Raw genomic sequence first — 72,089 nt, forward strand, 5'->3', positions numbered from 1 at the left:
CATATTAAGCTGCTCTAAAAGATGGATGCCTTTGTACTAAAAATAGTAAAATACATTATGTTTTTATAACATTTGTAAAAGTAAAATGTGTGACAATGATAACATAAGAAATGAGAAGGAGGACCTGAGAATATGCTGTTGCAATGTCTTCAGAAACATATTACTTGAAGATTAATTTTTAAAAGAGGTATAAATTATTTTCTTAAAAGGCATATATAATAAGTCAATACAGGACATAAAATAAAGTTATTTCAAAATTGTAAACCCAGGGAAGAAAGGAAAATAACAAATGGAATAAATTAACAATGATTAGAATTCTGGTAGATTTTAACTCAAACACAGCAATAATAACTTTACATGTGAATAAATTTCACATATCAGTTAAGATCAAGTGGAATTTGAATTAAAGAAAACATGTTTATGATAGCAATGAATGAAGAAATTACATATGACTCACAAAATATGTGTAAGATCTATATACTGAAAATTATAAAACACTGATAAAAAATAAAAGTAAATATAAGTAAGTAAAGAGGTATACTGCGTTCATGAGTTGGAAATCTCATTATCATCAATTATCCTCAATGTATTCTATAAATTCAATGTGGTCCCTATCAAGGGTCCAGCAAGATTTTGTAGAAATCTTGCTGCTTCTAAAATTTGTATAGGAAGTCCAAAAACCTGAAAAGCCAAAATGACTCTGGAAAGTAAAATAGTAAGTCAGAGACTCACATTATCCAATTTCAAAACTTACTCTAGAGTTTTAGTAACTAAAACAGCATGATGTTAGTGAGAAAGTAGACACATAGATCAATGAAACAGAATAGATAGAACAGAAATAGATCCACACAAACATGGCAACTGATTTTGACAAAAAAGCAAAGGCAATTCAATGGAGAAAGGATAATTTTTTTGTATAAATGGTGCTAGAGGGGCACCTGGGTGGCTCAGAGGGTTAATGCCTCTGCCTTCGGCTCGGGTCATGATCCCAAGGTCCTGGGATAAAGCCCCACGTCAGGCTCTCCACTCCGTGGGAAGCCTGCTTCCCTCTCTCTCTGCCTGCCTCTCTGCCTACTTGTGAACTGTCAAATAAATAAATAAAATCTTTAAATGGTGCTAGAATAATTAGATATCGGTAGGTAAAAAATAAATAAAAAAGAACTTTGGTACAACCCTCAGACATTATACACAAATTAATTCAAAATGGATTACAGACCTAAAGGTGAAATGTACAATTATAAAACTGCAAGAAGAAAATATAAAAGAGTGATCTCTATAACTCTGGGTCTGGTGATGAAACATTAGTAAAAAAGAACAGTAAAAAAGCAGGATCCACAAAAGAAGAATTCGGCAAATTGGACTTTATCAAAATTAAAAATCTTTGTCTGTGAAAGACACTGCAAAGAAAACAAAAGGACAAGCTGTAAAATGGGAGGAAATACTTGCAAATGACATATTTGATAAAGCACCAAAACATATAAAGGACTTTTAAAACTCAACAGTAGGAAGACAACTCAACAATAACAAAAAATGGGCGAAAGCTCTCAACAGACACCTCACTAAAAATTAAAAATGGATTTCAAACATGTACATAAAAAGATGATTCATATCATTATGGAAATGAAATGAAAACCACAACAAGTTGCCACCACAACCTATTAGAATGTAAATTGCAATTAAATTAGAAATTTAAAAAGGAAATCTAACTCTCAAATGGTGACAAGGATTCAAAGCTGCAAAAATCTTCATTCATCACTGGTGGGAACGCAAAATGATAAAGTCACTTTTTTGGCAGTTTCTTATAAAATTAAACTTATTTTTACACAACCCAACAACCTTACTTCTTGGTATTTACCCAAGTGAACTGGAAACTTACATACTTTAAAAAAAAATTTTTTTTTATTTATTTCAGCATAACGGTATTCATTGTTTTTGTACCACACCCAGTGCTCCATGCAATCTGTGCCCTCTATAATACCCACCACCTGGTACCCCGACCTCCCACTCCTGCCCTTCAAAACCCTCAGATTTGTTTTTCAGAGTCCATAGTCTCTCATGGTTCACCTCCCCTTCCAATTTCCCCCAACTCCCTTCTCCTCTCTATCTCCCCATGTCCTCCATGCTATTTGTTATGCTCCACAAATAAGTGAAACCATATGATAATTAACTCTCTCTGCTTGACTTATTTCACTCAGCATAATCTCTTCCAGTCCCGTCCATGTTGCTACAGAAGTTGGGTATTCGTCCTTTCTGATGGAGGTATAATACTCCATAGTGTATATGGACCACATCTTCTTTATCCATTCGTCTGTTGAAGGGCATCTTGGTTCTTTCCACAGTTTGGCGACCATGGCCATTGCTGCTATAAACATTGGGGTACAGATGGCCCTTCTTTTCACTACATCTGTATCTTTGGAGTAAATACCCAGTAGTGCAATGGCAGGGTCATAGGGATGTTCTATTTTTAATTTCTTGAGGAATTTCCACACTGTTATCAACACCTGTATGCAGATATTCATAGAAGCTTTATTAATAATTGCCCAAAATTGGAAGCAACCAGTAAGTGAATGAACAAACAGCATTATATCCAAACAGTGGAATACTACTCAGCCTTGGAAAGGAACAAACTATAGATTTATACAATGCATATGTATTTAAAAGAATGCTGGTAGGTTGTGTGACATCTGTCATTCCACTGATCACCAGGGTGGGTTTGGCTTGGCATGTGTCCCCTTCCTCCCTTAAAATTAGCTTCATGTGCATCTCTCTTGAAGCAGCACTCTGAGTTGAAGATTCTGACCTTCCCAAACACAGAAGGACTGGTCTTGGTCAGATGTATACAAGTAGCTTCCCTCCCCTGTTAGAACCACCATACAAGCAAGCTTTCAAGGTTCATTTGTAGGAGAAAGTAGGATAGTCAAGCTTTTAACACTCCAGACACACCCCAATGAAGCCCTGCAGATGGAAAGTCTGCCTTTCTAAAAAAAATTTTAAAAATAATTAAAAAATAAAAGAATTCCACTAAAGGAAAAAAGTCAGACTCAAAAGACCACATATTGTATGATATGTAAAAGACCACATATAATTTTTATTTTGGAAAACACAGAACTAAAGGGATAGAGAACATAAGTAGTGGACAAAGGTTGGGAAGGAGTTGACTAAAAGTTCTAGCAAAAGGGAATTTTTAAGGAGACAAAATTGTTCTTAGGGTACTGGGGTGATAGATACATGAATCTACTCATTTGTCAAAAATCTGTAGAACGGTATATTACAAAGAGTAAACTTGACTCAGATTTAAGAGAAAAAAGTCAACCAGTTTGGTGAATCCCAGACAGAACACAGACGTGTGACAAATGAATCTTATTGCAACACAAATGTAGTATAACTTCACTGAAGGGAGTGGGGGGAAAAGAACTGATCTTGATAATCTTGGAAAACATTGTTTTCACTCAATACTGTCTGGCTAGAGACAAAAAGAATTTTTCATAAACACTGTAGTCAAGTTTTTCTCTTACAGAAGTATGGATTAAGAATTCTGAAACTATGGGGCTCCTGGGTAGTTGAGTCGATTACATGTCTGACTCTTAATTTCAGCTCCAGTCAAGATCTCAGGGCTGTGAGATTGAGCCCAGGATTGGGCTTTGCAGTAGGCATGGAGCCTGCTTAAGATTCTCTCTCTCCTTCTCCCTCTGCTCCCCACCTCTGCTTAAAAAAAAAAAGAATTCTGAAACTGCGTTATATAAGTAAGAATTGAATTAGAGATAAAAAGAGCCAGGTTCCTTAGCAATAAGGAAGCAGGGAACAGTAGAAATAACACTGTGATGTCAGATTAGAGCTGAAAATATCTATGTGAACTGATGTTGATAGATAGATAGATCCATATAAAATTAGATACATGTGTATACATGAGTTAATATATACATAGATTTGCTAGTTCTGTCCATTATGAGGGCACAGAAGTCATGATGCCCCAATACAATGAGAAGACTAGCACCCAAACCTTGGTTTCTAAATATAATTTCTCTGTAAAAGGAAAAATAGGTCCAAGCAAAATGACTGGGCCTGGAGCACCTTGTTGTATCAAGTAAGGAAGTGCTAAAAAAAAAAAAAAAAAGACACCAAGCTAACCTAAAAATATAAAAGGTAACTTAATTATAATCTAAGGAATAAAATAAATATCTATAAATCCATACTGATATAAAAAATTATTGAAAAAATAAATCAGCTGGGAGACATGATAAATATTCATTTCAGAGGAAAAGAAATAGAAAATCACCTTTAGAACACAACAGCAATAACTGTTGTAGGCAAAAATAATGATGAATGCTAAAATCAGTGGGCAAAACTTCAAGGAAAAATCAGATATGCACTTAGTCACAAAGCATCTCTCTCCAAGTATTTACTAATTATTGTAGTAGTTTCATCATATGTCCATAAATTTTTGTTGTTTCTCCCTTCCGGAGGAGGAACTCAATTCTCCTCTTGATTGTGAACTGGACTTGGTGATTCTTTTTTAATGAGTATAGTATGGAAATGCAAAAATAGTAACTTCAATTTGGAGAAAACTTACAGGCATCACCTTAACCAAGTAATCAAGGGTAACATCACCAGTAACAGACAATGATGATTACCATGTGCCCCACAAAATGGTATAATGAGAACATTCCATCTCTGTGGTATTCCCTCCAAAAATCTATATGCCAGTCTAATCATTAGTCAGACCTAAACTGAGGCACATTCTGCAAAACACCTGACCAGTATTTTTAATATATATATATATGTTTAAGATTTATTTTTATTTTATGTTTAAAAATATTTTATTTATTTATTTGACACAGAGAGAGAGAGAGAGAGCACAAGCAGGGGGAGCAGCGCAGAGGAAGAAGCAGGCTCCTTGATGAGCAGAGAGCTTGATGTGGGACTTGATCCCAGGGCTCTGGGATCATGACCTGAGCCAAAGGCAAATGCCTAACCGAGTCACCCAGGTGTCCCTATTTTTATTTTAGAGAGAAAGAAAGAGAGCATCGGGTGTGGGGAGGGTAGGTGGGAATAAAGGGAGAGAGAATCTTATGGATACAAAGCATTGAACACAGAGCCTGACTCCCAGCATGATCCCACGACCCTGAGATCACAGCCTGAGCCAAAACCAAGAGTTGGTTGCTTAACCAACTGCGCCATCCAGGCACCCCAACTGACCAGTATTTTTAGAAGGTACCAAGGTCATGACTAAAATGAAAGACAGAAAGCTGTCATGGATTGGAGACCACGGAAACGTGCTCTGTAAGTAAAATCTGGTATACTGGATTGAATCTAGGAACAGAAAATGGACATCAGTGAAAAATTAGTTAAGTAAATTAAATCAATACTTTGATTGCTACTACTACATCAACATTAATTTCTTGGTTTTGACAAATGCACTGTCATTATGTAAGATGTTCAGGTTAGGAGAATCTGGGTATGGTATATATGAGAACTCTGAAGAATCTTTGCAACTCTTCTGTAAGTCTGCAGTTATTCTAAAATAAAGAGTTCGCTTTAAAAATGAGGAGGAAGAGAGAACCTATTCTAGTTAAAGGGATCTGCCCGAGCAAAGCACAAAAATAAGAAAATCTCTGGTGTGTGGCTAGAGAACTAGTGGGAGGGAGGTGGGAGCTGAAAAAGATGGAGAAGTTCTTTAAGCTGGCATAGTCAAAAGCATAAATTTTCATGCAGGGAAAGGCAGGGTCTAGATCATGTAGGTCCTTATATATTAGGTGACCATGTAATGTACCATTTGAACTAGGACACTTTTGAGAATAAAAGGGGGTGCTCAACAGACAAAAGACTGGGACAACAAGCATAAGCGGGAAGTGTCCTAGGCAAACTGGACATATCATCAATCACCCTATTTATATACCATGAGAAGGGGTTTGGACTTGATGTTGAGAGCAATGTTTTCCATAATGTGTATTTTGAAGGTCTTCACAATCATTTAATATAAAATTCTACCATCAAATACATTCAGAAAAAACCCGAGTTAAAGAAAGTTATACGTGTTACTTTGCTGAACCGCGTCCTCCAGACTTTTATTTACAAACGTGTGCTGTGAGTCTTCAAGATTGTATCATAATATGGTTTCCCCACAGATGCCCTTCGCTGATTCCTTCCTCCAACCTACACAACCTCCCAGCCCTGCCAAGCCCAAGCATTTTCATTTTTAAGGAGTCATTTCAAGAATTGCTTGCTGCAATCATGCGGATGCCATAAAGCCTGGAGTGATGTTTTCAGATCCATGCTTCCAACACTCAGGAGTGGCTTTGATGATAATGAACTTGAGTAGAACTGGATACAGGGTCACTGATGAGGAGGCTGCTGCCGTGGATTAAGACACAGACAGAGGAACATGCCAACAATGTGTAGGATGTGAAACTGGCATTGAACATACCAATCATCCTATCGTAATTGTTCATGTAAGATTTCTATGGGATGCTTATTTACTACGTGTGTTTAAAAGTCAGAGAAGAATCTGTTCTGTGTTTGACCTATCACTAGGCACTTGTATGGTTTTAGAAAACAAGCACATGGCAGAGGGAGATGGAGATGCTTCAGAATAAGGCACAATAAAACTCTTATTTATTAGATATTCATTTAAGCTGCCTTTTAAACTAGCACATATTTCTTAGAATAGCTGTGGGTTTTCCATTGTATTATAAATCAAAAGTACACTCTTATAAGTCAACTTGTACCTCCCATTTGTCAATAAATTCCTTGTCTTGCTATATTTTTCCTCTTGTGTCTCTTCTCAGGCTCTCCCACAAGGTCACACAGTGGTCTTTTAAAAATTAATTTTAGTTCATGGACCATTGAATAAATAGGTAATGATCTCCTTTCGTGCGCTGGAATTGATCTTGAAAACGCTGGAGCTAGAGCAATGGGAGAGTTCCCCATCCTACATGGCAGAGGTGGTATTTATATTAATAAGGACACAACAAATATGTTGATACAATTTTCACTTAAGGACTTCTAATTTCCCTTGAAAAATCTTTCAAGAAGACCCAAATCCCCAAAATTACTAGCTCTAGAAATATCCAAATTACAAGGCTTCATATGTAAGAAACTTCTGCAAGTATAAAGGACTTGTTTGAGAAATGAAATGATTACTGATTAAATGGGCAGAATTTTGAGTCCTACAGGGTTCAAGCCACCCCCCCACCACGCCCCTGACTGGATTTCCCTAAATTGCAGGCAAAGGCTCAGATGGGTTGCTACGAATGTCAGGAATGCTTTTGGAATTCATTTGCTGGGGTGCCTGGGTGGCTCAGTGGGTTAAAGCCTCTGCCTTTGGCTTGGGTCATGATCCCAAGGTCCGGGCTCTCTGCTCTGAGGGGAGCCTGCTTTCTCCTCTCTCTCTCTGCCTGCCTCTCTGCCTGCTTGTGATCTCTGTCTGTCAAATAAATAAATAAAATCTTTATTAAAAAAAAAAAGGAATTCATTTGCCCTCTGTAACTCTAAATTTTGCAGGGTTACCATACAGTCTAGTGTTCAAAGGACCTGAAAGGAATCCACTCATGACATATTTTAAAACATGAAAAAAAAAATGAAAACTGCCCAGGAGGAGTATTCAGAGAGCTGAAACTTAGTTCTGGTTCAGTCAGTAACGAGGAGGAGAACCAGAAGAGGCCACTGAGCCTCGGATTCTCTGTTACATTGTTCTTTCCCTCACATAGCCCTGGGTTCAGGAAACAGGAATGATGTTTGAAAAATGCAATAGGACTTATGCAGATATGAGTTCTTTTCATGATCATTCCTTGAATGATTAGAATTCCCTTTTGTGTTTACCAACCACTTCCTAATTCTCATGTCCAGGGCACAACTTTTGGTTCTTAATTTACTTGAACTTTCTGTGACATGTGATGTCATAGAGCATTTCCTCTTTTTGAAATTTTTTCCTTCATTCTCTCTTACACCTTTTCCTGGTGTACTTTCCAGCTCTCTGATTACTCCTTTTCAGGATTTTTTTTCCCCCTCAGCCCTCCCTGAAACACAGGAGTCCAGAACATTCCATCCTGAGAGTTAATGACCTCATCTCTTGTCATAGCTCCAGCCAGAGCTCTACCTTGAATTCCAGCTCACATTTTCAAAGTACCTGGAGGACATCACAAACTAAATATCTCTTCCCCAGAATTTTAACTACAACACAAGTAGCTTAAGTAGCTTTGCTTAAGTAGCTTTGCTCTCCTATTCCAGCACCATCATCCTCAAACTGCAATTACTCTATTAGCGACCTTAGATCCCGGACAGCTACATCACATTCAGCTCACATCCCGAAAATAGTAGTCATCTCTTCCATTCTTCATATCCAATTAATTTCCAAGTCTTCCTAATATTTCTCGAAGCAGGCCTTTCCTTTTCTTTCCCAGTGCATTTGTCTTAAGACCATCTTTCAGCATCTCTGATACTGGGGAGATTCTAAATTGGGGATGTGCTACTATTACAATAGCTTTTTATTTATTTTTTATTTATTTTATTTTTTAATAAACATATAAATGTATTATTAGCCCCAGAGGTACAGGTCTGTGAATCGCCAGGTTTACACACTTCACAGACTCACCATAGCACATACCCTCCCCCATGTCCATAACCCCCCCCCATCCCCTACAATAGCTTTATAAATGGTTGCAGTCTGTCTCTCTCTCAGGTATCAGAGTTATTTCCTTTGAGTGTCCCCCATTTCTCCAGTTTTCTTCATAGCACAGAATTATAAGCACATCACACTTTTGTTCAAATTCCTTTAATAGTTCAGCTCCTCTTAGATACTCATTTAAGATGATATAGAAAAGGTTTTTCCATTATATAAATTCCACTTGCCTTTCTAGTCTTTTGGCCCTCAAATTCACCCACTGTGCTTCATCTAAATAAAATTATGCAGAGTTTGCACTTGCCTGTGAATTTTTATGTGCTCTCCCTTTTGACTGGAATGTCCTTTCTCATCTTGTCTTCCCAGGGAACTATTACACATCTTTTAAGATTCTGTTAACACTTCCCCCTTGAAATGGTCCCCGACCACACACTAAGTCATCCTTATCCCTGGGCTCCCGCCATGCTGTGTACAAATCTTTATCATAGTACTTCTTACAGTGTCCTGGGAAGGATCTTACTTCTTGAGTTCCTTGAGGGAAAATACTATACACCCCACAAATCTTGATACCTGCAGCTCCTGAAATAGTACAGGCCACATGGCAGCTTCTCAATGAATATTTGCTGCATGTGATATGGCAGGAAGAACTAAAGATTCTGAATTAAGTCATCTGGACCTATGTTGCTCATAATTATTTGTGCACTTTTTTTGAAAAATATTTTTATTTATTTGTTTGACAGACAGCAATCACAAGTAGGCAGAGAGAGGTGGGGGGAAGCAGGCTCCCTGCTGAGCAGAGAGCCCCACTGGGTCTAGATCCCAGGACCCTGGGATCATGACCTGAGTGGAAAGCAGAGGCTTTAACCCACTGAGACACCCAGGTGCCCCTGTTTGTGTACTTTTGATGAAGTTTCTTTGGTTTTCAGTTTCCTTAACTTACTTGCTAAATGAGGGATTGGAGCTAGATTTTCTGTAAGGTCCCCTCCAGCTTTTTTTTTTTTTTTTTATACTCTATGGTTGAAACTATTGCCTATTATAGAAGTTGGAATACCTACTTTATTTGATCACAGAATGTTATACAAAAGTCTAAAAATATTGAAAAAGAAGAATTTCACATAAAAATCTGAATTTCCTCAAAGTGCAGTCGGTGCTAACTGAATCATGCCGCCTTTAGATAGGATGAATTCCTTTTGCTTGGCCAGCATGCCCACTCTATTGCTCCCTTTTTAGAGGCAGAATGTAAGTTGCTGTTTATTAAAACACTTACTGTAGTTTTCTTCAGGAAAGATGTGAAATAGGAAATATTTCTTGTTCTCATTTTTCTCTTAAAAGCAGACGATTAAAAGTAAGCTGAGGGTGCCTGGGTGGCTCAGTGGGTTAAGCCTCTGCCTTGGGCTGGGGTCATGATCTCCTGGTCCTGGGATGGAGTCCTGCATTGGGCTCTCTGCTCAGCAGGGAACCTGCTTCCCCACCTCTCTCTCTGCCTGACTCTCTGCCTACTTGTGATCTCTGTCTGTCAAATAAATAAATAAAATCTTAAAAAAAAGAAAAAGAAAAAGAAAAAGAAAATCTGTCTACTAAATGGGCGACTCTTCACTTATTTTGTCATTGTTTTCTCTAGTATTGCATATTTGCTTTAGCATTTTTTAATGGAGCCCTGAATACGTTCTACTGTAGAGTAAGAAGATGGGCAGGACCTGATGGGGCGGGCTGAAGATACGAGTCTAGGGAGGCCGCCATCACCCGATAAAGACGGATGCTCTCCGTTCCCTCCTCTGGTTTTTTTTTTTGGACGCTGGCTAAGACGTTTGCCTTCCGTTAGTCGAGGCCTCAAAAACACCTCCCTTGCAATTTTCTTGGTACCTTATTCCTTAGCTGAGACACGGAGGGGGCGGGGCAGAGTGGCTGTCACTCAATCTCGCCGGCCAACGAGAGGGGAGCCAGCCCCGCCTCCATCCCAGAGCTGTATTGTGCGCATGCGGAGGGAGCCCCAGTGCCACCGCCCATCAGCTGAGAACCGTAGCGGGGGCCTCTGGGGCCCGTGGGTGCCCACGGCCAGAGGAGGAGAAGGAGGAAGCCGAGGAGGTTGGGGTAAGCGCAGCCTGGGGGGAGGGAGGGGGCCCCCAGGCCCGGTGTCCCAAAGGCGCTAAGTCCCCGCGGCTGCCGCGCCTCCTTGTTTGTGCGCGTTGTCAGGTGGCCGCCGCCTTGAGCTTTGCCGCTGTGGTCGGGAGGCGGAGGGCGGGCGCTGCTCCAGCCTCGGAGCACCGCTGCTGCCCACGCCCCCGGTCAGGCAGGCCCTGCTGGCCCTGCTGGCCCCGCCGGCCCCGCGACGCCGCGCCGCGCAGCAGCCCGGCTGGGGCGCTGGCTGCGGTGCACCGGCGGGCTGCGCGTACCCGGGCGGGGCCGGCGCCGGGGCCCGCTGGGGCGGAGCTCGGGAATCCTGCTTCTGCCCGAAGCGGGACACCCAAGTGACCTCTTCCTCTTTGCGACTCGTGGAGTTAGAAAACGCACTTTAAAGTTCTCTTCCCGAAAACAGGGGAACTGAAAATAGATGGCTGTAGTGAAGGAGCCCTAGCCGTTTATTCGGAGGCTCATTGTAGTTGGTTTTCTGTCTGGCTTGAAGGCAAGCTAACTTTCTTTGATTTCAGTACACGTCATTAATTGGTTTACATAAAGACCTTTAAAAATACATAAAATATTTCAAGATTCCCGCCCCCCTACCACCCACCCGGCTCCTTGTTTTTAGGTTCCTGCTTTTTAAAAATTTAGACACAAAGAAGAAAATAACATTACCTTTTGGTCAAATGCCGTATTTTTTTTTCCCCTCTCAAATTTCTTGTATTTGCTTGGCTCTTGTATACATACATTACTTTTTATTTAATTCACATCAGTGTATTTTGACTATAATTTAAAACGTGCACAATCTGGAAGAAAATGATTATGAAGTGCTGTGTGTTGAGTAATGTTGCAGGTGGGCATTTCTTCTGGAGCAGCCTTAGCCTCACCCATGCAGAGACTTTTAGCAGTGTAGAGCAGTGTCTTGTGATGTGGCTGGCCTCTGTTTTGAAGGCCGCTTTGTGGAGTTTGTCTCGGACTGTGACTAATTAAGAATTATGCTCTTGTTTCATACTTGTTGTAGAAGTTAATATATTATAGTACCTCATTTATGTCTGCATCATTTTTCTTCGGTTATTTTGCTTCTGCTGCTCCAATAACATAGCCTCGTTTTGGTTAGGATATCAAACTTCAGCCAAGTGCTGGCGGTGGAAAAATAAATTATATAAAACACTGGCAGTAAGTCTGAGTAAAGTTTGTCATGATTCCATTTGACAGTTTGGTGTAGGGAAGGGTGAAAAATAATCCTTGGTATTGTGAGTAAAACCAAATAGTATAATAGTTTAATAGATGGAGATGCTGAGCTAAAGAATTCAGTTAATTTGGTTTGGGTAGAGAATGCTCACATCCCTAGAATGATCGCCTTCACACTTATGGAACATCTACCGTGCACCCAATACTGTGGATTCCACAAGGCTAACAAGGTTGTCTTGTGTTTATATGGCCGAGGTATGGATAGATAATGAGCAGTAGACCACCTAGATCATCTTAAATAGTGATTAGCACTACGATAAAGGAAGTTAGATCAACAGAGAGTGGCAGGAGTGGTAATTTCTCATTTTAGATGCAAGTAGTCACCAAAGACTTATCCAGCATGCAGTGAGACTTTGCTGGTGTCAGTCATGTGGGGATCATGGGAGAAGCCTTCTAGGGATAGGAAATGACACTCAGCAAAGGCCTAAGGCAGTAATCAGCCCAGTGCATTTAGGATCTGAAAGAAGACAGTCTTAGGATTGATAACTATTTATCCTCAGACTAGGTATGTGTTCTTAGGAAATAGGTATATTTATCCATTCGGCCTACAAATATTTATTTATTTATTAAAATTTTTTTATTTATTTATTTGACAGACAGAGATCACAAGTAGGCAGAGAGGGAGTCAGAGAGAGGAGGAAGCAGGCTCCCCGCTGAGCAGAGAGCCCGATGTGGGGCTCAATCCCAGGACCCTGGGATCACGACCTGAGCCAAAGGCAGAGGCTTTAACCCACTGAGCCACCCAGGCGCCCCTCTACAAATATTTATTAAGTACAAATATTTGTTATAGAAGCAGGTACTGAGATTAGAATAGTGCACGAAACAGACAAAACCTTGCCCTCCGGGGAGCTTACATTCTGGCGCATGGTGTGGAGGAAGTCCAGTGTTTTATGTTAGTACTCCCAAATTAGAAAGTGAAAGTATTTCTGTGGTTCTGTCCACGCTTGATTTATAGAGCATGAGATTTGTGCTTATTGGGAGTCTTGGGATTCTGCAGTGTGTCCAGTAGTGGTACCTGGGGGTAGTGTTTGACACTTAAGATTTCACAGTTCCCTTTGTTCTTTTATTTGTGCTCTATAGAAAGTCTTGAGAAGATCCTCGTGATGAGTGTTGCACTCTGATCCTCTCTTTCCTTTTTTCCATTACAGTCCATATATTTTCATAGAAAGGTAATTGTTGAGATGTCTACATAAGCACTATTTAGTAGAACTTTCTGCTGTGATGGAAATGTTCTACACAAGAGCTATATAGGCCCCTGGCCTCACATGTCATATTTGAATATTTGGTAGAGCAGGTATAGATAAAGGGTTATTGTTATTCTGAGCAATAAAACTAGGAATTCTGAATGAGCTTTCAAAAATAGTCATCAGGAGGGGCACCTGGGTGGTTCAGTCACAGTCATTAAGCGTCTGTCTTCAGCTCAGGTCATGATCCCAGGGTGCTGGGATTGAGACCCACATGGGGCTCCTTGCTCAGCAGGAAGCCTGCTTTCCCTCTCTCAGTGCCCTTGCTTGTTTTTCCTCTCTCGCTGTATCTTTATCAAATAAACAAATAAAATCTTTAAAAAAAATGGTCATCAAGAGTCCTTTAGTGCTTGTTAGCTCTGGGCTAAGTGCTGGAGACTGATGTGGACAGCAGCTATCGGCATAACTTAGTTGATTCTAGTCTATATGCACAGATCATAAACTTTTAAGTCATTTTATAGTTAGCTGTAACTGTGGTTTATCTATTTGTGTATATGTTTTTGCATTAAAGTTAGTCATTTGGCTCCTTTATTTCTCATATTTTATCATCTGAAGGGCCAACCATTGTTGTCTTTTAGATATCACTATTAGCAGAATAAGAGAAAAGGACTATGCTGTTCAGCTGTGTTACCTTGATCTACTCATGTAGCTCTCTGTTCCTCATCCTAAGATTGGAGTCTGCAGAAAAGTGGTAAATTTTGTTTTGTTTTGTTTTAATTGAGTGGGTTCACCTGTCCTGAGTTTTTGTTATATGGTGAAGCAGTATGATTTAGTGTTTTAAAAATAAGCGCTGTAAGATGTAGTTTCAAACTTTAGCTGTTAAAATTAAGCAAGTTACTTATTCTTGTTATACCGTAGTGTTTTCATGTGAAAAATCAGAACAATAAGTGTACCCACCTCAGAGGTCTGCCGTAAGAATCGACTGAGAAAAGAAATCTAGAAGTCCTAAGCGAAATGCTTTGGAAATAAGAATTACCCATTGTTAATCCTGTTGATTTTAATGGATCTTTCTCTTCTATCATTTGCACATTTCTTTTCATTCTTCATTCAACACAGAGCTGAGGTGATAACCCGCTATTCCGTTCCTCTAAGGAGATTCCAGCCAGTCCAGCAGCAGCCCCTCTTTGGATGATGGAAGCCCAGTTATCTCAACAGCAGGAACTTTTGAGAATTTAGTTGCTTGATTAAAGGGGTGAGGAAAACTGGTGGTGTTTTAAGCCAATTGATTGATTCTCTGAAGAGGAAAAAGGGGGCCTTGGAAAAAAAACAGGGAGAAGGCTTAGGTTAGGCTCTCATGAGTTTTGAGGATTAAGGGGAGTGTTTTAATACTTTGTATGTGGAGGGAGGAGCCTCCTGAAGACAGTAAATGAGAAAGGTTTTCTCATTCTTATGTTTGTGTTGGCAGTGAGGCAGTTTTTCTAGAGCTCTAGTTAATGGGGAAAGGAAAAGGAAAGGTATCAGTGAGCCAGGAGAGAATTGCCTGTTTTTGTCAGTGGAATATTAATTGTTAATGAAAAGGAATGACCCATTGATCCATGTTGCGATATGGATGGACCTTGGCAACATGCTAAGAGAAAGAGGCTGTCACTAGAGAACACATTGTGTGATTTTATTCAGAGGAAATGTACAGAATAGACAAAGTCATGAAGACATGAAGTAGATTAGTGGGAGAGTTTGCAGAAACAGGATTGTACACTTTATTTATTTATTTATTTTTTAAAGATTTTATTTATTTATTTGACACAGAGAGAGATCACAAGTGGGCAGAGAGGCAGGCAGAGAGAGAGGAGGAAGCAGGCTCCCTGCTGAGCAGAGAGCCCGACGCGGGGCTCGATCCCAGGACCTGAGATCATGACCCGAGCTGAAGGCAGAGGCTTTAACCCACTGAGCCACCCAGGCGCCCCAGGATTGTACACTTTAAATGGGTGAATTGCATGGTTGTGAATTACATCTCAAGGTTTTATTGAAAAAAAAAAAGATGCAGAATTTCAAGATCTAATTGGTGGTTTGTGAGATGCATGCGATAGTGTTGGTTTCAGTCCAATCTTGTTCTGACTGGGCCACAGATCTTCAGGTGGCTGCAGGCCCAAGGCCAAGGCTATCTGCCATCTTTCTGAGGTAGTTCTGTTTGAGTTGAGATTTAGGTCTATCCGTAGGACTAGGTGAGATCTGAAGAGCCCAGAATAGGTAAATTGGACGTGTGGATCAATGAAGGATGTATGGAGAGCATCTGAAAGTTCCCAGGAATTCCATGGTGGCCAGGGACATTCCACGTTGCACCAGAGTTTCAACTATGGAGCCAGTACTGTTCTGCCTGTCTCAGCAGTTCTACAGGTGTCCTTCCTGCCAGAACTGCCCTCTTTTCCCCTACCAGCAATCTCCAGTGGCTTCTTATTGCAACATATTAAAACTAAATCCAGCATTCAGGGCCCTCTCTTTTCCATGATCTTAGTTTTGTGTGGTAGCAGGCATGGGTGGTTTGGGAGCCCAAACCTTGGGATTGAACCCCACCTCCACACGGTAGGTAGTTGGATTACATTTATAGTTACTTCATCTTTATAAGCCGCAGTTTGCTTGTTGTTAAAACAAGGTTTAGTTGCTACTATCCCCTTTAAGGGGGAGGCTTTAAAAATTAGAATAGACGGTCTGTGTGAAATGCATTTCATTTCTCAGATGGGCAATAAATGTTGGGTCATTTCTCTCCATGTTGTCTCCTACTTTTCCCAGCCACAACTCTCCTGTGATCCCTAGGTAGACTAGCAACCATCTCTGCCTTCCCAAAATTCCACACTGCCAAGTACCCTGTATGCGCGTCCTGGGTCTGCCGGTCCCAGGCTTCACATCTTTGCCTTTGTCATTTTCTGTACCAGTCATACCCAGGTAGTCACATCTTCTGTTTCTGTGTCATAAATTCTTTCAAGATAAGGGCAATGGTGAAAATTTCCTTTTCCTAGCCTCTCACCTTTGTCTGGCACATGACCTTTTGCTGATTTGTGTTGCTCTTGTTTTACTCTACTAAGTTTCTCCCCCCTCCGAAGTGACAAACATGAATTGAGCAGATTCTTGTCCTGTTTGCTTGCCACTCCCTAGTGCTTCATTTCATACTGGCCATGTAGCAGACTCTCAGTAGAGAGTCGGTTCACACATGGACTGCCTACAGCTTTGCTGCAGTCAGTGCACTCAATGAAATGTGGGTGTGGAGTTGTTGAGAGTGTGCTGTGCCCAGTCCTGTCTGCCGGGATACCCTTTCCGTCTTTCTTTCCAAACCGCGACACATGTGGTGTGGCGTGCATTGAGACCGAAAAGAGCTTCCTCTCGCCTCCTTCCTGTGGCAGTGCCCCAGCTTTGCTTCCTGTCCTCATGCGGGCTTCTGGAAGAGGAGTGTGTTCTCCTTGCTCTGTTGGTAAGGTGTGGTAAGCTTTTACGGAGCATGCCCTTTTCCCCTCACTTGTCAGCTCTGCCTCTCAAAGTTGACCTATGGTATTACAATTAGAAGACCCATCAGTCCTATGTTCTGAAGCTGTTCCTCTGTGTGTTAAATTAGATAAAGTGACATTTCTGGGGACACCCTGAACTTTGTAGACCATTTAGTAAATATGTAAATACCCGTTTTGTGTCAGGAATTTTTATTTTTTTAATTATTATTGTTTTTAAAGATTTTATTTATTTATTTGACAAAGATCACAAGTAGGCAGAGAGGCAGGCAGAGAGGGGTGGGGGGGGAAGCAGGCTCCCTGCCGAGCAGAGAGCTCAATGCAGGGCTTAATCCCAGCACCCTGGGATCATGAGCTGAGTGGAATGGCAGAGACTTTAACCCACTGAGGCACCCAGGCACCCCATGTCAGAAATTTTTAAATGTTGGAGAAAGAAAAGATACGTCGCATGTAGACACTGCTTTATAGTTGCTGGCACTTTAGTTAAGGAGAAAAATATGTAAACAATTAAAATTATACACAAAAAAGGGACTTGGCAACTCATGCTTAGATCAAAGTTTTCAAAGGGAATGTACAACTTGAGCTTAATTTTAATTGTTTAACATGCCTGGGACTTTCAAAGGCCAGTGTTTCTGATAGCCATGAGAGTTTTACTGTTTGATGTGTCTCTTTGCCATATTTAAACTCTGTTGGGTGATAATTTGGAAAATGTAGGCCAGTAACTTTAAAAGTACAATTATGAGACTTCTGTTTTGTAGGTGACTGCTTAGAAAACTGTCCAGCCCGCCAACATCTGATGAAATTAGTGAATAAGCGAATCAGCTATGTCTTACACTCCGGGAGTTGGTGGTGACCCTGCTCTACTGGCCCAGCGTATCTCTTCTAATATCCAGAAGATCACACAATGTTGTAAGTTGACTTCACTGTTTTCAATTCTTAACTGAACTTAGAGGTTCATACTAGGACAACTCCCGGACTGAGAAAGGGAGGAGCAATCCTCTAAAAACAGATTTTAGAAGGCTAGAACTATTAAAATTAAAAATAAAAATTTTTTTTAAAAAAGGCTAGAATTTTTTAGAGTGAATGTGAAAGATAATTGCATTAGAAGAGATAATACTTTTGCATTTTTCTATAGAGTGCCATGCACATAATACACTATTTTATTAATGAAATAAAGATATAAAAGAATAGATACTTATATTTGCTTTAAAATCAGCTGGTTCTGGATGAGATTAAAGAGGCTTGTTGATTAAATGCCATAGGATTGGAACTGAGGAGTACCAAGAAGAGTTTACATTTATTAAAAATAAAGTTTTGTAGAGGGAAAAATACACAGTCCATCTTTAAGGAGCAGGGAGTAACTAATAAGGCAACTTTTTTTTTTTTAATTTTTTTTAAATTTTTATTTATTTGACAGACAGAGATCACAAGTAGGCAGAGAGGCAGGCAGAGAGAGAGGAGGAAGCAGCCTCCCTGACAAGCAGAGAGCCCGATGCGGGGCTCGATCCCAGGACACTGTGATCATGACCTGAGCTGAAGGCAGAGGCTTTAACCCACTGAGCCACCCAGGCACCCCTAATAAGGCAACATTTTAATCCATTGAGACAGATCTAGAAGATGATTCTCAGAATTCCCACAAACTATCTGTACTACACCTGTCAAAAACTATCCTAGTAGACCAATTCCATGTAGCATTTTTTTTAGAAATTATTACTCCTTGGGATGGATAGATAGATAGATAGATAGATAAATAGTTTAAAAGATTACTGTAGCAAATTTGATCCAAAGTAAAACCTAAAGTTTTACATTGTGTTTCCGAATCATAGCTAATCACATATGTGGATTATTTTTAGTTACCTTGTGATCAGTATTTTGCCCCTTTGGGTGTTACCTAAAGAGTTTATTTTAGGGTGTGTTAAAACAGCATTATTCTTCAGCTTACTTTGTTAAGTCTCCTGTTCTCTTTACCAGAATGGGCTAACACACTATGAAAATAAAGAATGTTTTCAGGGGACGCCTGGGTGGCTCAGTTGGTTAAGCAGCTGCCTTCGGCTCAGGTCATGATCCCAGTGTCCTGGGATCGAGTCCCACATTGGGCTCCTTGCTCCACAGGGAGCCTGCTTCTGCCTCTGCCTCTGCCTTCCACTCTGTCTGCCTGTGCTCGCTCTCACTCTCTCTCTCTCTCTGACAAATAAATAAATAAAATCTTTAAAAAAAAAAAAAAAGAATGTTTTCAGATGACCAAACCATGTTTTCTTATCTAATCATTAACTTCTGAGAAGTTACTACTCTACCCAGATGATCTCAGTAAGGTGTCAGCATGTTTTGGAGGCAAAAGGAGTAAAAGTAGATTACAGATGGTTCTAAAAAAGTGCTGCTGTGCACAGTGGTATAATAATAAAAGCCAAAGAAATCAAGATTCTTTTTCTTTCTTAGAAGTAGTGCTGGTTGGCCTCAGGCTCATGTGTGAAAATTAAGAGAGGTTATAATTTTAGTTTACATGTGTGGGAAAATCAGGACCTTTGTGTAAGAAATGAGACCAGGAGGCCTTCCTCCAGAGGACAGGCAGGTCTTTGGGCTGGGAAAAGTGAATGTTAGGAATTCTGGGAAGAGGAGGAGGAATGAGGGTAGGCACTGAGATCATAGAGGCAGTAATTATCCGGTGGTATGACAGATATACAGACTGGAGATCATGTGTGGGCTTGAACTGGAAGGAAGCAAGAGTTAACTTAAGTCATGTCCACTGAGAAAGAGATCGGTTGATCTAACCAGATGAGGAGTGATATGTTGGGCCAGAGTTGCATATTCATGACATAACTCATAACTAAGTATGTGACTTTGTTGTGTGCTTTGGGGCAGCTTTGGACTGTGGAGCGCGCTGGGTTTCTCAGCTCGTTAAGTATTTGACTCTTGATTTCAGCTCAGGTCATGATCTCGGGTTTATGAAATTGAGCCCGGCATCAGGCTCTGTGCTAGGTGTGGAGTCTGCTTGAGATTCTTTCTCTCCCTCTGCCTTTCCCTTGCTCATACATCTGCTCTCTTTCTCTCAATAAATAAAATCTTTAAAGAAAAGAAAAGAAAAAAGAATACTAGGTCTCTTCAGCCATGAGAAGCTATAGTCACCATCTTCAAATATAGAAACACTGTCTTATATAAAATATAAGAAAGGTATTCTGTATGATCATGAAGGTCTCCACAAATGAATAGAAGCAACAGTAGCCAGACTTCAGCTCTGGAAGGAAAGGGCTTTTGAATAATCCTGGTTATTCAGGGATGGAATTGCCAAGCTCAGGAGGAGTGCAGTCCCTGTTACTAAGTGATGAGTATATGGTAGTCAGATACTGTTTCTCAGGTCTGTTAGAGGTTTAAACACTAGAATAATGGTTCAGACTAAGTGACTTGTAATTAAGATATTCTCTGTTTGTTCAGCAAATAATTTATTGAGCACTTACTGCTTGCTAGTCATGGTACCAGACTCTGGAAATCCAACAGTAAGCAGGATCCCTCCGGCCCTTTTCTCATGTACTTTATAGTGTAAGAAGAAACCGATGGTTAAAAAAAATTTAATGGGGTGGGGTAACTGGGTGATGGGCATTAAAGAGGGCACATGATGTAATAAGTACTGGGTGTTATATACAACTGATGAATCACTGACCTCTATCTACCTCTGAAATTAATAATACAGTATATGCTAATTAATTAATTTAAATGAATTTTTTTAAGAAGTTAAAAAAAATGAATGACATGGTGTCCTATAATGAAAATGAGAGTAGTATGAGAGCAGGTGCCTGAGGGGGAAGCTGCCATGGCCGAGATGGTCCCCTGAGTGAGGACGAGAAGGGGCTAGGAGTGAGAAGATGTATGACAACATTTAGAAGCAACCATAGCTGGTATTAAAATCCTGAAGCAAGAAAATAGACAAGAAAGAGAAGCCTGGTGTGGCTGAAACACAGCCTGTGAGGCAGTTATGGCTGGAGATGAAATCAGGAGGTCAAACAGGCCGCCCTGAGCTGGGGAGGCTGTCGGGGAGTTTAGATTTCATTCTGAGAAGGAAGACACACAGTCAGATCTGTGCTTTGAAAAGATTGCTTTGGCTGCTGCTGCTTAGAAAGTGGACTTCAGGGAATTTGAGGTGGGGACTCGTTGTCCATCGCACGGGTCTGGTGAGTGATGTTGGCTTGTACCAGCATGGTGGCAGTGGGGACAGAGAAAACTGATGGATGCTCTTCGGAGGCAGAGCCAGCAAGACCTGCTGATGAATGTGGGTGGATTGAGAGAGAGAGAAGGAAGTCCAGGGTGACTCCATGTTTTTGTAGAGCAGCCGAGTATATACTGAGGTATATACTGTAGTTTAGAAACAGAATTTTTTTGACGAAGTAAAGTTTGAAATGTCTTTTTTTTTTTTTAATTAACATATAATGTATTATTAGCCCCAGAGGTACAGGTCTGTGAATCGTCAGGCTTACACACTTCACAGCACTCACCATAGCACATACCCTCCCCAATGTTGAGATATCTTTTAAACTCCTAATTAGAGATGTCAGACATCTAGTTTAGATTTATGAATTTGGAGATCAGAGTGTCATCAGAGGATAAGTAGTATTTGAAACCATGGGTCTAAAATAATAACAAAGGAGTAGGAGCAGAGAGCAGGAGCGTTAAAAATGTAGAAGTCAGGAAGGCAGGGAGAAGGCATGAAGAATCAGAGTGACTGGGGAGGTAAGAAGAAAATCAGGATCTGGTGGATTTCCAGAAATCAGAAAAAGTGTTTCAGGACTGAGTGAGCCATCATCTGTGTCTCATGCTGCCGAGAGACTAAAAAGCAGAGAATTGGTTAGGGCAGACTGGTTGCTTGGAAAGGAATGGTCTCAGGGACACCTGGGTGGCTCAGTCAGTTAAGCGTCTGCCTTTGGCTCAGGTCATGATCCCAGAATCCTACTTTAGCAGGGATCCTGCTTCTCCCTCTGCCTGCCACTCCCCCTGCTGTTACTGCTCTCTCGATCTCTGTCAAATAAAATCTGAAAGAAAGTAGAAAGGAAGAAAGATCTCATATTCGTGTCTGAGTGTGATGGAGAAAAGGAGGGAGAAGAACTGATCCTTTTTCAACTAAAGAACTTTCCTAGACTCCTACTCCCCTCTGCTTGTATCATTGAGCAGAGCTTATGTATAGTGACCTGGCTACACCTAGCTGCTGGGAAGGCTGGATTGCACTATGCTTACTGAAATGGGACTTGCTCCATTTAAGAAGGGGAAGAAATTCAGTATTTAGGAGGCAATTGGAGGATTCTACCATTGAAGTAGAAAGAGGGTCTAAGAAGAGGCTGCTTTTTTCTGCTACATAAGAGAGAGTCTACCGAGAGTACAATTGGGAAAGAAAGGTCTCTGAAGATGAGAGGGGGAGGGGAATGTGTCACCAGTGCCCGGTTTGCGTTTCGTTCACTGTACAGAGCCCAGGCAGAGTATGGCATGAATGTAAATGTGGTGGGCAAAGATGGGAGGTTCCGTCTGGGTGGCCTGGTTTTAAATGAAGTAGGAGCCAAAGGCATTAGGCAGAGAAGAGCTGGAAGGCTATGGGAAGTTTATGGAAAGGAGAAAGTGATTAGTTACAGATTTGACAATGGAAAGGATTGACATACCTTGGAATGAAGGGTTGTTTCACATGTTGAGTATTCACTTGAGATTTGGGATCATGAATTTAGTGAAACCAATCATCATTATGTATTTTTTCTAATTCTGAGAGTCAGTGTCTGAATGAAGGGAAGTTTAGATGAGGTAGAGTTTGTTAGTGTTAAAGATCTAACCTACCCCGTGTGCATCACTGAATCAGATATGAAGAAATCACGTGGAAGTGAAAGGCAGAAGTGTGAAATTTCAGTTCATTTTTTTCCCATCTGGTAGTGCTAATAATACTGGATGTGATTGAATAAGATGGTACTTTGCACCACATTTAGGTGTTTCTCTTCACACTACATTTGCATCTCTTAAATTTGTGTCCAGACAAATTATCTAGTTGCACAAAAGAAATCTTAGAAGAAGATGCTGTAAGTAGGGTAATACCCTTGTTAGAATATGTGCACCTGTTCAACTAAAGCTAACGTCTTCCTAAATACTGCAGTGGGAGGAGAAGTTTATTTTGATATTACTTTTGATTGAGATCAGGGAAAACTTGTAAACTATTAATTTTTATGGCTCAGTTTATACCAAAAAAGAAAATAGCAATCAAAAAGATTTTTGATTCTGGGAGGGACCCAAGAATAACATTTATTAAGATTGGAATTTTTTCTTTAACTAGTACTATATCCTGAAAGTTCTGTTTTGCAAAGAGTAGAACAGATGAAACAAGATATTTTTAACTTTTTTTTGTCTTAAGATACTTTTTGTTAAAAATATCTGTAATCTTACCAATTTTCTTTACTAGTGAATTACTTAAATCATATTATAATAATGTAATTTATATAAAAATATTTAAAGTGTAAATTCATAAATATAAAATAGATAGAAATAGATTATATTAACGTTAACTTTTTAAGAATGACTAATAAGTGTAACAGATTAGAACTTTATTAGGGATTTCTCTAGAGCATTTAAAATAATTAAGAAAATACATATTTTTGTCTTAATGTAACTATTTATTTGAAAATTTTCCTGAATATGGAATTTTATTGACAGGGTGGTAGGGGTGGAGGTGGAAGCAATGAGGAAAGTTATTTAGATCTCAATGTGATCCTGATGAAAATATTTTTACCCTGTGAGAGAAAGTGTTTTGTTGTTGACTCTGTCACAGAGTCAGCAAGGTATTTGTGCCCCAGCTGCTCCATCCTTTGCCTGTGGCACAGACACTGTTCCGTTGATGGCCCCACCATGGCATCCAGTCTTTCTCAATCCAGTGCTGCAGGCAACCATTCCCAATAGACAGGAGGTGGCATGTCAATAAAACGATTTGTTATCCCAGGTCTAGAAGATGATCGTGCATCAAAAGAAATGCTTGGACTTAATGCTCAAGCTTTGGCTTGAGATATTTACAAGTAACATTTTTATTAGTAGTATTTGGAGATGAGATGTACACCCAGTTACCCCTTATCACTTGTCTGTATTTTCTTTGACACAAACTCCTACCAGTGATGGGTAGCGTAAGGATGAACCAGCCTTTATGGGTGGAAATGGCTGAGCCCATTACATAAGGTAAAGCAGAGTAGGATATTTTCACTGGTACCATTCATCCTTGTGCAAGCAAACAACCAAACCCAGAAAAATGTACTCATTTTCGAATAAATGATATTATTTATCTCCTGTAGATTATTTCAACACAGACTTGTTTAGAGTTGCAAAAACACACAGAAGTAACTCATGTTTTTGAAAGCAGAATAAATTATTGAAATCCATCACATAACTGAACATTTTTTTAATCTTTAAAAAATAGAGCTATAATATATAGAGAGAGTAGTACACCAGTTATTAATGTATAACTCAATAAATTGTTACAACACCACATATACCAAGAAGAACATTACCAGTACGCTGAAGCCCTTCTCATATTTTACCCGCCCCATACTCTGTAAAGGTAAACCTCTAACGTGAATGACTGATAGTCCCAATTTCTTAACTTTAGTAGAGTCATGTATTAGGTTTCATGCTGGACTTCTTTCTACCGTTATATTTGTACTGTTCACCATGTTGTGGCGTGTAGCTGTAGGTCATATGTTTTCATTATTGCATAGTATTCCATATTCAACCAGACCACAAGCTGTTTATTCTTTCTGTTGTTTATGTACATTTAGAATGTCTCTGTCTTTTTTATTTTCTTTTTTGCTATTATGAGCAATGCTTAACATTTTTACATGTTCTTTTGTCTGACTTACGTGCCTAAGAGTACGGTTACAGGATGCATGGACGTTTAGTTGTAGTTAGTAGTTACCTAAAGTCATCATACCAGGTAATACTCCGCCAGCCAGAGTATCAGAGTTCATTTTTCTCCAAATCCTTGCCAGCATTTGGCCTTTACAGTCTTAAATTTCACCCCTTTAGACATAGTTCTATCTCATTGTGATTTATATTGCAATTCCCTGATTAGAATCAGACTTTTTAGAACGTCGCTGAGGTAGGAAAATCGGCGAGACGATAGGAAAGATTTCTAATTAAGCAAGCTCTCTGTGAGTGCATACACACTTCCTGAAATCAGATCCTGGTAGCAGTATGACCTTGAGTAAGCTCTTTCATTCCCAGGACGTGATTTTCTTACATATATTTTCTCTGGGCTGGATTATGGCCTCTTTCAACTTTAACAAGCTATAATTGTGACCAAAGTTTTAAAGAATCTTAAAAGCTCTTCCAGCAGATGCAGGACTGTTCTCTTTGTTATTAAGAGACAAATTGCCATATCTAGATTCATAACACATACTTTTAAAATTCTGTAATTGAAATAGTCTTCACAAGACCAGCTAGAGTTCCGCGAAGACTTGTGTATTATTTCTAAGTATTAGAAGATGGGAGAGTTGCAGTCACAAAGGGTTCTGGTGTGAATTGTTTCTGCATTAATTAAGGTATGAATTGAAGGAAACATAAGTAGAAATATCAACAGTCGGCCATGAAACATAGTCATCAGTGGGGTGTCTGGGTGGCTCAGGTGGTTAAGTGTCTGCCTTTGGCTCAGCTCATGATCCAGGGGTCCTGAGATGGAGTCCCGAGTCCCATATCAGACTCCCTCTTCCTGCTGCTCCCCCTACCTGTGCGCTCTCCCTCTCTCTCTCTGACGAATAAATAAATACAATCTTTAAAAAGAAAGAAAGAAAGAAAGAAACCTAGTCATTGAAATAAAATCTTCCCACGGGTACACATAATAAGTCTTACCAATGTTAATAAGAATTCTGGCATTTGAGTATTTTTTAAAAAGAATAATCTGAAAGAGAAAGAGAATGGCTACAAGTTAGCCTATGGGAAATGACAAATTAGATCTATCGGTAACATAAAATACTACTCAGCTGCATTTATGAGTGTAGAAGTTTTCTGCTAAAATATGCATAACATGTCATATGTGCATGTGTGTTCATTCCAGAGGGTTCAGGAGAGCAGAACCTTCTAGGGGGGCATAAAATGTGTAAACTTAAACCCATGTTGTAAAGATGAAGAGAAGGTGAATGGAAAATGTTTATGCTGAATCTTCACTGTTTCATTTCTGTCATTTATTTCCTGTGGATTATTTCAACACAGACTTGTTTAGAGTTGCAAAAAATATTGCTGGTTTCTTTGTGTTGTGATGAGCTCTCATTCTGTATGGGTCCTTTCCTTATTTATTAAAAAGGATCAGTGCTTGCCTTTTGTCCTCATGAGGTTCCTAGGACTTTGAGATGAAATATAAAATCTATATAAATGTGTGAGTCCTTTTGTTACTTTTGAGAATGAATACAGTTCTTTTCATTGTAGTCTGGTGAAGGGGTCCCTTGTTTTTGCCTCTCAACACATGACTAAACAAAAGGGAAGCAATACCATCAACTTCTCTTTTTTGGTGTCAGGGCCAACTTTTCTTTTAAAAAAAAAAGCTCCAGTCCTGAGAAGTTAATAAATTTACTGGAACTGTATATTTACCCAGGAATTAGGGATGTGTCTTTTTTTCTTGGGGAGGAGTCTCTGTGGGTTTTGGTGGATGTAAAGGTGGTTTATAGAGGAAAAAGAGATGAAAACTTGTCCCTCCCCCCAATGCTATTTGATATAGCTATGTTTAACATCACTCATCTGAAAATATTTGGTTGGATCTTTTCCCCTGAGCAGAAAAACTTAGTACCTTTGCTCTCTCATTGCTGTAATTTTCTTCATGGCTAGGGTGTTGACACAGCGTAGAGACAGGTGTCAGAATTAGTGCCTTCTCCAAGAGATTTTTAACAGAGAGCGACAATTTTTTTTTCCTCTCTGATGGCTTTTCCTACATGACCAAACATGAGTGCTGTTTATGACAGAATGTGAATCTGATGGCTACAGAAGTGTTTGCATATAATTATATTCTTTCTTTTTTTTTATGAAAACAAAATCATACTATACATTTCTTTTCCTGCTTGCTTCTTTTGGTCTTCTCTGTTGGCCAAATAATTTTCCATTATATGAGTGTGTCACACATCATTTAACCAAACCTTTATTAATGGACATTTTGTCCTAAGATTGTATGTTTAAAAGTTGGGGAACTTACCATTTATGCTGTCTCCACACATGAATCCTCCTGCATTCCCTGTAGGTAAGGTATGATGCTGATTATATGATAAAATCCTCATGTATGTTTCCCCACCCATGTTATGTAAAAACATTTTAATTATTATTGTATTTTTTCACTATAAATATATTCAGTGTGCTTAGTACTTATATGTCACAGAGTAGCTTCTCTTTTATTAAAATGAAGTTTGTGGTTGGTTGTGTAACGACCTCTCAACGGTCCCGGGGTGCTGCCTATCTGTACATTTTAGTTGGTTCAGTGTTGATGTGGGAGTCAGACAGCAGATGCTAGGCTAGGTTGTTTAGTTTGGGTTTCCTGTAATAATTATGACAATACTTGTCCTCCTCTCTTTGACTCTTTTATGTTGTTTTTCACCAGTTCCTGAGCAATATTTTCCATTAAAGAGTAATTGCCACTTATACTTATTCCAAACTGGATTTTTTTTTAAAGCAGGTATTAATTGATTTGCCTGTTAATTTATTTGGATGAACCTATAAGTCTTACAAAATAGTGTTCTGAAGGTTTTGGTGCATTTATTTTGCCAGTCTTTTCTTGTTGTAGTGTCATTATCTTGGTCATTATTTGAAGAAACCATTGTTGGGGTAGCATGTCACTGATACTGAGTATGGCCAGCTACTTCTCTGGGATAGCTTAGCCGTTACCCCTTTTAAAGCCAAGTCATGAACAAGATTCCTTCCTAGCATGTGGACTGTTATTTTCTTAGTGAGGACTGTGAAAACTGTTAGCTAAAAATCCAGCTGACGCCTGCTTATTTGTGAATACCCAGAGCACTGTCTTGCTGTTGGGGCTTGGGGGGAGAGCTGGGCAGGGTGGTGGAAATACATCCAGTGATTTGAGTTATACAGTATTGCCAGTATACTCTGCCTGATTCAGAAGTCTCTAGAAGATGTGTAAAGTTAGTATCTTTTAACTAAATTTAGTATCTTTTAACTACAGGCATACCTTGGAGATATTGTGGGTTTGGTTGCAGACCAATAAAGTAAGTTAAATTTTCAGTTTCCCAGTGCATATAGTTATATTTGTATTATATTATAGCCTGTTAAATGTACAGTAGCTTTATGTTTAAAGAAACAATGGACATGCTTTAACTAAAAAAATACTTTTTTGCTAAACCATGTGGACCATCATATGAGCTTTTAGGGAGTCATAATCTTTTGGCTCCTGGTGGGTATCACCTCAGTGTTGATACCTGCTGACTGAGCAGTGCGGTGGTTGCTGAAGGTGCAAGAGGCTGTGGCAATTTCTTAAAAGTAAACAGCAGTGAAGTTTACTGCATCAGTTGCCTCTTCCCTTTGTGAACAATTTCTCTGTAGCATGGGATGATATTTCACAGCATTTTACCCACAGCTGAACTAATTTAAAAATTGGAGTCAATCCTCTAAAACCCTGCCCAGCTAAATTGATGTGATGTTTTAAGACCTCTGTTGTCATTTCAATAGTCTTTACAGCAGCTTTATCAGGAGTAGATTCCATCTCAAGAAACCAGCTTCTTCGGGAAGCAGCTTCTCAGCCACTAATGTCTGATGGAATTGCAACAATTCAGTCACATCTTCAGGCTCCACTTTTAATTGTAGTTCTCTTGGTCTGTCTGCCACATCTGCAGTTTCCTCCTAAGCTGGAGTCTTGAGCCTCTCAGAGTCATCCATAATGGTTAGAATTGACTTCTTCCCAGCTGCTGTGCATGTTGACGTTTTGCCTTTTTATGAATCATAAATGTTCTTTTTTTTTTTTTTAAAGATTTTATTTATTTATCAGAGAGAGAGAGGGAGAGAGCGAGCACAGGCAGACAGAACGGCAAGAGCAAGGAGCCTGATGTGGGACTCGATCCCAGGACGCTGGGATCATGACCTGAGCCGAAGGCAGCTGCTTAACCAACTGAGCCACCCAGGCGTCCCTGAATCATAAATGTTCTTAATGGCCTCTAGAATGGTAACTCTTTTCCACAAATTTTAAATTTACTTTTCCCAGACCCATGAGAGGAGTCACTAGTGGGGACAGCTATAGCCTTATGAAGTGTGTTTCTTAAATAAGACTTGAAAGTTGAAATGACTCCCATTGACTGCAGAGTGGATATTGTGTTAGCAAGCGTGAAAACAGAGTTAATCTTGTTAAACATCTCCATCAGAGTCCTTGGGTGACCAGATGCATTGTCAGTGAGCAATAATATGTTTTGAAGATTTTATTGATTTGAGAGAGAGAGAGTGCACAATGGGGAGAGGCAAGGAGCAGAGGGAGGTGGACAAATAGACTCTACCTAACATGGGGCTTGATCTCATGACCCTGAGATCATGACTTGAGCTGAAATCAAGCGTCATAGGCTTAGCGGACTGAGCCACCCAGGCACCCCCAATAAGCAGTAATACTCTGAAAGGAATCTTTTTTCTGAAGAGTAGGTCTCAACAGTGGGCTTAAGATATTCAGTAAACCATGTTGTAAACAGATGAGGTATCATGCAGCCTTCGTTTTTCATCTTTGGAGCCCAGGAAGCGTAGATTTAGCATGATTCTTAAAGGCCCTGGGATTTTTGGAATGGTAAATGAGCACTCGCATCAACTAAAAGTCATTAGCTATCTCGGCTTATAACAAGAGAGCCAGCCTGTCTCTTGGAGCTTTGGAGCCAGGCATGGACTTCTGTCAAGCTATGAAAGTCCTAGATGGCATCTTCTTCCAAGATAAGACTGTTTCATCTCCATGGAAAATCTGTTGTTTAGTTTGGCCACCTTCATTATCTTAGCTAGATCTTCTGGGGGAAGAATGTTCTAGTGGGGAATAACAAGAACAAGGGCCCTGCAGTAGGAGCAGGACTAGGGGACTGATGAGGAGGCCAGCGTGCACAGAGAAGGGAGAGTTGGAGCTGTGGTTGGATTGGTGAGGCCTTGTGGGCCACTGTAAGGAGTTGGACTTTTCATTCCAGGTAGAACGAAGGTTTTGAGCATTTAAATAAATGGAGTGTGGAAACAGATCTGAGAATTTATCACACAGTCAGCATCATACTTTATTTGATCTGTGTAGAGCTCAGAGGGATGCATTTGTGGAGTCAGCATAAGTTGTGAGTTCCCCAACTTTTAAACACATAGTCTTAGGATAAAATGTCCATGAATAGAGGTTAGATTAAATGCTGCACAGCACACGGATCTAATAGAGGAGGCACAGTGTTGGGCTCAAGCAGAGTTCTGGGTTTGTCAAGTGGTTAAGGTAAATGGAGGGAGGGGATGGAGGGGACATGTGCTAGAGAGTGAATATGATGATTGCCCAGAGTTTGGGTTCGGTGAGGAGATGATTGAAGACATGGAGGACAGGGAGGCTGTGTGAGTGACAGTGGCTAAATGACAGGACCAAAGGATGGAAGGTTCTGGTAGGTCAGAGGCCTGTTGTTGGAACCAAGGGCCCAGTGGCAGTGAGCATGACATACTGGAGGTGGTGGGTTATAAATAGTGTGCATGAGAGGAAGGTGATGGAAAAGTTAGTTACTGGCACTGAGCGAGCATTTGATAGGATCTTGAAGAGTGTGACTAAGGTGGGATGGAGGACCAGATCTTTGGGGCGGAGCATGCAAAGAACTGAGGCCAGGCTGGTGGAAGGATCATCAACATGTATGTTGATATCACAGAGATCTGAGGCAGGAGTCAAGCGCTACATCAGCAGGTGAGGGGGCGTGGCCGAGGAACATGAAGTGATGTCAGCTGTAATGGGTAGTGGTGACAGGGTCCTCGAGGTTTTTTGTATGTCCATTCTTTCTTGTACTCCTTGTCACTAGTCTTCCCTTCTGAATTTGCCTTTCTCTTTCTTTCCTGAGTTCAAGTTTCTACTTCCCTAGGGCCTACTATCTAGCCATCTCATCTATGAGTTCTTTTGTGCCCTAGCTTTAAAATTGCAATTGTCTCATTGGGTTTAAAAAAAAAACTGTGGTGCTATTTTGGGCTATAATTTTTACCCTCTCCGCATTGTGATCACATTATTTTCCTGCTGTGTTTTCTCGAAGGGAATTTTGCCATTCTTTTCCACAATTGTTATGGTCTTTTTTTGTGGTAGCTGTATCTGTTCTTGTTACGTTATTCAACAGAATGAGTTTGGTTTTCCTGGCAGGGGAGTCCTGTGAGGAGACGAGTGCTGAGTCACTCCGCTCAGGTGCTCATTTCTCTCTGTCTTGTCCTGAGGCCCTGTTTCTGTCCCCCCTCTGCCTCTCAAAACCCAGTCTTGTGTGGAAGGTCCTCCCCTTCCAGTCCTTGTAGCCCTGCATCACTCTCTTGGTCCCAAGACATACAGCTACCTTTCTATAAGGCATCTGCGTGCTCTTAGGGAAAGATGGTACTTTTAGAAGTCAGCAGTCTAGGGGTCCTGAGCATGGCCCCACGTCCTTCTTCCTCCTTCCCCAAGAGGGTGTCCAGTTCCTTTGCTGCCCACATCTTCATCTTGGAGTTCTGCCTCCCTTCTGCCGCTCTGCATCCCCCTTACTCCCCACCTTACCCATACAGCTTCCCACTCAGGAGCTGCTCTTTTCTGTTGCTTTTGACCACATGTATATGTTTTTTAGACGTTTTTATTGTCCTCATTTCTCTGAAAACAAAACTTCTGTGGGTTGTCTCCCCCTCCCCCACTTTGTTCTCCGTGACTTCAGGAGGGAAGATTCAGAAACAGACTTATACCATGTCTCTGTAGGCAACAGAAATTAGGAGTGAGGTGGCAGTTTGGAAATTGCTGCCATAGAAACTGGAGGTGAACTTCATGACATAGCTAACAACACTCGGGGGCTTTTGGAGCAGAAAGAGAATGAATGGGCCGTTCTGTGGGTGACAGGAGGGCAGCTTGTCAAGAAGGTGTGCCAAGAGGACCAGGAAGGCTGGATTGCTGGAGGGGCAGGGCTTGACCACTGGGGAGTCCTTGCCTGGGTTTGCTGCTCAAACAAATCACCTTCTCAAGGGGCTGCATCTGCCTCCAGGCCTTCATTACTTCTAAGTCTAGACTCCCTCAGAGCAGTAGGTAAACTGAGTAGATCCATGTGATAAAATGGTAGCACTGAATATCTTTGCTAAGAGAGTTTGTAATGCTCCAGCCATCTTAGATGTCCAGAGTACAGTTTACATACAGTTTTCAAATAGCTTGCAATTTTTACGAACCATGCCCTCAGATTTAACTCTTTATGAATCTACAGTAGTTTTAAAATACCCTGCTTTTCCATTTTGTTCATCTGTATGCCTTCCTGCCTTTGAAATATCTGGGAAGAAAACCAATGAGAAACTTAAAAAGAAATGTGTTCAGTGTTTGAGACCACTTTGTGGAAGAGGCTGCGCATGCAGGCATGCTGGTTAGTTCTGGAAGGAGAGCTTGGCGAACCAGTGGGCTTGGCCTCTGGAGGCGCAGACTCTCTTGTGGAGCCTCAGCTCAAGACTCTCCTTTAGAAGATCTTTTATCTTGCTCTTACCCCTTTTCCTCTCCACAGTTTGCTTCAGTTCTTTTACCCACAAAGAAGATAAGCTGCCCAGCCAAGTCACAAGACAGAGCATGAGATAGGGAGCATATTGGAAAAATGCCCATAATTATTTTAGTAGCTGTCTTTCAGATTCTCTGGGGGGTTTTCCCCAGCTAGTGCTTTTTTAGAATTATAATACACTTTTCTTGGTTTTTCTTGATCTATGATATCGCCCAATTTCACTTGATTTTTTTTTCTTAGCACCTTTTTATATTGATACTTCTTTTCAACTCGCTAATTTTTTTAATGATGTATTATACTGTGCATCTTGTACACTGTAATGAACCTAACCTAATGGTTCTACTTCGAATTATGGTAAACCGACCAGTAACAGTACCTTTTATTCTTTTTTTTTTTTAAAGATTTTATTTATTTATTTGACAGAGAGAGATCACAAGTAGGCAGAGAGGCAGGCAGAGAGAGAGAGAGGAGGAAGCAGGCTCCCTGCTGAGTACAGAGCCCGATGCGGGACTCGATCCCAGAATCCCGAGATCATGACCTGAGCGGAAGGCAGCGGCTTAACCCACTGAGCCACCCAGGCGCCCCATAGTACCTTTTATTCTTAAAGAGTTCTATGCCATTTCAAAATGTTTTTCATAGCTATTATCTCCTGTAATACTCCAAATCATTCTTTAAAATGAGTAGAGGGATTGATTGATAGATGAGAAAAGAGGGGAGGCTAAAATGGAATTTGTTTCTTTCCATGTTTCATTGTTTTCTAGTTCAGTTTCAGATCTATCATTGGTAAGTAACTGCTAGATATTTGTCAGTGTTAGCAACAGCTAACTCTTCGTGTGTTGGATGATAGAATATAACTGTTCTGTGTCAGCTGATATTTATCTTCATCTCTGCAGTTCTTGTAACTGTATCGGAGATTATGAAGTTTCAGTGCATGGCTCACCTTAGTTAGTTAGCTAAGATACGTTAATAAGAATACTCTTTGGGGCCTCTGGGGGTGGGGGGTGCAGTCCCTTAAGTGCCTGACTCTTGATTTTGGCTCAGGTCCTGATCTCATGGTCGTGAGTTGGAGCCCCAGGTCAGGTTCTGCCATGAGCTAGGAGCCTGCTTAAGGTTCTCTCTCAGCATCCCCTCTCTGCTTGTTCACATGTTCGCTCTCTCTTTAAAAAAAAAAAATGTATATTCTTATTGTTCATTTCTGACTTTCAGGAGAAAGACATTAACTGCTTCACACCATTAGCTCCCATTTATTGAACTCTTTCTTACAATTTCCAGTATAAGGTGTTTCCATACACTGTTCTCAGTTGAAATTCATAACTGAAAAAGAGGTGATTTTCTCTCCATTTGACTGCTGAGGCAGTTAGAGCTTGGAGAGATTACATGAGTTGCCAGGGGTCAGCAGCTAGGAAGAAGTGAGGTCAGGTTTCCGCTTCGTCAGGCTGTCTGGCTACAAGGCTGCTTTTGCTGGTCTGCACATTTATACTGTATAATGTGCCTGACACTGAGTCCGAGTCTCAAATTCACCTGCCCAGGGGCTTTCCTAACTATTATTTTGTTTTCTTTGATTGGTTATTACAATTCTGAGTTATTTTGGGGGTTGAGCAGCAGAGATGTTTAGTGCTTAGAAAATAGCCATATTTTGTTCTGTTTTTTGGAGATAATTCTTGGAAGGTTCTGTGTGCTTGGTAGGGCTGGCCCAGGTGCTGCAGCCTGCTGGCCACTCTCCCCGGTCAGATCGCATCCTCCTCATACCCCCAGTGAACTGTGACAGGCCGCAACATCACATAGCCCCTCCCTGTACCAACTTACGCCTACCTACAATTTTTAGGGCAAAAAAATAGTTTGCCATGTAGCATTTTTCCCTTAAGGAATCCACTAGATGGCAGCAGACCCACGTGCACTAGAACGGGTCTTTGAGCACTGGAAAGGGGACTGCTTGGTTTTTGAGAAAGTAATAATGCACCAATTGGGATGTGTAGGAAATAGTGTTCTCTTTATATTATGAAAAAATGTGATGTATTCTTTAAAGTCATCTCTCTAGAAATATAATGGTGCAAATAGTTCAAAATTGCAGGTAATGTAAAAACAATTTGTTCATTGTATTTGTTCACTGAACTTAATCCTACCTCCATTTAGTAGGTGAATTTTTCTTCAAGACACTTTATGGTTATGCAAAGAATTTGTTCCTTAATTTTCATATTTCATGAGTATTTTCTTTAAAGTTAAGCATATGCCAATTAGAATTGAATACGACTATCCTATAAACTTACAATATCCCAGACTAGATAATGAAGTGAAGCCATAAAGAACCTGACTTGGGAGAAACCAGGAATGCTTACCAGCTTTTTCACATCACCAGCCTGCTTGTCATCTGCATAGAGACCTTATTGTGACTCCCTTTCTGTAAGCTCATCTCTCCTCAGCATTTTTTAATATGGTTAACTTGGGTATGGCAAAAGATGCTCCGGACCACTATCCTACTGTTTTTATCTGCCAGAAGAAAAAGAACTAAGAGATAGTGAAAAATTGGAGAGTAATAAAATAATAGAGGGGTAACAATACAACAGTTACTTTACAAAAATGTTTAGCCAATAGACAAAAGGTAACTGTAATTCTGTTTCTAAATCAAGGTGAAAAGAGCAGCATTTGAAATAACCTATCAGGTTGGTGAAAAATTTGCGGCATTGTTAAATATTGTACCACAAAGGCTTAGTAACATAGTGAGTACTTCATACCCTGGAGTAACACTGAGTCGGAGTATGTGAATACAAAGTTTTAGTAATTTTGACTAATTTAGGACAGGGTTTGGCCAACTTTTTCTGTAAAGAGCCAGATAGTAAATATTTTAGGCTTTTGGTCACATCTCGTCTCTTGCATATTCTTTTTTGTTCTTTTTTGGTTTTTTTCCCCCCTTAATTCTTTAAAAATGTAACAACCATTTTTAGCTGGAAGGCTATACAAGATGTGCCACAATTTGCTGACCCTCTTGTAAAAGGGTAATATCAGTCACGTAAAATCATGTCTCTGCTAGTTTGTAAGATCTGAAGAAAGGACAGGCATTTCTTTCCTGATCAGTTTCAGCCCGACTCAAGGATCCCTGTGATCCACTGGTGGGCCATGAAACTTACAGCTCAGTTCTTTAGTCCAAGTTAGCATACACTTGTCTCTTTTTTGCCTTGGCAGACATATACTTAGATAATGAAATAATCCTTTAAAAATTCTGTTCCTGGGGTGCCTGGGATGTTCAGAAGGTTAAGCATCTGCCTTCTGCTCAGGTCGTGATCCCAGGGTCCTGGGACCCAGCCACATTGGGCTCCCAGCTCAGCATGGAGTCTGCTTCTCCCTCTTCCTCTGCCCCTGCTTGTCCTCTCTCTGTCTCACTCTTTCTCAAATAAATAAATTAAATCTTTAAAAAAATACATAAATAAATACTTTCAGCCCTTGTAGTACACTGAAAAATATTGGTTTGAAAACTCAGAAATCTACATTTTTTATCCTAGTTCTTCTACTAAGTAACTGATTTCTTGGATAAGTCAGTTATTCAGTCTGGTTCTCAACTTTTTGTTTATAAAAATAGGATCGAATGAATGCCATATGATATTTCTTTTAAACTTGATTCAGTAATTTCAGATTTATATTTTCATAGGCCCTTTATCAGATACCTTTATTTGAGCCACAAGTTTAGAGCTATAGAAATTAAAGGACCACAGTTGAATCAGTGTTGATGTACAAAACCTTTCCCACTGTGCCAGATACATAATGGATGCTCGGTAAATGTTTGCTGAATGAATGAGTGGTTGAGCACACTTAACATTTCTTAACTCTAGTCTTACATATGTGTTTTATGTTAGGAGTACTTACCTTATATAAGGCTTGATCTTTCTAATAAATGCCCTTTTGTGGTTCAGCTTTTAAAATATCCATTGAGTGTCAACAACTCAGTGGATTTGAGAGACACAAAAATGAGTAAGACTAGTTTTTGCCTTTAATAAGGAGTTTATTTTCAAGTCAGGGAGCTAAGTAATTTAATTATTTCAACTTATATGCTAATATGGTATTAGACACTTTGAAGCTATTCCAAATACCACCTCCATTTAGGCTTTCTGGGTTGCCTTCCAGTAGAAGACCAATGATGCTCCTTAAGGGAAGCATTTTTATAGCACTTAATGGTCCTGCTTCCTCTTTGGGCTTATGTGATGTGTTTTCCTTTCCTTTTATTTTTTAGGTAAATAGTGGAGGCCTTATTTTACTTACATTTTCATGAGAAAGCATTCATGAAAAACATCTAGCACTCAGTTAAATGCATCAATTAGGCAATAACATAATCGGAGCATTCCTAGTAAACATCATTCTGTATACTGTGTTATCAAAAGGATTGTTTCAGAGTGGCAGGGTCATCAGCTAAAGCATTTCTCTTATGAGGAATTTCAGCATCTATGCGATTTAAACAGCAATGACTAAGTCTAGCTTTTGTTTATAACTAGCTTGTTAAACAGTCTCCCTTTCTCTTTGTGATTGCTACTAGTTCTGTTACTGTTCATCACCTGTATTACTCCTAGTGGAGATAAGCAAAATGTAGAGCCTCTTAGAACAGTTGTGTTGCTTTAACAACCAGGTTTTTTTCCTCCTGAGACTAGATTTGTGATGATCCTTTTCAGTGGTTATTATATTATAACCGAGATGATCTGGTTATAATTAAGAACTCTAGGTATTAGGTGGTCAAAAATAAATACTCATTATACTTCATGCCTTTTGTTTCCTACAGTGAACATATATATACATGTATATATATATTTGTACGTTAGCTTTAAAAAAAAAAAAATCCCCTGCCTATCATTGTACTCCTATCACAAACCACCAGAAATCCTCCAATTTCCACAAAAGGGGAAAACCAAGGTCTATTCAGTTCCTGCATCCAGCACCAAGTCTTGAGGATGATTTCCATTCCATTCCTCTGTTTGAGCAAGATTCAGTCACTGTACTCCTTAGCCATTGGACCAGAGAGTATGTGTAACCACCCCACACCCAGTGTAAAACAGGGGAGGATGTTGGCAGGGGCGGAGACAAACAGTTAACACACCTAAACAGGTACATTGCGGAGCGAGGAAGAAAACACTGGTGGTTAGTTGCCCCTCCGCAGACAGAAACACGGTCACGGTTCACATTAATAATTTACTCTCCTTTAGTAACCATTCCATGTCCCTTTTGCCTTCATTCTACACCTTGTCTGTGGAGTAACCTGGCCTCTCAAAATTGGGTTGTTGCTTCTGCTCTTGTGCTTAATGATTAAGGATGGCAGCATTAGCAAGTTCTCCCCAGCTAATCTCCAGGGACATGTTCCCACTCCTCTTTCTCACTTGGGTGTGGGTGGGCACAGGCCTACATCCCTTTAACAGATACCTCCATGGATACTATACTGTTCTGGCTCCCTATGGCTACATGGAATCTCAGTTTCTGCTCTGGTAGAAACATGGTTTATAGCCTTCACTTGAATATTGTCTTTAACCTCCAGCCTGGAAGGAAATTTGCAAATGGATAATTGAGTGTAAATGTGAAATGTTTCTTTTTATTTTTACCACTTAGTTCCCAAATCTAGTTTTCTTCCTGTTTCAGGGTAAAACAGCACCCTGGAGTGGTTGTTCTTAGAGAGCATAAAGAGCCTCCTATAGGACAGAGCTTTACCTTCCTGGGATATGGTCCCCCAAGTGACACCACAATTGAGTCTCAAACGGGCCAGTAAACATTTTTAAAAGTCCAGCACCTCCTAGATAATGGCTGCTGGCCAACCGGGAAACTCCATTGTCTTTGGAAGATCTGTCCATTTTTTTTTTCTCTGTAAAGTGGGTATCTTAATCAGAAACTCTGATATGTAAAGTACCATGGTTGTGACTAATGGCTTGGATTAGGAAGCTGGTGGGAGCATGGGGGAAGGGAGTAGAGGAAGCATAACACAATCCGTAATCACCGTTTCAGTGAACATAAAGTTCTGCTTCATTCAAGATTGAAGAAGCACAATTATCTTGTCACTTGGTGGCTGGCTAATGCTCCCAAGAATGGCACCATATCCCATATTAGCTTTTGGTTGCTTTTGCTACAAATTGGTTTATGGCAGTGCCAGTAATCTTGATAGTCTCAGGGGAAGTTGGTGAGCCTGTATGTGGCTTTTATTCCTACACCATAGGTAGTCTCCTGTTACCAAACAAGTGCTGTAGGAGTTGGGGCAAGGGACAGGCTGACGTATACAGAACAAAATACAGAAAGAGATAGATCAACAGGATAATACAACACCTAATCCATCTAGTAGGCAACTCGAGGCACTTGGTAATCTAGTACACACCACTGTTTCCTTTTTATACAGGCCTCAGTAGCAAGACTAGAACTGTTCCTCAAAATGGTAACATTGGTTGCAGAGAGCATGATCTTGCTTCAGGATTCTAAAGGACCCCTCTGTGTTTTCCTGTTGGGACATGGAACTCATTTTGTAGAGTATCCTGCTATAACATGGGCATTGAAGTTGCCATTAGATCAACTGAGCCATTAAAACCAAATATAGAGCTACTCATGCCCCGACTTGAGCTAGCTAGCAGGATAGCGTTTTCTTTGGAGGAGTTAAAGCCAGAGCTGGCAACCTTTTGTGGCATTCAGTAAAATGGGAGCAGCCTGAAGTTTCATGAAGCACTGTTCCCCAGTTGTATTTGAGACTGCAGAGAAAGCAGTTCGTCATTTACTTTGCGGAGGTATGTCAACAGTCCATACAGATTAATGGACTAGGAGGAGACAGGACCCTATATTTTCTTGGAATTTATCTTCTACCTGCTGTCATGCTTAATATCCTTCCTAGGCACCTAAGAGTATATGGTCACTTCTTGCTTTTCAGGTCCTTAAAAGCAAATGGAAACAGTGCATTGGACTACTGTAGTGTTCTGTAGGAGGAGATGATGAGTATCTTTGAAAACTAAATTGGAGTACAGAGGCAAAGAGTGTATGTAACCCGGAGATAGACTGTGACGTCTCACTACTGTTCCACCCAGCTGGATGTGACGCCTTGCTATGTTCTCTGTTTTTAAGTTAGAGCAGGAAGTGTTTACCAAACCGGCAGGTATATACAAGGTGCTGGAGATTGTGATGGTCTGTTCTAGAAACAGATCACATTTTGGAGATCATTGCAATTGGAGTTAATCTGAATAAGCTTCTGCTAAGCCTTCTCGCCTATTTGCATTTTTCCAGGTGGACCAGTTAATGAGAATAGCTCAGCTTGTGGTAGCATTTCTGAGCATTTCCGTAGGATGCTGCCCTTGGTTTACTCAGTGAGACTGCAGAGCCCCTGGGGCTTCTGATTGCTTCTTCTTCCCCATAAGAGCCTTCACTCAGGGAGTAAGGATGAGAGCTGGACTTGCTGAGTGTGTCTGTTAAAAATGCTGGGGAGAGGACCACTTGATAGATTTTAGGTTCCCACTGGGCCTGTCGGAAGCAGTTCTATATAATTCCTTTTAATACCTGAACAATTTACGTAGCATTCATACGTTAGTCTTGATTCTGCTTTTTAAGATCACTAGGCTTGTTGATCTTTTTTTTTTTTTTTTGCTATTCATTTATTCAGTGAATAATATTGAAGCCCCTCTTCTTGGCCCATTTTTGTACTGGCCTGTCTGACCTTTCTGTTATTTCTAGTTCTTCATATGTTATGGATATTGCTTCTTCTTAGGTATGTCTCTACATTTTGTTTTTAAGGCTTTTGATGGTAATTGTATCTTTATTTGCTTATTTCTCTTAGGGTGTACCATTCCATTATGTGGAAAGTTATCAGTGAAGTTGAATTTCTCATATGTTTATTTGCTTGTTACAAATTTCATGATGACATCTTTTATCCTTTTTGCACTGGACTATTTTTCTGTTACTGATTTGTAGGAGTTTTCTTTTTCCTATATTTAGGGATATTAAGCCCTTTGCTCATCATATGCTGCAGATGTTTTTAGACACACACACACATTATTTATATATATATATCTGTAATACAGATACACATTTGCATGTAGCATTAAAAATTATTTGTGTTGCCACGTTTAACATATTTTCTTCCATGGCTTTTAGTTTTATATCATGCTTAGATAATATTTTATCCCTCGCTTCAAGATCATAAAAAGATCATAATGATAAAGTTGTGTTTATTGTTTCATGTAGCAGTTTAATGGTTTCAACTTTTAATATTTAACTAAATAATTTCTGATTTATTTTGTTGTATGAGGTACGGTAGTTTTCTGTTTCAATCCTAAGTGGTTAGTCATTTTCCTGATGTCATTTATTGAATTAAGCTGTTTTTTCTTAACTTAATACAACTTTTTTCAATGACAAGAACCCTTTAGAGATGAGATAAATGCTCACGCTACAGTTTGTCTTATCAACATACTTATTTTTGAAAATAAAAGCTTTAAACTCCTATAAGGCAGTCCAGAAAAACCTGTTGAGATTCAGAAGGAAATATGTAACTCAAAGCAAGCTTCCCATAAGTTAAACACAGCAAACAACATTGCTCTGCCCTGCAAAAGAAAAATTTACTACCTCCCCCAAAAAAGGCAAAAAGAAATTCTTTTGAAACTAGCCAAATGGTTAACAGTTGCTATATGCTGTGTGATTCCTTTCCAGTATTTTTATTTTTCAGCTTCGACCTGAAAGCAGTGACATTACATCGTCCTCAGTAAACAAAGTTATCCTGCATTTGGGATACAGTCATTCCCTTGATCCCATAAATAAGTAATGACTATTTAAAAACATTTAAGTTGTGTAAATAAACCACTCATTTAAAATAAAAAGATTGGTGAGTCAGATAATTTTTCTCTAGTTCTTGGAAACGTGCATATCCTTTACTTTGGAGGTGGATTTTCAGCTTCTACTTGACATTTTATTTGTCTGCACACATACATATAGCTACAGGACCTCCCCATTTGTGAGAAATAACCTTTTTATAAAAATTGCAGTGTTTATAGAGTTTGGATTGTGAGCTTAGCCTGAATTTTAACTCTTGACTTTTAATTTTAAATATTTAGAACCTACAGAAAAGTATAGTGCAGTGAACTTTTTGTATGACCTTCACCTGGCTCACCAGTTGTTGACTTTATCCATTTTTGTTTTGTATGTCTCTTCAAATTTAAATTTCAAAATCAAATTCAAGCATCTTCAGTAGCCCCACATTTTTTTTTTAGCGTTTTTTTCCTTCTGATTTAGAATCCAATCCGAAACCCTATATTGCTTTCGGGTATTTTAGTAATTTGAATGGTTTAGTTCTTTAATTTGGAAAGCTCCCCTGCCTTGTCTTTTTTTCTCCTCTTTCATGGCATTGATGTTTTTAAAAGCCCAGACCAGTTGTTTTGTACATTATCCTGCAATCTAGATTGATCTGTTTTTTGGTCCCCCTGTGACTAGATTAAACATTTTGGTAAAAAAAAAAAAAAATGTAGATCATTTTGTGACTTTCTCATTGCATCATCTCAGGAAGCTCATCATGCCAGTTTGTCTCCTTGGTGTTTGTAAATTTGATTGTTTGTTCTGGGGCTCCCGGGTGCCTCAGTCAGTTAAACGCAGGACTCTTGACTTGAGCTCAGGTCATGATCTCAGGGTTGTGAGATCAAGCCCTGAATGAGTCTCCATGCTGGGCATGGAACCTGCTTAAAATTCTCTCTCTCCTTCTCCCCCCACGCACATTCACAAACACACTCCCTCTCTCCTTCTCTCTCTAGAATTAAAAACAAACAAACAAAAAAATGATCATTTCTGGCTTTTTTTAAAGATTTATTTTATTTTATTTACTTATTTTAGAGAGAGTGAGCAAACACCTGCATACATGGGGAGGGGCAGAAGGAGAGAACAGACTCTGCACTAATCAAGGAGCCCAAGTCTGGTCTCCATCTTATGACCCTGGGGTCATGACCTGAGCTGAAATCAAGAGTCTGATGCTTAACCGACTGAGCCACCCTGGTGCCCTGATCATTTGTTTTAAGCAACAAATTTATCCGAGGTGAAGTTAGTTCTTTCATTAATATCATCCATGTGGTGATAACTCCAGATTGTGTGAATGTTCTGTGGTTTCATCATCCCCTGATGACACTTGCCTGGATCCATGGTTACATGGAAAATTACAAATAATTGTTTCATCTTTATTATTCCTCCCTTGTTTATTAACAATCTTTCATTCCCTTTGTAATCCACTGAGATATGTAACTGTTATAATTATTTTCCTCACAGTTTTTAGGCCAGTGGTTAAGTGAAGGTTCATGTGCCCTTGTTGTAAATGCTCTGAGGAGCTAGGGAGGAAAATAACATTTTTGGATCATAAATGCAGTTTCACGTGTTTACAACCCCACACAATTTCCTCTTGAAAATTAATTCATCATTGTAACTGGGATTTAAATAAACCACTTAATCTTCATTTTTTTCTCAATTAACATTTTCTATATTCATCTCTTTGTTCTTTTTTACTTTTCTAATTGTCCAATTGCCTGTATTAATGTCTAACTTAATTTCTGTTTCCCTAACATTTATAACAATTACATATTTATCTTTTCATCATAATAGCTGCAGAAATACAGAGGAGTCTGAATCAACTTGGAACACCTCAAGATTCACCTGAACTGAGGCAACAGCTGTAAGTGTTTAATAATTTAAAAAAGAAAAAAAAATTACTGTTATGTTGCTTTGATGGTATATAGTGTTATGTTTACTGGAAAAACAATGGAAATTTAATAATATTTTTCAGTTCCTTTATTTGTACCAACATTTTGTGTATGTTTTTCCCTGTTCCGGGTAAGCAGATTATTTTTCTTTATTTTAAAGAGCAGGCTCACTCTAGCAAAGCAGGACTTCATTAGTTGCCTTTTTTATACTTAATTGAATAGGTTGTTTTGATGACTTTAGAAAAATGCTATTCTAAGCTTCTCTATTTATGTGATTTTTTTCCCCATAGCTAACAGTTGCTTCAGTGACTAGATTTTTATTTGATTTAGATCAAGCACATTTTCAGTATGAATGGCTATCCGTAAAAAACTTCTACCTAAATCCTTGAATTTCAGAAAGGATTAGCCCTTGTTTAAGAAAAAAGAAAGGTTTTAGTGAAGTTATATATGCAGTACATGTTTCAGGAAAATAATAAATGCTGTTAGAAGAACAGTAGTCATCCTTTGTGGTGTTACAGATTTTACAGTGTTTTTAAACATTTTCTCATCTGAATCTTTCTCATCTAGAGTAAAAGACATAGATCAAAACAATTATTTTCGGGGTGCTGGGCTAGCTCAGTCTTCAAGCATCTGTCTTGGGCTCAGGTTATGATCTCAGGGTCCTGAGATAGAGCCCTGTATTAGGCTCCCTGCTCAGCGGTAGTCTGCTTCTCCTGCTTCTCCCTGTGTGATCTTTCTTGCATTCTCTGTCAAATAAGCAACTAAAAATCGTTAAAAAACAAAAAATTTCATTTTGTTCAAAAGGAAAGTATTTCTCATGGGGTATGATAATTTGCCTAACATCATTGTGAACCTGAATCTTAAATCACAATTCAGTGCCATTACAGCCATATTTCAAGTAATATATAATGTAGTAAGTGATATTCCAAACAACATTAGCTATATAAGGAAAAAATTACAAAGAGAAAGGAATTAAAAGATAGGTGATGGGAATTCATGTTTTTTATGAAGTACATTTTGAAGAATTTATAGTTATGTCTAATTTATAATTTTACTGCAGTGAGATATTGGGATGGTAAAAATGCCACAAGTCTAAATAATAAATCAGCATTTGTTAAACTGAAATGGAATAGAGGGGCACCTGGGTGGCTCAGTCAGTTAAGCGTCTTACTCTTGATTTTAGTGCAGTTCATGATCTCAGGGTGGTAAGATCAGGCCCCATGTCAGGCTCCCCACTCAGTATGGAGTCAGCTTACGTTCCCCTCTTTTGTTCTTCCCCCTCACCCCCCACTTGTGCACACTTTCTCTCTCTCAAATAAATCTTAAAAAAAAAAAAAAAACTTAAGTGGAATAGAAACACATAATTCTTAATAGATAAAATAGTTTGCTAAGGTTGATAGTGGAGATTGAGTTGGTAGATATCAGTAAGTCTTCTTTTCAGAAATTTAGCTATCTTACATTTTCTAAAGATTTTAAAAGGCATATTAAAGGTAGGCAGAAAATAGATAAAAGTAGGTTGTAATTCTTCCTTATTAGTCAAGTGCAGGTATTTATACTTAAAAATACTCTTATACAATATCTCATTATTTTAAAGGATCCCAAGTGTGACTAATAAGTGTTTAAAATAAGAGATAATATATTTGAGAAGTACTGATGTTGTAATTTGTAAAGCACCACGTTAATACAAGCTTTTTTTTTTTTTTTAGAGTAAAGTTCTTTAGTTAAAAATCTGACATTTTGGGATGCCTGGGTGGCTCAGTTGGTTAGGCATCTGCTTTTTTTTTTTTTTTTAAAGATTTTTTCTTTATTTATCTGACAGAGATCACAAGTAGGCAGAGAGGCAGGCAGAGAGAGAGGAGGAAGCAGGCTCCCCGCAGAGCAGAGAGCCCGATGTGGGGCTCGATCCCAGCACCCTGGGGTCATGACCTGAGCTGAAGGCAGAGGGCTTAACCCACTGAGCCACCCAGGCGCCCCTAGGCATCTGCTTTTGAGTCTAGTCCTGATCCCAGGGTCCTGAGATTGAGTTCCATATCGGGCTCCTTGCTTGGCAACGAGCCTGCTTCTCCCTCTGCCTGCCTCCCTCTCTCTCTCTCTCTCTGACAAATAAATAAATCTTTAAAAAAAAAAATCGGACTTTGTACTTTATAAGCTAGCTAGCAAGACAGATATAGTTGCTGATACAATTTACTTCTTTTATTGTGTTCTTTCTCTTTATGGAGAAATGCTATTGTTTCTTCCACAGCAAACTTAAAAAGTAGTAAATGCATATTATTATTTATTGCCTCTTTCCCTCTTTTTTAAAAGTGTCTATAAGGATATAAATGTCCAGATCTAGATAGGACTGTTAAGTCCTGGGAACTGGGTGGTCTCAGGCGACAAATCCTCTTCATTTATTCAACTGACCTCTCAGTTGTGGGATGCAGACAGAAGGCTCCCACCATCCCACCCCCATAACTAAAACATCAGACATCCCACAGTTTGGCTTTCACTCAAGTCATCTTCCTTTCTAAATGGCCGCTGAGATTTATTTCTCAAAGCTTGGTTGCTCCTTGTGAGTAAAGAATTTTTTCCATGTAATATTTGCTCAATATTTATCAAGAAATAGAATCTGGATTTTTTTTTTTTTTTTTTAAAGTAGGCTCCATGCCCAGTGTGGGGCTTGAACTCACAACCCTGAGATTAAGGTTCATGTGTTCTACTGACTGAGCCGATCAGGTGCCCTGAAATTTTTGTTCTCATAGAAAACAGTACAGTAATATACTGGTATTACTTAGATGTGAAGCATTCTTTTACAAATTAAAAAATTCAGAGCCAGTCTATAAAATAGTGGTTTTTAGCAAACTATTCGTCAGCTGCCAGAGTTGTAACTTAAAAAAATCTTTGTTCTTTTGCTATAATGTGTGTTTTCTCACTTAGGCAACAGAAGCAGCAGTATACTAACCAACTTGCCAAGGAAACGGATAAGTACATTAAAGAGTTTGGCTCTCTGCCCACCACCCCCAGTGAACAGGTATCAAGCCTTAAGACACATTGTTGATGTAGTGAATGTGAAAGAAATCACATACATTGTAGGGTCTTTGAACTGTTATTCTAGAAAGGAAATTAAGGGGGGAAAACTATATTTGAGATTAGTTCGCAGAACACAAAACTATATTTAATTGCCCATGTAGTATCCTGTGGTTCAATAAAGCAAAAATTATTTCCATGCAGTTGCCCTGACCCATAATTAAGCAAGTGCTCAGAAAATACTTCCTGAGTAATTGTTTCCTGGCCTTCCAGGGCTGACTCCATGTGACGTGCACACTCATTCAAGATGTGAGGTTTCCTAGGGGCACACATTTATTTCCTTGCTTATTATTTAGAGGAAGCTATTCCTTAGGTAGAGCACAAGGTTTTATTTTCCTAAAAAGAAAACAAAAAGAACTACTTCAAAATAATGTCAAAGTCATGGCCCAGTTTTTAGGATGAAAATTTGAGGTGAGAAATCCAACATTATGGACCTTTTGCCTCAAGATAGCAAATACACATAGCATTTGAACATGTTGTCAGAGTGTTAAATTGAGATTTAATCAGTAGGGTCCCATAATTGGAGAGTGAGTGAGAATTTCAGAATAAAATGAGGAGCCAACTAGTGGTGAAACAACTTTTGCGTATTCTGTAAAACTTTACGGCTTGATTCTAGTAGGTTTCTCCCCCTTTCCTCTAGCGTCAAAGGAAAATACAGAAGGATCGCTTAGTGGCTGAATTCACAACCTCACTGACAAATTTTCAGAAGGTCCAGAGGCAAGCTGCAGAGAAAGAGAAGGAGTTTGTTGCTCGAGTAAGAGCCAGCTCCAGAGTGTCCGTAAGTATTTAATAAGGCATTAGAAAGTGACTATGGTATTCCCTTGAAAGACTACATTAGCATTTTTCTAAGTCCTAAGGGTGTGTGATTATCTTGGAAATCAGTATTTGAATATTTACTTTTAGGTTTTTCAGCTCAGTTTTAAAAAGGATGATAGTTATGTATTGCTGTGGAACCAAAGATTGCAGATTATTATACAATAATTTGGAAGCATTTTGTCAGAGAAGACTGGGGTCAGACCCAGAGTGATATTCCCATGCTGATTTGTATTAGAGGCTGTCACTTTCTGTAGGGGCTCACGTAGGGAACACTTTACTCCTGGGGTTATATGAAGATGATGAAAATGAACAGTCAATATATTGTGTGAATACAGAAAATGAATTATAATCCTGGAGAAAATAAACCAAAGGATAACTTTGGAGTGGAATTTTGAGTTAATCTAATTTTAAATTCCCTTCGAAACTATTGCAGATTGTTTCCTTGTTCCTTAATAGGGAGGCTCCAGGACTATAGTACATTTTAATCAAATAATATTTATTATTTGGCCCTTGAGAATATTTAATGAATTCCTTCCTTGTCAGGTTAGGATACAATTTTATTATTACTCGAAGCACTTGACCTGGAAAATGAGAACAAAATCATTTTTCTTTCTCTACACACACACACACACACACACACACACGTGCACGCGCGCACATGCATACATAAATCAGTTTAGATTATTATAGAGAAAATGTGAGGGTTGGTGGTTTTTTGTTTTTTCCCCTTCTCAATCCATTCTATCACTAAATTTTCCAGGGTGGTTTTCCTGAGGACAGCTCCAAGGAAAGGAATCTTGTATCCTGGGAAAGGTAAGAAATATAAAACATACAGAGCAAAAGATAATTTTTCAAATACATTTTATACATTTTGGTCCCTGGAATAAAAGGAAAGCTTTTGGCTTATTGTATCATGACTGTCCTAGTTGTTTTTAAATAGAAAGCTGTAAATTTTAATTTTTTTCAGAATAATTATTTATAAAGTCTATAAATACATAAAATATTCCAATATAGCAGTAATACTTTGTAAATAATTATTTACCCAAGTAAATACAACTGACCTAATTATTATTTGATGGAGATTATTACCTCCTGTGATGTTTAAGTCAACCAAAAAGGAACACCCAGTTGCCAAATATAGCTTCCCATAATTAAATAATAACTCTAAAAAAAATCAATGAAATGAAACATGAATACTTTGACGAAAAGATAATTGTATTTCATGTTTCTTGAATAAAGAAAGAAGTCCCATTAATTTAATACCATTCCTTGTTTTTTCCCCCCATGTTCTGTTCTGTTAGCCAAGCTCAACCTCAAGTGCAGGTGCAAGATGAAGAAATCACAGAGGACGACCTCCGCCTTATTCAGGAGAGAGAATCTTCTATTAGGCAACTTGAAGTAAGCTTGATGTGGCAGTTGGACGGCTGCTCTGTTCTCTGCACGTCTATCCTCAAGCTGCTTAGACAGTTGTGGGGGAGGGGCCTGAGAAAGAAAACTAAATCTATCCATGTGGTGGCATTTCGTATAAATGAGAATAATTCCCTTTTTAAAAATAAATCATGTTAGAATTTGTGCTAAGATGAGAGAACATCCTCCCTCATCTCCAGCTTTTGTTTTTTATTCTGTCAGATCATCTCAGGTCCTTAGCTTGGAGAAAATCTCAGTCCAGACATGTCTGCTCAGGGAGTCTGGACGGCTTCCAGAACACACAGTACAACTCAGAGCCACATGAATAACTTGACAGGGACTTTATGGGTCTTTTATTTCCCTGTAGTAGGTTGACTGTGTCAAAGAGAGTTGAAGGGTTAATAAGCATTTGTTCTTGTGGAACCTACCTATTCTCTAGAAGGCTAAAATAAAAATTAAATTAAAATTAAAATAGCTTACCATTCCTACAGTTTGTTGAGGGTTTTTAAGCGCCATGTGATAAATTCTTTTCACTATCTCATTTCGTTCTCATAAAAACCATGAAGTAGCTAATTGTGTCGTCATCATCACCATTTTATAGATGGGGAGACTAAGACACAGGATGAATATGTAAGTTGTCCCCCCAATAGAATATTTAAACTTTACTCTTTAATTAGGCTAAATAATATTTATCATATATTAAAGAAAAGAGAAGTTAAAAGTTGTTCATCACTATTCCATTGCATAATCAAATTTATTAATTAAAATTTATACTTAATGTTTTATACTTTTATAATGTCAAATTGATATGTAAGTTTTTACTAGAAATAAATCATAACAATGATATTTTATACTCTTATGAGGAAATACTATTGCTAGTGATAACAGACTATCAGATTATATAAACAAAAACTCAGTGACCCAAGGCCATTCTCTGTTACAGGTTCTTGGTTTCCATGCTGCCTTGCTTGGTATTTTTAATGTTATAAACTTACTTTTAAGGAACTGGTTCCAGTTATTCAAGGTCATCTTCCTTAAGATTGCTTCTAATCACATTGTTTCCTGATAGTTCCAAAATTTATATATTAAGCCTAGATGCATTCTCACTTGTGTCTAAGTGGTGGTTTGGGTTTTTTGGGGGGGAGGGTTAATTTTCCCCTTTTATGGATTGGGGCTGAATTTCTGATTATAGTAACATATGTCTCTTTCTCTCAGGCTGATATTATGGATATTAATGAAATATTTAAAGATTTGGGGATGATGATCCACGAACAAGGAGATGTGATAGGTAAGCCTCGCTGGGGTGGGAGCAGGCTTCATGCAGTTTACCTGCTATAATGTCTCAAGCAAGAGTGACCCCTGGTCTCTCCAGGAACCCCTGGAATTAAAAGCACAGGCTTTACCAACAGACAAAGCATCACCCTTGGCATTATCTGAAACAGATCTTATCTTTGACTCCCACTAATTAAATCAACCAGCTTCATTTACTTGTGAAATGAATCTCACCAGAGCCTGTGGCTGCCAGGATCATGGAGGCGGTGTACAGTCTCACTGCTGCCTGTTTGCTGGACCCCTGGTTTCCGTCTCAGCCCCTACCAGTTCTCGTCACACCAGCCACTTCCTGGGAAACCTGTGCTCTATAATTGAACATGTGACCTTATCTTTTAGACCAGAGGGGATAGGTAGCCGTTTGGTGATCATTTATTCCGATGTCTTTTCAGTACAGTAATACAGTGATATTACTTAGATGCGAAGAATTCTTTTACAAATTAAAAAAAAAAATCAGTAACAGACTCCCTGTAAGTTTTAAATGGAGTAGCTCTTCAGCTTACGTGTAACTGTCAGCTGATGAGTGTCCTGATCATTTTTATCATTTAGAAATACAAAGATATCAGTGGATATGTCCAAAGAAAGATTTCAGATATTTTTGCATTTGAAAATATTCATTGAAATACTTGGACCTATATTTGCCACAGCTGTTACTTGTCCATTCTAACCCTTCTCTGTAGCCACAGTAGATCATGGGGTAAGATTTCAAAGACCAATTCATTCATTCATCCAGTACATGTTTATTGAGTGCCTGCTGTACCCGGACACAAATCTAGGCATTGGGGATTGAGCTGAAGTTAAACAAGAGGTAAAAGACCTGGCCGTCATGAACCTTGTAATCTAATTGGAGGAGAGAGAGAATTTTTACAAAAGGAAAGAAAAGTAAGTAAATGCCGATAAGTGCTCTCAGGAAAGTAAGGCAGGTAGTGGGATGGGGAATGTTACTGCTTTACTAGGGTGGTCAAGTAAGACCTTACTGACAGATAACATTTTAGTGAAGACTTCTTGGAATTAAGGGAGCAAGTGAAAATTTTCCAGGTAAAGCAAACGGCAATTGCAAAGGCCTTTAGGTGGAAGCACGTCTGATATTTTTGGTGAGTGAAACGAGCAAGAGGGAGACAGAGATGACGTTGTAAAGTTTGGCACCGTGCAGGGCTCTGAGCCCCGGTGAGGACTTGCATTCCTATTATCAGATGGGAAGCCACAAGAGGATTTGAGCAGAGGAGTGTTGTCATCCAACTTGAGTTTTAATAGACTCACCTTGGCTGTGAGTTTGAGAGCAGACTATAAAGGGACAAGACCAGAAGCAGAGAGACCTCTTCCAAGGTGATGGCAGGAGTCAGGGCGGGCAGCGTGTTGCCTCAAATCGGGATGGAAGCAGCGAAGCAGTGAGAAGCGATGGAATTCTGGACAGCTGCAAATGTAGAGCCAAGAAGACTGGGTGACTGGCTGGATGTGGGTGTGAGAGAGAATTCATTCAAGGACAGCTCGTAAGGTTAGGGACAAGCCCAGGGAAATGATGATGTTGCCATTTTCTGAGATGGGGCCATCAGGAACTGGAGGGTCTGGAAGGATAGAGATCAACGACTTGGGGATATGTTAAGTGTGAGGTGTCATTTGACATGAAGGAGGCTTGCTTGGCAGTCACAAATTCAAAGGGAAAGAAATCAATGTCAGTTGTTGTTGGTTTTTTTTTTTTTTTTTTGTACCCATGCTCAGCTGTGAGGAGGGTGCAGGTTGGGGTGTTGTACATAAGTCTGACCGAAGCAGGTGGCAAGGGAGCCGATGGTGAGTGCACGAAAGCATGGCTCCGTGGTGTCCCAGGAGATCTAAGCTGGGTCAGGAGGAAGGTGAGGGCATGAAGTGTAATGAGGGGCATGAAGGGTCAGCGGTAGGGTCAGTACAGTCAGTCAGGGTGTCGGAAAGAGCGTGCTAGACAGCGGATGATGCTCGGAGAGTGAGGTTTGAAAGTGATGGTTTTCAGTAATGATGAGGCTTGGGACATGATGGGCTTGGGTTTGAAAGTGAGGTTTTCAGTAATGATGAGGCTTGGGACATGATCATGGAGGTAGGTGGCTGGGATGAGGAAACAGGCGAAGTCATTGAAAAAGTGTGGTCAAGGTGCGAGAAAGCTGGGTGTTAGCAGGTCAGCAGCTGGCTTGAGAAACTGGCAGTGTGTGTAAGAGAAGCATTGAAGGGTCCATCAGTGAATCCAAAGCTAAAATATTCAAAGAATAAAGGAAAAGCCATGCGTTCTTCATATGTCTGCTACAAGGGTTTGGGGGCATTTGCAAGTGTGAGCTTTAAGCTGAGTGTTGGTGGAGAGAAGGGAGAGGCCGTGGTCTCAGGCTGCGGGGTGCCACTGGTTCTCCCTCTCCGCCAGAGCAGCAAGGGAAGGGCAACTGTCGCCACTTAAGAAGGCTGCCTGAGCCCTCAGGGAGGGCTTGGTTTCAGCCCGCAAGTAGGTTGGTGATGACCATGAGCAAATGATGGTTTTCAAGGCGGCGTTTACTCTCAGGAGTAGTTGTTAGATGTCTGGTGCTGCCTTGACCGTGAGCACACAGACTGCATAGTACTTTTCGGGGGTTACCAGGTAGAACTGGAATTGTGTCATAATAAGAGTGATCCAGTTTCTTTCCAAATATCTGTGTGTTGTTTGGATCGTTTGAGGAATGGTGTAGGGAAGACTCAGCCAGTTTAAAAAGAAATTTGCCGGTATACTGCCAGCGTTAACATTTGAATAGTGAACTTGTTTGGTCTTATGTTGCATGAAGTCTCTGACTTAGGCAGCTCTCTTACTGGGACATCAACACACATCTAACAGCTGTGCGTGTGTGTGTGTGTTTTTTTTTAAAGACAGCATAGAAGCCAACGTGGAGAATGCAGACGTGCACGTTCAGCAGGCAAACCAGCAGCTGTCAAGGGCAGCAGAATATCAGGTAATATTAACCGCAGTGAGTTAGTTATCTTGTAATTTAGGCTTTCCAACCTGTGTGTGTGTGTGTGTATGTGTGTGTGTGTGAGAAAGAGAGAGAGATTGATCAGGTATAAAGTGGCAAGAGATGTTAAAATTTAAAATCCCATGGAAGACAGGTCAGAAATCTACCAATCCGTTTAAAACTGGGTTTAGCCTGTTTCTTGTTTGTTCTCAGAATCAGACCAGAATTGTGGCCCCAGGGATAGGAAGTTCAATGTCTAAACACCTGAGAGGAGCGGTGGACAGACACCTCTAGGCATTTCTGACAGTTGGCGGTCTCTGATACTATTGTGACCTTCCAAGCCAGAAACATCTTTGATAACTTTCTTCCTCTGTTTCTCTCACTGTTTCCTTCCACCTTTTCTTTCTTTTTTGTCTGTGGCACTCTTCAGTAAGAAGGCAAAGATCTGTGCTCTAGAGAGTTCTCATCAGGTCCTATGGAACTTCTATTCCCTTCAAGTGCCCTTGATCACTGGGTATCATAGGCATTCAGCAGACCCTTCACCAGGAATGAATTGATTTCTTCAGGGGATCAGGTTAATTAGGGAGTCCATATACGTGACAGATAGAAAGGATATCAGAGTACTACACAGGTATTAGGACCGTGAACTCTGCATATAGCATACAATATGTAGACAGTAAGAATGAGGCCAGGCTCTTTGGGAACCCCTAAATACCACCACAGCATTTGCTTTACCTCTTAACACTCCACTTTTTATAGTTGTTCATAATTATTTTTTCAGACTGTGTTGCCTTCTTCTAAAATACCTAAGATATTATCACAATCTTAGATATTTTCAATTTTTTTTCACTTTTCTCATTAACCTCAGAAGTCCCCTTTCATTTCAGTGCCATTTTTCCCTAGGCAAATCACTGTGTACTTAGTGATACATGGAGAAGAGTGAAGTTGTATAACTGCTGAGTTACAGCTATCTGTCCTCAGTGAAGTAATAACGCTAACTCACTTTGACCTTCTGTGTGCATGTGATTCAGGTGTGCAGCTCAGGATGATGTCACAGACCATAGGGATCATTCATGAGTAATTGAATACACACACACACACACACACACACGATAATCTATAAATCTCTGCAGTTACTCAAATGTAGTGTTTAGCAGGATTTATCAGTAACTAGGTTTACATGAGTTTGTTTTGTTTTGGATTTTGGGGAGATGTAGATACATCTCCAAGTTTTACTTTTCCCCTTCCTCGGGGAAGGGCAAACCCTACAGCCACCCTGGGGGAAAGGAGCTCATCTTTCCAAACCACACCTCCAGATCTGGAGCTGCCCAATACTGAATCCCATGGACCCTGGAGAGATGAGGGAAGAGCAATGCAACATGAGTGCTGGAGAAAAAAGCAGCTTCCCTGTAGTTCTCCTTGGAAGCCTTGAGAGTAAACTCCTGCTTCTGCGAAATATGGTGCTTCTAAATAGTTTGTGTGAGCCATGAGTGGAAGGGAAGCTGATCAGTACTCTTACCATTGCCATACCCTAGGACCTCACCATCCCACACAAAAGAGGATGCCCTGGGTATGTGTCTACAGATCCCCTGGAGGGGGAGGCCTGCATTGTTCTTACAGGTGTATTACACATGTGTGTATGGATCTCAGGTGGCGTCTGGGGAAAATATGTAGGCAAGATGACACTGAAACTCTAGGAAAGTTGTACTTCACATAATAAGGAATATTTCATTGAAAAAATTGCTGAGTATGTGGCATACTGAAAGTCATCATAGTTTTCAGGAGAATTTCAGAGTCGGAAACCTATCTTTCCATAAATTTTACGGTACTACGTGTTGACAAAGAAAATTTACAAACTTTTCAGCCTTGTAAGAGAGAATTCTGGGGTGACTGGGTGTCTCAGTTGGTTAAGCATCTGCCTCCAGATCAGATCATGTGGGACCCACCCCCTCTTAGGGCTCACTGCTTAGTGGGGAGCCTGCTTCTCCAGCTCCCTTTGCTCCTACCCCTGCTTATGCTCTCTTTTGCTTTTTCTCTCTGTCAAGTAAATAAATAAAATCTTTAAAAGAGAGAGAGAGAGAGAAAGGATTCCTGCATGTTGCTGTGAGATATGCAAGCCCTTAAGGAAATCTGCTGGGCCAGAATGAAGAACGGAACAAAACTTTTAACCTCTATATTTTAAATGACTGCGTTACAATTTTTTTTAGCTCTTTGTTTTTCATTTGTATGTTGAGATTTTAAATGCAATTTCCACTAACATTTAAGAATGGGAATTTTGGAAACGAATAAATTTACTTCAGGAGAAATGCCCAAACATTTATACTTGCCAATATTTTCAGAGAACTCATTTTAAAGAGCTGCTCTTTGATAAAAGTTAGCTTTTAAGCTGTTCTTAGTTTTTATACAGAGGTCTACCTCAGTCTGTTACTTAAGTCAGTAATTTTCATTTCTCTGTGTGTCCTTTTGTAAGCCCGACCACACCCAGGAATATGATCAACAAAAAGGGAATAATTGGCCCCTGAATTATGTCATTAATTCAGGAAGACTTTTTTTGAAAGAATGGTGCCATTTGTATTTGAAGAGATTTTTGAGAAGCAAAAAAAAAAAACACAGCCCAAAATTTGAGGGCAGTTAATTACTATTGATTCTACTCTAGAAATGAGCAAGTGATTTTCAGTTGCTACAGACACTCCAGTATGCCTGTAAACATGGTTTTGTTTTTGCATCTGCAGCGCAAATCCAGAAAAACCCTGTGCATCATCATTTTCATCATTGTCATCGGAGTTGTAATTCTCGGTCTCATCATATGGAAAGTCAAAGGCTAAATTATAAAGGAGCGCGCTATTGCACTACATTCTCTAAATTATGTAGGGAGATTCCTATAATCATGGGGCTTTTGTATTATTATTTTTAAGTTACTCCATTAAGGATGGCTCCCAGACTTCATTATTTTCATTTGGGGGGAAATTTTACTTTGGATTCAATCTGGTATTTTCTAACACTGAAAGTTTTTCTCAGTATGACTGCTGGCATTACTTCCACACTTTTCAATCTAATAACTGTGAGGTTTTGTCCACATTGTAGATGCCTTTCACTTATAATTTATTTACCTGTTGACTTAGTTCTTGGAATCAGTAAATGTAAAGGTGTGCATGTGTTTCATGGGCGTCTGTCTCTCACAGAGTGATGTATACCCAGATTTGGGTTCCTTCATTTAAAAATCTCAAATTTAATTTTGATTTGGGCCAGCAGAGGAAATAGTCTCAATAATTAAAAAAAAATTATCATACCTGTTTGTGGTGTTTAGTTTGTTTGTTTGTTTGTTTGTTTTCCCTGGTTCATAGCAGCACAAATTACCTATTTAACTTTTCTTGTTGGTTTTCTCTTAAGACCCTTGTTTACTCTAAATGAAATCAGTGAATAATTTCCTAGAGTATCTCATACTCCTGATGTGTATATATTAAGCATTTGCTGTAGATTGCCTAGTAAAATACTAAGGATAGATTGTTTTTACATAGGCCCTGTGTAAGTCTGATGTTTGCTGGGGAATGTGTAGTCACTATAAATGTTTAATTTGAAGGAAGAGTATGAAAAATCCATACTTATTGCATTAGGAATCTGAAGACCCAACCTTATTATTCTGTTGTATACTTCCACAGCTATTACTGTGGAAAATTAATTACCTTAAGTCCCTTAGAGTAATGGCTACATGTGTATCCTTGGATCAGAATTACTTTGGGGAAGGAACTTTCCCAGAATTACTGTTTTTGAGCACTAACACTTAAAATTTAATATTTACCTTGCATACCATTTTGTACCTTCCTTCATTAGAAAACAACTTGGATCTTTGCCAATTAACTCACTTGCTTTTTTAAATCAATGTTGTTTTAATGCACTAATCTGAATACTGTAAAGAGGATTATCTTAGTTTACAGTTTGTATTTTATAACGTTCTTACATAGCAGTTGGATAGTGAAGTCAGTGTTTTACATGGCAAAGCTATGAGACTTAAAATGGGAACAAATAAAATACTACATGAGTAAATTGTATCTTTGCAACCAAAATAAAGATGATTTTAAAAGTGTTTGGATATTTCTGTTTCATGAGGACCCTGCTTCTTTGGGACCAACACTTGACGCAATCACACAGCAGCCCTTCTATCTTTCTGGAGTACTAGTTGATTCAGTGTTTTATTTTGGCAATCTTCAAAGTTCTGCTGCTAGCGGAAGCTGCCTTGCGTGTCAGCAAAATGCCGTTTTTTTTTAATTTTCCACAAGAGACTGTAGACAATTTTCTTGGGAGTTAGTGATTGGAAACTTTGAGGCTTGGTGTTTACCAAATTAGTCTGCTTTAGTGAACAGGATGAGCCAGGCCGGAAGAGGAATTTGTACAAATGCTACCGGTGCTGAGGTCAGTGCAAAGCCCATCAGGCCTGATTGAACATGTTCTTTCTCTCTAAGAGCTCAGAGAAGCATGTGATAAACCAGTATCTTATAGCAACAGAAAACTCCTAGTGGTGCCCACAAATCAGTTCAGGTTTTTTTTGCACAGTTGTACTTGATAAAATGTTTATTCTCATACAAGCAAACGTACTTAGGCTATCCACTTCATAATGAACTCCCAATAATAGCAAAGCAATTAATTTTTTTTTTGCATGATTTGGGCATCTTCATTTAAAGTGTAATATTTTATAAATTATTTTACCTGGGACACAAATCAGTAATTAAAAACAAGAACTTTAGTGGCATGCACTCTAACAAGAAACATTGCTTTTTGAAGGCAATTTTTATCCCAAAATATTTGGAACACAAAGAGTAGTCTTGATTTGAAAAAAATAAAAGTATAAAGCATAGCCAAAATAGCCAAGATTTTCAGGTTCTCGAAGTTCTCCTTTAGGCCAGTTTTCAAATCACTTTGAAAGGTGAAGCTCACACTATGGAATATAAAATTGAAGCTCTTTTTATGACAGCAAATTTGAATCAGCCCAATTGAGTCTCAAACTGAAGTTTCCCCGTTACGCGACACATCTTGTTTATTTTAATGTGCTCCAAAGACCTTCTTGAACAGCGCAAGCTGAGATCAGCCAGGCTCTGTGTGGAAATTGAATGACAGTGTGGCATGAAGTGTCTGACTCCTGTCCGGATCATTAAATACAGAAATGTTTGGGTTTTGCACAACTGCTGATGATAAAAAATAACAGGTGCCATTTCAACAATGAAACTTGTTTGTTAGTGGGCATGGGATCGGTTCTAGAAAAACACGTGTGGGCACAGACAGAACTCGATCGAGGCCAGCAAACTGTGAAGGCAGCAGCCAGAGTCAGGCCTTCGAACCCTCTGCGTGCCCAGCATCATCAGTGGTGGCGTCTGACAACACCGCGTCTCGGAGAGATTGCCATCGGCGCCTTCACCATCGTCGCTGCTTAAAAAATAAATAAATAAAACAGTAACATTTTGTACACACAGAAAAACCATGTTTTGAATATCAATGTTTTTCAACAAATTTATAATGAAAAATGATTTTTGAAGACTTTTGTTCCACGAAATTAGTCTGTGCTTTAGCAAGTAAAGAGCAGAACAGTGTTTCTAGTTGTTGTAATTTTCGTTTCTGCGTGTAGAGAAAAGAACACAATAAAAGATAAAAACGTGTCCAAAGAAAGATGTCCTTGTCCGCCTTAATGGGAAAGAACAATTTACAAAGGGAACATATTCAGCATTTATGTTTTTAAACTCAGAATGGACTACTGTATACACATGGTGACCAGGTTGCTGGAATAAAAATAAATTTCGGAAGGGGGTAGAGTTTGGGCAAGTCATAAGTTAAATGGCATTTTTGGTTCATTTAGATAGGATGACAGTTTCTCATTAGTGGTAAAGAACATCAAGAACATCATCAGGCGGGGCGCCTGGGTGGCTCAGTGGGTTAAAGCCTCTGCCTTCTGCTTGGGTCATGATCCCAGGGTCCTGGGATCGAGCCCCACATCGGGCTCTCTGCTCAGCAGGGAGCCTGCTTCCGCCTCTGCCTGCTTGTGATCTCTGTCAAATAAATAAATAAATCTTTTTAAAAAAAAGAACATCATCAGACATCCTGCTTTCCTGCTTTTCCTGTGTATTTTCATGACTCACTTGAGAAAATGAACCACTTCCCTGTGGAGCCCAGACCTCTTCTGTCCACCCTAGGATTTGAACAGCTCGATGTCTCAAGTAAGGAAACACTTCACAAAGCTTTCACCAGCAGCAGCCTGAAAGGACCTCACTGTACCACATCTCTGACAGAATGCATGACACCTCACCTTAGCCCATTTTCTCATCATTGAGACACTGCGTTAAAATGTCCATTTCAGTCCTTTGTTTCGGTAATTATTTGGTAACCATGAAAATGATGGGATAACTTCTTTTTCTCCAAATAATCCTAATTTTAAATGCAGAGGTGGAAGTCAATAACTGACACACTAAATCGATTTTTATAGACACTGTTGCTTCTGGCAAGTTTTTAAGAGGTTGGTCACTTAATTACTCAGAGTGGGATTCCTGTAGGTTTTGTGTAGTGATGGCATTTCTGCTTAAAACGTAAGTGGTGGAAGGCAAAACCAGATTTCCTGTGCAGTCGTTCTATGCATAACACCCCTGCTTGTTTGAGAGGGAGTCAGCTAGAACTGAACTGGGTCTTTAAATAAACTTGAAAGGGCGCTAATGCCCACTTTGGCAAACCCAAAGTACAGATTTTTAAGTGTTTACTGTAAGTACTGCTAGACAGTAGTCGCTGACTCCAAAACCTATTAGCCTTGATGGAAAACTTAGAAATGCAGTTAGTCAGCCTCAGTGAAGATTTCCCGACACTAATTTCAGTTTGTAATCCCTTCTGAAAGGTTCATACCGACTGTTCAATGGCAGATCTAAAATACTGAAGTCAGACCAGATAAAGACAGCCAAGTTTATATCTCTAGAAACAAGAGATTTTAACCCAGCAGTACAAGGGTACAAGCTTATACTAACTTGCATAGCTGAAGACCTGATCATATAAAGCTTCCAGGTCAAAGCAGATTCTAATGTCCATAATGATTGTGGAAAAAAAAAAATTATAACTTAGTGGAGAATATTGTACTTCATCCTTCCAAACCCAGGTGCTATGGTCATTTTAAGTTCATTTAAAGTCATTTGCAGTATACCTGACCACATCTGATCTATTCCAGTGCAAGTCTTAATGTTTTAATCTTCCTAAAGGTTACCGTAATTTTAACATTTAATTATTACTTTGTGGTGGGGCATATACCACAATTCAGTAAGGTAACCATCACATATCATTTAAATTAGTTCTGTCTTGGATGCAAAAGGATATTATTTGTTCTAAATTAGGACTTCCCTTCTGTCTTTTCCTGATCTTTTTTCTTAGTAATTTAGAAGTTGTCTATGTTACATTAAACTTCTCAAGCCTGAAATGGAGGCAACAGACCAATACTTACCTTTGGAATGGCATGGACATTTAAAATAAAGAGCCCGTTTTATAAATTAAAACATGCTTAATGCTAAAAAGTTTTTTTTTTTTTTAAGATTTTATTTATTTGAGAGAGAGCACTCATGTGGGCATGAGAAGGAAGGGGGGTGGCAGAGGGGAGAAGGAGAAGCAGGCTCCCAGCTGAGAAGGGAGCCCCATGTGGGGCTCAATCCCAGTATCCCAGGATCATAACCTGAACCGAAGACAGATGCTTAACCAACTGAGCCCCAAATGCTAAAATTTTAAACTTTCATCTTGAGGTAATAGTAAATTCACATGCAATTGTAAAAACCAATCCAGAGATCCCTCTCGGATACCCTTCACCCAGTTTATCCCAACAGTAACATGCTGCAAAACTACTACAATATCACCACCAGGATAATGACGTTGACAGTCAATACACAGAACATTTCCATATACAACATTCAAACACAAAGACTCCTCCTGAAGCCCTTTTATGGCCACACCAACTTTGCTCCACAGACACCCCCTACTTCCAACCATCATGTATTCTCCATTTTTATAACTCTTATTTCAGTAACATTGTATAACCGGGATCATACAGTTTATAAACTTTTGGGATAAGCTCTTTGCATTCAGCATAGTTCTCGGGAGATTCATACCACTTGCTGCAAGTGCATCTGCTTGTTCCTTCGTTTTTCAGAGCTGATTGGCTTTCCGCAGTATGGATGGATCACAGTTTAACCCTTTGCCTGCTGAAGAATATCTGATCAGTTTGGGCTATTTTGAATAAAGCTGTTTTCATTTGTGTATAGGTATTTGTGTGAACATAGACTTCATTTCTCTGGGATAAATGCCCAGCCCTGAAATTGCTGAGTCATAGAACAGTTGAATATTTAGTTTTTAAGAAATTGCCAGACTTTTCCAGAGTGGCCATTCCAGTTTACATTCCCAGCAGCAATGTTTAAATGATCCAGTTTCTTCACTTCCTTACCGGCATTTGGTGATGTCACAAAGTTTTAATTATTGTAATGGGTTTTATTTTATACTTCACTAATGGCTAATGATGTTGAACACATTTCCATGTGCTTATTTGGCACCTACATTTCTTCTTCAGTGATGTGTTTCTTCATGTCTTTTCCTCTTTTTCTAATTGGGTTGTTTATTTTTTCATCATTGAGTTTTGAGTGTATTTTTCAAAAATATGTATTCTAGAGACTAGTCCTTTGTCCAATATCTAAAATAATTTACAAGTATTTCCTCCCACTCTCTAGCTTGTCTTCCTCCTAACAGGGTCTTTCACAGAGCAAAATTTTTTCATTTTGATGGATGAAGTCCATTTTATCAATTTTGCCCTTTTATGGATCATGCCTTTGGTATCACAGACTCTTTGCTTAGCCTTAGATCACAAAGATTTTGACTTTTATCTTGTGTTCTTTTCTAAAAGTTCTGTGGTCTTACATTTTACTTTTAAGTCCATGATCCATTTAGAGTTAATTTTGTATGAAATGTGAGACTTACATCTAGGTTGGGTTTTTTTTGTTTGTTTGTTTTTTGGGTTTTTTTGCCTTATGATGTTCAGTTGTTCCAATATTGTGTTTGTTGTAAAGGCTTTCTTTCCTTATTGAATGGTTTTTGCTCCTCTGTTGAAAACAAACTGGACAAGAATCAGTTGGACATATTTCTGTGGGTCTGTATCTGGGTCATCTGTTATATACCATTGATCTATGTTTCTATACCTCCACCAATACCAGACAGTATTGATTTTTCTATTTTTTTTTAATACTTTATTTATTTGGGGGGGAGCTGGGCAATCACAAGCAGGGGGAAGGGCAGTGGGAGAGGGAGAAACAGACTCTCAGGCAAGCAGGGAACCTGCTGTGTGGTTTGGTGCCAGGACGCTGGGATCATGACCAGAGCCAAAGACTCTGTGATCTAAGGCTAAGCTAAGACTTGAAATCATATAGGCCGCTTGTTTCTACCTTACTCTTTTCCAAAATTAGATGTTTTAGTCCATTGTCTTTCCATATAAATTTTAGAATAATCTTATCCATATTTACATAAATATCTTACTGAGATTTTGATAAGAATTATGTTAAACCTCTATACCAATTTGAGGAAATTTGCCATTTTACCATGTTGAGTCTTTGAATCCATGATCACAAGATATCTCTTAATTTGTTTAGATCTTCTTTGATTTCTTTAGTCAGTATTGTGTAGTTTTCAATGTATTAAGTTCTATATTTTCTTATTAGGTTTACACCTAAGCGTTTCATTTGTTTTTTGAGATTGTACATGATACTGTGTTTTTCACTCACATATTCATGGTTTTATTGCAACTATATATAGCATTGTTTTTTGTATGTTTATCTTGTATGCTGAGACCGTGTTTAACTCACTTATTAGTTCTAGGAGGTTTGTGTAGATTCCTTGGGATATCTTACATGATGATATCATCTGCAAATAGCAATAGTTATTCTTTCTTTCTGATATGTATGCCTTTTATTTCCTTTCTTAATTCAGTGCTGAGAACTTTCAGCACTATATCTGAGTAAGAGTGGGGAAGAGATATCCTTGCCCTATTCCCAATCTCAGGAAAGGGATTTGGTGTTTCAGCATTAAATATAAGGCTAGTGGTAGGTTTCTTGTAGATGCTTTTCATCAAGTTAAGGAAATTCCCTTTATTCCTATTTTTCTGAGAGTTTTTATTTTCATGAATTAGTGTTAAATTTTATCAAATGTTTTTTTCCTGCATCAATTGATGTGATCATATGATCTTTCTTCTTTAGCCTGTTAATATGGTAGGTACATTAATTGAATTTTGAATATTGAACCAGCCTTGCAACTCTGACGTAAACCCTACTTGGTCACAATGTATAATGTTCTTTATATGTTACCAAATTATATTGACTAATGTTTTGTTAAGGATTTTTGCATTTGTATTCATGAGGGATATTGATCATAGCTTTCTTTTTTTGTAGTGTTTTGTCTGGTTTTACTGTCAGGGTAATAGCTTCAAAATGAATTAGGAAATATTTCTTCCTCTTCTATTATCTAAGAGATTGTTCAGAATAGATGTTAATTGTTTTTACACTTGATAGAATTTTCCAACAAAAGCATCTAGGCATTGGAATTTTGGTGAGGGAGTTTTAATTATAAATTAAATTTCTATAATAGTTTATGGGGCTGTTTAAGTTACCTATTTCATATTGAGTTGCGGTAGTTTGTGTTTTTCAAAGAATTAGTCTATTTCATCTCAGTTTGTTAAGTTTATGTATGTAAAGTTGTAGTATTCTTTTGTTATACTTTTGATGTCTGTAGTGATAGCCCCTATTTTACTCCAGATATGGTTAAATTGTGTCATATCACTTGTATTCTTTGAAAATTTTCCTAGAAGTTTGTCAATTTTATTGATCTTTTCAAACAAACAGTTCTTTGCTTTATTAATACTCTTTGTTATTTTAATGTTTTCCATTTTGCTATCTTCATTATTTTTTCCCTTGCTTTCCTGGGGATAAGTTGAATATATTTTAGGATTCCATTTTTAATTTTTTGATGATGTTTTTAGCATTTTTTTTCAGACGAGATCGGGCGCATTCAGGGTGGTATGGCCGTAGACTAGCATCTTTTTTCAAACCATTTTATTGTTTGCTTAAGTATTGCATTATAAATATAAAGCTCACAACATGTATGGTGTCATCCGTTTACCAGTTCTAGTCAAATGTAGAAATCTTACTTCCCTTCATGTCTCTTTAGTCTTCCCTATTTCTGATGGTCTTAAATAGTACTTCTGCTTATATTTAGAACCACATCCATGTTGTAATTTTTGCTTCAACCATCTAACATAATTTTGAAAACTCAAGAGTAGAAGGAAAGCCTACTGTACTTACCCAAATTTTTACTTACTATATTCATTCATCCTTCTTGGTCTTCTAAAATTCCTTTGTGTATCATTTCCTCTCTGTTTAGGGAAATTTTGTTAAGCTTTTATTGTTCTTATTGTATGTCTCTTGGCAATAAAGTCTCTTGGTTTTCCTTCCCCTGAAATTCTCTTGATTTTTCCCTTCATTTTGAAAGATTCTACTTTCCTTTTAACACCAGCAAACTGGTGAAATTTTGAGATTTTTTTCCCCAAAAGTTCCTTCTGAACTCTGATTAATGATGAGGACCTCATTTTTTTATATTCTTTTTCCATTATAAGTAAGGTGTCATTTCTCTATTTCTTGTCCTTCCTTCCTTACTCCTTCCCTCTCTCTTTCCTTCCTTAGGTTTTCAAAAGTTGGACTATGATATGTCTTGGTGCAGATTTATGGAGTCTAACTTATTTAAGTTTTGGTCAGCTTCTTAAATCCATTTACTTATATTTTTTGCCAAATACAAGAAGTTTTCAGCCTTATTTCCTCAAGTTCTTCTCTGCCTTGCCTTTGTTCTTTCCTCTGGGACTCTGAAGACACAAATGTTAGATAATTTGTTATACTCTTTTAAGTCCCTAAGTTTCTGTTTATCTTTTAAAAAATTTTCTTTCAGCTATTTGGATGGTTAATTTCTATTATTTTACCTTCAAGTTTATTGATTCTTTCCTCTGTTTATTCCATCCTATTCCTCTGCCTCGTCCATCCTATTATTGAGCCTGTCAATTAAGTGTTTTATTCTGATTACTGTATTTTTCGGTTTTTTTTTTTTAAGATTTTATTTATTTATTTGACAGAGAGATCACAGGTAGATAGAGAGGCTGGCAGAGAGAGAGAGGGAAGCAGGTTCCCTGCCGAGCAGAGAGCCTGATGTGGGACTCGATCCCAGGACCCTGAGATCACGACCTGAGCCGAAGGCAGCAGCTTAACCCACAGAGCCACCCAGGCGCCCCTATTTTTCGTTCTTAAAGTTTCTGGCCCTCTGCAGAAAAAAGTTTGTTGACCTCTGGAGTATAAAACTGATATAGTAGAGAGGGTCTACTTAAACTTAGTCAAAAGTTGGTTTCTTAAAAAAAAAATGTGTCTACACACACACACACACACACACATAACTTGGGCAAAATTGATTAAGAAAAATTAGAGACATACAATTATTAGGAATGAAGAAAGAAATAAACACAGGAGAGATTTAAAGAATAGTAGGATAATATAAACAACTTTATATCAATACATTACAAAACAGATTAAGTTAATAATTTATATCAAAAATGCAAATTGCCAACACTGACCAAAAAAGAAGTAGATGATTTCTCCCTCTGGCAGTAAGGTTGACTGGATATGCTCAATGATCCTTCCACTAAATAAGTTTTGGAAAAGTAAAACACATAATATTTGGTTTATTTTTTGACTCATTAGAAGGCAAGATAATCATTACAAATGAAAGTGAGTTAAACCCAAAGTAGTTGGGAAACAGAAAAAAGCTGTGATTCTGAGACAGATTATGGATTCCAGGTAAATAAAGTCAAGAAGCAGAACTAAGACTCCTGCATGAAACCAGGAATATTTAATGTATGAAAATAATTCTGGAGCGCCTGTGTGGCTCAGTGGGTTAAGCCTCTGCCTTTGGCTCAGGTCATGATCCCAGGGGCCTGGGATTGAGTCCCACATCAGGCTCTCTGCTCAGCGGGGAGCTGCTTCTCCTCTTCTCTCCCTGTCTCTCTGCCTACTTGTGATCTCTCTCTTTCTCTGTCAAATAAATAAATAAAAAATCTTAAAAACAATAATAATAATTCTGGGTCAGTAAATTCTAATGCTTACTCTAAAAAAAAATTAGGAAAGACTTCCTAATTAATGCTTCTGGATTAACTAATCAAATACATGTGGGAAATAAGCCATTTTGATTGAGAAACTGATTTTTATATTCAAGGACTTCAGATACTAGAATTAGAAGGAATGGGATGCTATGAAATGCTTTAAAAAAGTAATTGTGAATTAAAGTAATATATGATAAGAAATATGTCAGATCAGGCAGGGGGCACCTGGGTGGCTCAGTTGGTTAGGCATCTGCCTTCGTCTCAGGTCATCATTCCCTATCCCTCTGCAGCTCTCCTTGCTTGTGCTCTCTCTCCCTCTCTGTCAGATAAGTAAATGAAATCTTAAAAGAAAAAAAAAGATAAGCAGATAAAAACTTTGAACTATGAAATATCATTATTGAAATATATAACTCAATGAATAGTTCAAGCATCTTAGTTACAGCTAAAGGAATCATTAGCTAACTGAGGAAATAACTAACACATACTGTATCAAAGACAGACAAGGAGAGAGAAAATATAAATGACAGATTATGAAACCTGAAAGACTGAAAATATCTAATACATGTCTAATTGGAGTCTCAAAGATAAAGCAAACAACAAAAAAACAAATCCTAGAGTTGGGAAGCACAGTAACTGAACAAAGGAATTCAGTAGAGAGTATCAAAAGTGGACTCAGTCATGCAGAAGAAAAAATCAGCAACCTGTGGGATAAGACATTGGAAATTACCCGGAGAAGCAAAAAGAAAAATGAAAAAGTGAAGAAAGCCTATGGGAATTAGGGAATATAGTGAATAGAAATAATATTCTCATTATGGGAATTCCAGAAGGAGAAGAAAAGAAAAGGTACAGAAAATATATTTGAAGCAATGTGCCTGAAACCTTCCCAAACTTAGGGAGAGAAATGGACATTCAGATCCAAAAGGCCCAAAGGACCCTAAAGAGCTTGAATCTGAATTGGGTCACACTACATACATTATAATTAAACTGTCAAAGTTCAAAGACTAAAAAAGAATTTTAAGGGCAGCAAGAGAAAAGAGAGAAGTTACATACAAGGGAACTCCTATAAGACTATTGGTGGATTTCTCTGCAGAAATTTTTCAGGCCAGGAGAGAATAGGATAACATATTCAAAAAAGCAAAGAAACGGAAAACAAAGTAGATCGATAGTTTCAATAAATATAAATAGCCTACTCCATCAGATAAAAGAAGGCTATATTTCCCAATATATGCAGTTTACAAAAGACAGAAAGTACAAAGATACAGACAGAAAGTAGGATTAAGAAAAATGATATAACAAGCAAATATACCACATTAGGATAGATATATCAATATCAGCCCTTATAAATACTACAGTGGAAAGCTCTAATAGGGATAAAAACTGTCTAAAAATAATGAAAGCTTTAGTTAATGGAGTGGGGCTAACAATTCTAAAGAGCGGTAAAAAAAAAATAGTAGGAAAATCCAAAATTAGCAGAACTACAGAGAAAAAAAAAATGAAGAAACCTATTATACATCCTTCATTTCATTCAAGCGGCAAAAAAGTAAATATTTAGAACACAACAACAAAATTAATTTTAAAAATACATAAAGGAGGGGTGCCTGCGTGGCTCAGTGGGTTAAGCCTCTGCCTTCTGCTCAGGTCATGAACCCAGGGTCTTGGGATGGAGTCCTACATCGGGCTCTCTGCTCAGCAGGGAGTCTGCTTCCTCCTCTCTCTGCCTGACTCTCTGCCTACTTGTGATCTCTCTCTCTCTGTCATATAAATAAGTAAAATCTTTAAAAAAAAAATACATAAAGGATCATGCATTCTGAAACTAAAGAATGGACATTTTCCTCAATCATTCATACAAGATTTAGAGGGAAAATGTTAGAAGAATGTTTTTATGACCTCTAGTGAATAGTTCTTAGAAAATATGCCCAAAAAATAGCCATAATCCACATAAGATCAACCACTTTTCATTTAAAACCTCTCTGGAAACAGCATTGTTCGCTCTTTAAGAAACACTCAAAACCAATCAGCTAATCAAGGTCTAGTTAAACTCTAAAACTCCACCACACATAGGTGGCATCCTATCTTAGTGTTTCTTCCCCCAAAACAAAAGCACAGTGCTCAGTGTAATTAACAATCTTTTAGGTTTGGGGTTTTTGTTTTGTTTTTGTTTTCAGTTTTAACCAATTTAAAGGAGATTTTCTTTAAATCTTAAAAAATCGGGAATTATTTCTAACACATAAGTTACACTCATCAATTTTTTCATCGAGACACATTAAAAATAGAAATTACATTGTCAATATTTCTTGGTTGTCTGGCCAGTATCCATGCTACCCCTTGTCAGCTCTTAATAACCCCAGATTTTGAAATATTCTCTAGTGAGCAGCAGCCATGTGCTTTGGGAGGAATTGACTCCATCCTAACTCCAGAGATGCTGGGCACTCGGTCAGCCTGATCCCATTCCTTTTGTTTCAGTGAACCATGCAAGAATGGGCAGAAACAGTCTGAGCAATCAGCTAGGACCTATTCTCCTTCAGCCTATCATCCAGTTTGAACAACACCTGAAATGTGGTATTCTGGATGTGAAGCCAGACACTAATGCAATACTTTAATACTTCACGGGATGATACAGCTTTAATACTAAGAGCGATGTCAGGAATTTGGCTCATTCATTCATTCATTCTTTCAATAACAGCTTGCTGAGTGCTTAACAAATGCTGGGCCCTGAGAAAGAGCAAAATCTTATTCAGCATATTCTCACCCCAAGGATGATGAAATCGTTGATAACTTCCACACTTCATTAGAAACAAAGATCATCTCTTAAAACTTCATCCTTGTATCTAGGAAGACTTCTGTTTTTTCAGTTGGGAATTTTAGTTCCAGAAAAAGAGCAAGACAATGAAAACATTGTATGAAAGGTTTCTTTCAAACTTTTCTCAATTGACAGTTTTTACCCCAATCATCATAATGCTGAGAGGCTTCAGGAACACAAGTAACTCTGTGTTCAGACCAAAAACTTGGCCTCAGGAAGATGAATGATCAGACCTACTCACCATATGATTATAAGGGTCAGGTAGTTTAAAAAGAAATTACAATCTGAATTGAACCAAGGATGAACAGTGTTACCATTGAGCTACAGATCCCAGCTAATAAGCATAACCTTGTAAAGAGAGGTTAGTGTTTGGGAAACTGCATGTTCCTGCAGAAGGGCAAAGCTTTTGCAATATAAATAGTTGTAAGTGTACTTACTAGCTTTCATCTTTGATGCCTTAACCCTCTGTGTTTAGAGTTTTGTATCCAGAGTTGGATAGAGAATTTTAGAGGCTCCAAATACAGAAAAGATTATGATGATAACCCTACATGTAATTGAAAACTAACTTTTTAAAAAAGTCATAAAACTCTTGTAAATATTGACATTAAAATTACTTTCTTCTGGATTTTCTTACTTTGAAGTGCTTTATGAATTCAACACGGATAAACTTTTCTTAGTCATTCTTAGTTTGTCTGCATTGCTGGTATACTAAACACTTACGTAGCCTATTAGGTCATAATTCAACATTGATTACAAATCTATTAATCTTTCTGTAATTTCTAAAATGTAGATGGTGAAGAAGAATTTTATATCAGAGAGGAATTTCATAATTCACAGCAAACAAAATTCTTTGATTTGGGTCCTTCAGACGTTCTTTCTGTATTGTTCTAATAAGGAACAACATTTAATCCCAAGTATATTACACAATGACAAGGTAATATGGGTTTCAGAAAGACAAAGCAGGTCTTAGTTTGGTACTACGCCTTATTTAGTTGATATTAAACATGATTGGAAGAGACAATTGCATTTGTACAGGTCACTGAGATTCAAGGGTCAGGTGTTTTCTGATTTGCATTTCTAAGACTGGTAGTAATGTGCCTCAGGGAACTAGGTGAGTTCTAGCCAATCATTTTTGACCGAATAATGAATGCTTAAAGGTTGACTCCTAGTCTCCAAAGCTATTGATGATTTGTAAAGTAGTATGACTTAACCCTTTGTTTTAATCATTGTATTAAGAATAAATTTAAAGGCCATAAGCTCCCACTTAATGGTTCCCATGGGACATTTGTGGGGTTTTTTGTTGTTGTTGTTGTTGTTGTTGTTTTTTTTTTTTTCAAATCTAAAAACCTCCTTAAGCTCTGTGGAAGAGAGCAAAGAGAAATTGACTCTCTTGTTGCGGAAATCATTAACTGGGAACTATTTATCTTAAGGCATAAGTAAGTATTACCTTCCTGAAGGAAATTAAAAAAATCTCTCAATACTCACCCAATACATATTTAATACCTTACTTTTTCTTTCAATACTTTTATCAAATTTTGTTTCTCTGCTTGACTGTTTCCAGATTATATAAATTCAAGGGTATTACTGTCTTTTACAAAATGACAATACTACTTAGGAGACACTATTCTTTTTTATTGAAATATACACAATTACTGAAGAGAAACAAACACAGAGAGCGACACACACAGGCCAACATACAACGGTGACACAATTTTATCTGTTAAATAGCAGTTAAGTCACTGTTCAGTATGTGGTACTTTATTTTGGGTCATCAGTTATATTGAGTTGTCTCAGACTTTTAGCGAATTTGCCCTTGTAATTCCTTTAAAAGTTTTGAGGGCTGTTGGGAAAGCATTTGACAGGGAGAAGACAAATAGACTTTTTTTTTTTTTAAAGATCTTTGTTTATGAGAAAGAGATCACAGGCGGGGGGGAGGGGCAGAAGGACAGCCCTGCTGAGCACGGAGCCCAGTCTGGGATTTGATCCCAGGACCCTGGGATCATGACCTGAGCCAAAGGCAGAAGTTTAACCAACTGAACCACCCAGCTGCCTGACAAATAGATTTTCAACAGCAATATTTTAATGGGGTATATGGTCTTCATTTAAATTATAATATTCAACTAGAGGATCTCAAAAGGAATGAGAACACTATGCTTCTTAGTTTACATGAGCATTCTATCACCCAACCCCCAGGCCACTTCCCCTTAACTTGCAAAGAGATTATTTCCTGTGACTATGGGTCTTCAGTGGGTATTGACTTCAGTTTCATTCCAGAAACCATCAGAGGGAGAACCCATGCTCCTGTTTTATAATAATCATCATAATGTAAGAAAAATCGCGCTGGGTGGGTTCAACAGGCAAGGAGGACTTCACTGAAGACTCCTGCAATAGGAGAGATTGAACTCAGCTCTGCTGAAGCAAAAGGCGGGAGAGTTTTTAAGCGCTGAGGGGAGCCAGTGGAAAAGCAGTGGAGGGCATCAGCGGGGAGGTTGGTCAATATCATTAGACCATCTGTGTTTGCTAATTGTGCTTCCTGAAGTTAGGCTTCTATCTTCCCACAGAGACTAGGAGATGAGGGAACTTTCTTGATTATATTTCAAAGTGATGACTCATAGATCCTTGAGAAAGATCTTCTTGGGCTGTAAAAGATGTACATCTCAAAGGAATAAAGAAAGAATTTATAATTACAAACTTTCTTTCTTTCTTTTCTTTCTTTTTTTTTTTTTGCTTTCCAAGTAAGAACTTTATTTTGATTATTTTTATTTTTTAATTTAAATTCAATTAATTAACATATAATGTATTACTGGTTTCAGAGGTAGAAGTCAGTGATTCATCAGTCTTATTTTAATTATTTTTTAATTTGAAGTATAATTAACATAGTGTTATATTAGTTTCAGTGTACAATATAATGATTCAACATATGCTACTCAGTGCTCTATAATTACAAGTTTTCTCAAGTAAATGCTCTATGACAAGGAAGGTCAGAGGCCCCTAGTCAAGAAGAAACTGGTCTAAAGTTTAGTCAAGCTGAGGAGAACCATAAAACACCTTGGTTTCTAATTGCTGCCATTTGTTGAGTTCTGTGCGTCATATTGGGCTCCATGTTTTACTTACACTTACTGGTAATCTTCCCAATCTTACTCCTGACTCTTTGGAGTAAGTGGTATTATTGCCCCATTTTATAGATGAGGGATTTTAAAGATGAGGAATCTAAGGCTCAAAGAGTTTAAATAACTTACCCAAAGTCACATAGTAAGTAGTGCTAAGACCAGGATTTGAACCTAGGAACCCTGCCTATAGAGACCGCATTATCCCACTTCATCTGTATTTCCATTAAATCTTCAGGGTAGGGACCCTAAGTTCATTGATAAATACTGCTAGAGGAGCAGCTTATAAAATATTTGCTGTTGTGGGGCACATGGGTAGCTCAGTCGGTTCAGCATCTGACTCTTGATTTTAGTTCAGGTCATGATCTCAGGGTTGTGAGATCAAGCCCCACATTGGACTCTGCACTCAGCACAGTGTCTGCCTGAGAGTCTCTCTCTCCCTCTGCCCCTACGACCACTTGTGCATA

At 38.8% G+C, this 72,089-nt stretch overlaps 1 protein-coding gene across 4 annotated transcripts; it reads left to right on the forward strand.

The window, feature by feature from the left end:
* The first annotated feature begins 10,519 nt into the window (after positions 1-10,519).
* On the forward strand, positions 10,520-56,619 carry STX7 (syntaxin 7). 4 transcript variants are annotated; one of them, XM_045066345.1, is made up of 11 exons: positions 10,604-10,708; positions 13,809-13,921; positions 17,423-17,573; positions 42,881-42,950; positions 45,895-45,988; positions 46,685-46,822; positions 47,621-47,673; positions 48,162-48,258; positions 49,483-49,555; positions 52,453-52,535; positions 55,268-56,619. In XM_045066345.1, exons 3-11 carry the CDS (start codon positions 17,489-17,491, stop codon positions 55,358-55,360), a joined length of 786 nt encoding a protein of 261 aa, XP_044922280.1. In that variant the 5' UTR covers positions 10,604-10,708; positions 13,809-13,921; positions 17,423-17,488; the 3' UTR covers positions 55,361-56,619. The 4 variants fall into 4 exon arrangements, with proteins under 4 accessions (XP_004740267.1, XP_012919254.1, XP_044922282.1 ...); XM_004740210.2 differs by lacking the exon at positions 13,809-13,921 and having other exon boundaries at positions 10,520-10,708; XM_013063800.2 differs by lacking the exons at positions 13,809-13,921; positions 17,423-17,573 and having other exon boundaries at positions 10,556-10,708.
* Positions 56,620-72,089: the final 15,470 nt, after the last annotated feature.

Source organism: Mustela putorius, unplaced genomic scaffold (assembly GCF_011764305.1).
Source record: "Mustela putorius furo isolate JIRA1106 unplaced genomic scaffold, ASM1176430v1.1 tig00003863_pilon_pilon_pilon, whole genome shotgun sequence".
NCBI lineage: Eukaryota > Metazoa > Chordata > Mammalia > Carnivora > Mustelidae > Mustela > Mustela putorius.

Coding starts and splice junctions, on each gene's coding strand:
- STX7 (XM_013063800.2), top strand. CDS start 10,594: ATGCGGAGGGAGCCCCAGTGCCACCGCCCATCAGCTGAGAACCGTAGC. Junction 42,951..45,894: donor CCTGAACTGAGGCAACAGCT/GTAAGTGTTTAA, acceptor TTTCTCACTTAG/GCAACAGAAGCAGCAGTATA. Junction 45,989..46,684: donor CCACCACCCCCAGTGAACAG/GTATCAAGCCTT, acceptor CCTTTCCTCTAG/CGTCAAAGGAAAATACAGAA.